Source organism: Glycine max, chromosome 2 (assembly GCF_000004515.6).
Source record: "Glycine max cultivar Williams 82 chromosome 2, Glycine_max_v4.0, whole genome shotgun sequence".
NCBI classification, from domain to species: domain Eukaryota; kingdom Viridiplantae; phylum Streptophyta; class Magnoliopsida; order Fabales; family Fabaceae; genus Glycine; species Glycine max.
This window is the reverse complement of record NC_016089.4, coordinates 14,007,770-14,078,904: the sequence shown is the minus strand read 5'-3', so window position 1 is coordinate 14,078,904 and position 71,135 is coordinate 14,007,770. Positions and strand designations below refer to the sequence as shown.

General features: G+C 32.4%; 6 protein-coding genes and 1 non-coding gene across 10 annotated transcripts in view; 2 read left to right on the top strand and 5 right to left on the bottom strand.

The window, feature by feature from the left end:
- Positions 1 to 2,937: 2,937 nt before the first annotated feature.
- MIR10412 (microRNA MIR10412) lies at positions 2,938 to 3,019 on the bottom strand. Its single transcript, NR_161672.1, has one exon. It is a non-coding gene; the product is annotated as a microRNA MIR10412 (primary transcript).
- A 1,096-nt stretch (positions 3,020 to 4,115) lies between these two features.
- Positions 4,116 to 7,781, bottom strand: NIR (nitrate reductase). Its single transcript, NM_001287455.1, has 4 exons — positions 7,180 to 7,781; positions 6,405 to 6,759; positions 5,792 to 6,080; positions 4,116 to 5,249 (listed from the first exon to the last, which is right to left on the bottom strand). Exons 1-4 carry the CDS (start codon positions 7,610 to 7,612, stop codon positions 4,509 to 4,511), a joined length of 1,818 nt encoding a protein of 605 aa, NP_001274384.1. The 5' UTR covers positions 7,613 to 7,781; the 3' UTR covers positions 4,116 to 4,508.
- A 5,547-nt stretch (positions 7,782 to 13,328) lies between these two features.
- Positions 13,329 to 20,933, bottom strand: LOC100792811 (glycoprotein 3-alpha-L-fucosyltransferase A). The gene is made up of 7 exons (XM_003518788.5): positions 20,185 to 20,933; positions 19,034 to 19,194; positions 18,029 to 18,270; positions 15,942 to 16,046; positions 14,791 to 14,947; positions 14,339 to 14,566; positions 13,329 to 13,909 (listed from the first exon to the last, which is right to left on the bottom strand). Exons 1-7 carry the CDS (start codon positions 20,581 to 20,583, stop codon positions 13,654 to 13,656), a joined length of 1,548 nt encoding a protein of 515 aa, XP_003518836.1. The 5' UTR covers positions 20,584 to 20,933; the 3' UTR covers positions 13,329 to 13,653.
- Positions 20,934 to 25,444: 4,511 nt separating this feature from the next.
- On the bottom strand, positions 25,445 to 30,787 carry LOC100801828 (cold-regulated protein 27). The gene is made up of 5 exons (XM_003520114.5): positions 30,420 to 30,787; positions 28,905 to 29,081; positions 28,509 to 28,803; positions 25,940 to 26,043; positions 25,445 to 25,852 (listed from the first exon to the last, which is right to left on the bottom strand). Exons 1-5 carry the CDS (start codon positions 30,702 to 30,704, stop codon positions 25,751 to 25,753), a joined length of 963 nt encoding a protein of 320 aa, XP_003520162.1. The 5' UTR covers positions 30,705 to 30,787; the 3' UTR covers positions 25,445 to 25,750.
- Positions 30,788 to 54,422: 23,635 nt separating this feature from the next.
- On the top strand, positions 54,423 to 58,498 carry BZIP1 (bZIP transcription factor 1). 2 transcript variants are annotated; one of them, NM_001251761.2, is made up of 5 exons: positions 54,423 to 54,640; positions 55,750 to 57,011; positions 57,851 to 57,922; positions 58,023 to 58,052; positions 58,150 to 58,498. In NM_001251761.2, exons 2-5 carry the CDS (start codon positions 55,869 to 55,871, stop codon positions 58,222 to 58,224), a joined length of 1,320 nt encoding a protein of 439 aa, NP_001238690.2. In that variant the 5' UTR covers positions 54,423 to 54,640; positions 55,750 to 55,868; the 3' UTR covers positions 58,225 to 58,498. The 2 variants fall into 2 exon arrangements, with proteins under 2 accessions (NP_001238690.2, XP_025979754.1); XM_026123969.2 differs by lacking the exon at positions 54,423 to 54,640 and adding an exon at positions 54,688 to 54,962 and having other exon boundaries at positions 58,150 to 58,454.
- Positions 58,499 to 61,546: 3,048 nt separating this feature from the next.
- On the bottom strand, positions 61,547 to 65,595 carry LOC100792287 (protein DJ-1 homolog C). Of its 2 annotated transcripts, none has more exons than XM_006574943.4 (6): positions 65,399 to 65,595; positions 64,321 to 64,434; positions 63,408 to 63,488; positions 63,099 to 63,299; positions 62,405 to 62,542; positions 61,547 to 62,315 (listed from the first exon to the last, which is right to left on the bottom strand). In XM_006574943.4, the coding sequence occupies exons 1-6, from the start codon at positions 65,573 to 65,575 to the stop codon at positions 62,097 to 62,099; spliced, it is 930 nt and encodes a 309-aa protein (XP_006575006.2). In that variant the 5' UTR covers positions 65,576 to 65,595; the 3' UTR covers positions 61,547 to 62,096. The 2 variants fall into 2 exon arrangements, with proteins under 2 accessions (XP_006575006.2, XP_003518835.1); XM_003518787.4 differs by having other exon boundaries at positions 61,551 to 62,315; positions 64,321 to 64,475; positions 65,399 to 65,593.
- Positions 65,596 to 66,614: 1,019 nt separating this feature from the next.
- LOC100791763 (methylcrotonoyl-CoA carboxylase beta chain, mitochondrial) overlaps positions 66,615 to 71,135 on the top strand; it is a 4,612-nt gene continuing 91 nt past the window's right edge. The window contains exons 1-9 of one of the 2 annotated variants that reach the window (XM_003518786.5): positions 66,615 to 66,992; positions 67,549 to 67,983; positions 68,164 to 68,254; positions 68,369 to 68,610; positions 68,890 to 69,054; positions 69,938 to 70,012; positions 70,428 to 70,559; positions 70,806 to 70,862; positions 70,980 to 71,135. The exon at positions 70,980 to 71,135 is cut by the window's right edge and continues 91 nt beyond it. In XM_003518786.5, the coding sequence (XP_003518834.1) occupies positions 66,717 to 66,992; positions 67,549 to 67,983; positions 68,164 to 68,254; positions 68,369 to 68,610; positions 68,890 to 69,054; positions 69,938 to 70,012; positions 70,428 to 70,559; positions 70,806 to 70,862; positions 70,980 to 71,135 (1,629 nt within the window). In that variant the 5' untranslated portion in view covers positions 66,615 to 66,716. The remainder of the gene's footprint in view (positions 66,993 to 67,548; positions 67,984 to 68,163; positions 68,255 to 68,368; positions 68,611 to 68,889; positions 69,055 to 69,937; positions 70,013 to 70,427; positions 70,560 to 70,805; positions 70,863 to 70,979) is intronic. The other variant, XM_006574942.4, reaches the window with a different exon arrangement.

Genomic DNA, 71,135 nt, shown 5'->3' with positions numbered 1-71,135 from the left:
AAAATAATGATAACTAATAAAAATTACCATAATTATAATAAATTAAATAAATTGAATATCATATAATATTAAATTTTCTGAATCAATTTAAAATATAATAAATCAATTCAGTCTTGAATTATTTTTTAGTTATTAATTTTTTATTCTCATACATCATTTAAATTACAATTATTTTAAAATAGAAAAAAATGTCTCATTTAATAATATCATGATCAATAAAGGACATTTGTTTCTTTCCGTGCATTTAGCTTTTCGTAAAGTTAAGCATTTTTCTAAATAGAAAAAATGTCTTACTTACTATGCTGTAATAGGAATCATTAAAATGAATTAATTAAACTAAATAATGTTATTTAATAATTTTGAAGTAAATAAATATGGAGTTGTCATGTGGTATCACTCATAGAATCAAACATTAATTTATATATATAATAGATATGAGTAGGATATTTAATTTAGTTTTTTATTATACTTTTTATATTGAAATTTTAAAAAAAAACTATTTTTAACATTATATCCTATTTTGTTCTGGTTTAAAATACACCAAACATATAATAAAAACTTGTTGCATATAATGCCACGTTATGTTATAACCCATCTATTGAATTGAACGCTACCTAAATGTGTGTTGGGAAAACTCGGACTTTTTTGCTTCGTAAAGTTTAAGATAAACACTTAGTAATTAAAGGTAGTAATGGGAGCATAGGATTATAATGTTCTAATATGGAGATTCTTCCACTATACAAAATAATAGCAGAATTACAAGGATGTGTTTACAAAATTGACTCACTCTATGATGACTCACTCAAGTTTGAGGATAGAGACTTCTCAAGCTATTTATCTTCTCTCTCAAAGAGGTTCTCTAACTTTCTCACTTTAGGAAGTGGATTCACTCTTGTCTTGGATTGACTCACTCTACGGTGGCTCACTCAAGCTTGAGGATAGAGGCTTTCCAAGCTATTTATCTTCTCTCTCAAAGAAGCTCTCTAACTTTCTAGTTTTCTCACTCCAAGGAGTGGATTCACTCTTGTCTTGGGATCAGTTAGGGATGAAGGCTCCTACCCTTATTTATACTACTCCACCTCCACAATGAATGGTGGAAATTACTTGTATCCTGGGGTGGAAATTAATTCTCTAGAATGCTCCACACATTCTAGAAGTCTCTACACTCTTCTACTCTCTTCAATATCCTTTCATACTCTTTCATAAAATTCCAGAAGGTTCCACACATTTCCAGAATATTTCAGAGGTTTCCACATTCTTCCACAAGCTTCTAGAGAGTTCTACACTACTCTAGAGTTCTCCAGGACATTCAAGAAAATTTTACACTTTTCTAGTCTCTCCAATTAAGGAGGGATCCCAACAAATCTCCCCCTCCCGACTTAATTGGGAGGTAGTAGCAAACCGGCACCTTGACAGCAATCTTCAAATGTCTTTGTCGGTAGTACTTTGGTCATCATGTCTGATCAGTTCTCGTTTGTGTGAACCTTGTCAAGATGTACTTTCTTTTCCTCGAGGACATCTCGGATCCAATGATACCTTATGCCAATGTGCTTTGTATGGGAATGAAATGTTGAGTTCCTTGCCAAGTAAATTGAACTTTAATTATCGCACTTCAACACATACCTATCTTGATCTATTCCCAGCTCCTGCAACATGTTCTTCATCCACAACATCTCCTTGCAAGCTTCAGTGGATGCGATGTACTCCGCCTCAGTGGTGGATAATGCAACACACTTTTGCAGCTTTGATTGCCAGGAAATAGCTCCCCCTGCAAAAGTAGTTAGGTATCCCAATGTTGATTTCCTTGAATTAATATCACCGGCCAAGTCTACATCTGTGTATCCTTCTAACACAGGTTTTCCTTTTCCAAAGCATAGACATTTTTTGGAAGTTCCACGTAGATATCGGAGGATCCATTTGACAGCAACCTAATGTTCATTCACCAGGTTGGCCAAGAAGCGACTGACGACTCCTACTGCATAGGCGATATCTGGTCTTGTGCATATCATTGCATACATGAGACTGCCTACTACATATGAATATGAAATCTTCTTCATTTCCTCCATTTCTTTCTCACTTGTGGGACTTTGCTTCGAACTCAGCTTGAAGTGTCCAGCAAGTGATGTGTTAACCAACTTTGATTTGTGCATGTTGAATCTTTCCAACACCTTCTCAACATACCTCTCTTGGGATAGCCATAACAGTCTTTTCGTCCTATCACGGGTTATTCTCATCCCAAGGATTTGTTTAGTTGGTCCCAAATCTTTCATGGCGAAACTCTTGCTTAGATCTTTCTTCAAAGCAGCTATCTTTATGCGATCTTGTCCAACAATCAACATATCATTCACATAGAGTAGAAGTATGAGAAAGTCACCACTTGCATACCTCTTTATGAAGACACAATGATCGCTTTCCATCCTTTTGAAATCATGTTCTGCTATGAAAGCGTCAAACTTCTTATACCATTGCCTCAGTGCTTGCTTAAGGCCATATAAACTCTTCGTGAGGCGACATACTAAGTTTTCCTTGCCCGGAACTTTGAATCCCTCGGGTTGCTCCATGTAGATTTCTTCCTCTAGATCACCATGAAGGAACGTTGTCTTGACATCGAGTTGTTCAATCTCCAAATTTTTAGAGAGGCTTTCTAACTTTCTAGCTTTCTCACTCCAAGGAATGGATTCACTCTTGTCTTGGGATCAGTTAAAGATGAAGGCTCCTACCCTTATTTATACTACTCCACCTCCACAATGAATGGTGAAAATTACTTGTATCCTAGGATGGAGATTAATTCTCTAGAATGCTCCACACATTCTAGGAGTCTCTACACTCTTTTACTCCCTTCAATATCCTTCCATACTCTTCCATAAAATTCCAGAAGGTTCCACACATTTTCAGAATATTCCAAAGGTTTCCATATTCTTCCACAAGCTTCTAGAGAGTTCTCACTACTCTAGAGTTCTCCAGAACGTTCTAGAAAATTCTACATTTTTCTAGAAAACTCTAGAATTTTCTTGAACCTTTCTAATTAAGGAGGGATCCCAACAATGTGTGTTACATAATCCCCCACTCAAGCATAATAACATTTGGGTACACACACATCAACTAGTTGAACGACCATTTGATTCATTCAAAATATTTTATTACCAATTTGATTGAGACTGAATCATAATCTATCAAATGCTGAGGTTAAAACTAGACTAGTGGATCATTCGCTTCAATTTAATTTTAATAATATTAGTTGCCTTAGTTTTAGTCATGGTGTAAAAGTATTTAATTATTTTTTAATTTAAAATCAAATTGACCTAATATGGAAATTTCGATTTTATATTAGTACACAAACCTATTGTTAAAACACCCTTTTTGTTTCCTTTAATTCTATTAAAAAGTAAGGTGAAGTCTATGATGAAGTTAACAATTTTAAATTGATCTAACAAATTGAAAATAAAAATGATGTACTATGGCATCATAAGAAAGAAATCATGTTAATCACTATCTTAAAAGACACCCGTTAAGAAGTCCAATTTTTTATTATTAAAAATTAATTTGAGAGTATTTATAATTTAGCTCACTTGATTGAAAAATATATATAAACTATTGTGAACCTATTAGTATTTGAATTTAATTTTTACTAATAAAAAAATAACTTGACAATGTGTTGTTCTTCTACTACTTATAACCTTTATAGGTAAACATTTTGTTTTGAGCTTGATAATGATCAATAATTATTTTAACTAAAAGTTCATTTTATTACTTCTCTCTTTACGGATAAGGGCATAGAGCATTACCAAAAAAAGATAAGGGCGTAGAGCCTATTTGGATACAAAATTAAAAGTGTTTTTGACAGCGTTTTAGAGTTTCTTTTTTTTAAAATAAAAAAAAACTCAATATTATTGGTAGAAAAGTTTTTAAAAATTCTTTTAACTTGTATCTAATGATCATAGTCTTCAAGAGTTTTGTTCTTTCTGTCTTATTCATTGATTTGTAAGACATATATGCATTTTGCCTTATGATTTGTAGAAAATGCAGTGTGATTCAAGCACTTCCATTGAGATACACTTGATTTCAATGTTTTTTTTTTCTGGCATTTAAATATAAACCATTTGCCTCTAACATTAGTCTTTTAATGAAAAAAATTCTTAATTAAGTATTGGCCGTAAGAAAATAAGAAATACAGCATACATCTTTAAAGAAATAAAGTGTAAATTAGGGACTAGCAAAGAATGAACACGTCTAAACCAAAAGTGTACATGCATATATCATCCCTTCTTCTATGTAGAGGACACTAATAATTTTGTCCAAGGGACAATGGTGGATTTAATAAAGAAACTAAAATTACCAATGGCCATTAAAATTTAATGCATATTTGGTTTTTAATTCAACTTATGCACAAATTCCGAGATCAAATCAATGATCTTCAAAACTCATTTTGCAAAAGAAAGGGTGAGGATCCTTTTGCAAAACTCATTTTGATGCAAATGTCTGTTTGTAATAACTATCCAAACATGCACTTAATCTTCCCCTTCCTCTCTATTCCTTAGGACAGCTCCAAAGTGTTTTACTAGTATGTCTACCACAACAGGCACCAAGTCCTTGCAAGGCACACCCTTCTTATACACTTGAGCCAGATGTGAATCACTTCCAATTCTCCCTCCAAGGAAAATATCCACACCTTCAGTGGCCTTACCATTGTCATCCCTAGCCATGCACCCCATGAAACCAATGTCAGCAACTTGAACCTGTCCACAAGTGTTAGGGCAGCCAGTCCAATGCATTCTCACAGGCCTAGTCACAGCCACTTGCCTCTCCACTTCCTCAGTCACTTTCAATGCCCTTTCCTTTGTCTCAATTATAGCTTGTCCACAAAATTGATTACCAGTGCATGCCACCAGAGTCTTCATCAATAGAGAAGGTTCGGGTGAGAATCTCCCCTTCAAGAGAGGCTCATTGAGCAAGCCATCAATTTTGTTATTGTCCACATTTGGGATTATAATGTTCTGCTCCACTGTGAGCCTGAGCTCACCGGTGGCGTATTCGTCGGCTAAACGAGCCAACTCATCCATGTCATCTGCTTGGACTCTACCAACTGGAATGTGAATCCCAACATAGCTTAGGCCCTCTTGTTTCTGTGGATGAACACCTAAGTAGTCTCTTCTTTCCCATTGTTTCTTAACCAGTTCTTCCTTAGATGCTCTCTCCAGCTTCTTCCCTGGCATTCTTTTCTCCACCTCTGACCTGAATACTTCTATCCCCTGCATTTTGCCAAGCAAAATACACTTAATGACAGTGGAAATAGATTAGTACTACTAAATTTTGGACAGAGGATCAGTTCCATAACTAGCCTAAACGGCCTAACACATCTTAGATACCTCAAAATCTTAGCAAGGAGTCAAAAGCCTAAACTACAGTGATTACAATAAAAAATAATCCAGAAAATCCAGATTTCTGATCCGAAAATATTTTATAAAGAATATTGATTCATAAACACTTATATATACCAAACTCCTTATTAATACATAATTTATCTTTATTTCTCTTTTTCTATTATATATTATATCATGTTACTTATAATACTTGTACTTCTGTGTCTCTGTTTCACTCTAGATGTCAAATATGCATGGATTTTTTTCCTTTTATAAATTGCAGTAATTTTTTACTTTTTGTTTAGATTGATTATAATTTATGAAAGAAAGGACTATGACATAACTCAGTCTTAAAATAATCTAACTTATTATGTACAAGTATGATGTGACAGCAGGCAAAAGTTGTAAAATTAAATAAAATAATGACTTACCAATTCGTCAATCAACCACATCATTCTTGTTTTCTGTCTGTTCCCTCTGAAGCCAAGGTCCCTATAGGCCTCAAGGACAGCTTTACAAAGTGGGATTACATCATCTGCGGAGACCCATGCATCAAGTGGAATTGCTTCAGCACATCTCTTGGCACTGAAGAAACCACCAACAAGTAAGTTGAATCCAAAACGACCATCCTTGTTTGCAGGCATGTAAGCCAGATCATTGATGTGTGGATGCTCAAACAGATCATGGGATCCAACCACACACACATTCCACTTCCTAGGCCTGCACAAATTCAAAAATGGAAATATGTAAGAACCCCACACCAATGCTTAGACCATGAAATTCTAATGCACAACAAGTCAAAATATATAATCCTCCTTGTATAAAAAGTTTACTTTTTATCGATAGGACTCGAAGACGGTTACTAAAAGGTTTTTAGTAACTAATAATTATAATTCATCTTACATAATAAGTATATTTTTTATCCGTAGTAATCAAACACAGTCATCGAAGAAGACAACTAGAAGATTTATAATAATTCATGCACTCTCTTTACTAAAACTACCGAGTTAGACCCTTTGGTTATATTTGTATACTATTACTTACAAGTTTGACATGGCGGGGTTGCCACGTGAATTGGCAGTGATGAATTGAGATAACAAGTTGTTGTATGGTCGAGTGTCAACAATCTCATCAGGGTCAATGCCTGCAAGAGGGTTACCAACAGGATTTCTCACATTGTCCATTCCACTCTGAAGACTAGTCAATCCAACCTCGTCGAGGCCCTTTAGAATTTCTGGCACATCAGGTAGCACCACACCACGAATTTGCCAATTCTGCCTCGTTGTTACATCAGCACACCCATCTTTTCCGTATTTCCTTATCACACTAGCCAAGTATCGTGTTTGGGCACTTGTTGTCACCCCATTTGGAAGCTTCAGCCTCATCATAAATCTACCATCTGTTTTTAGGCAATGAGAAGAAATTAACCCAACTATATTAATCAAATACAAAACTTATACACAACTTTAAAGTTGTTGTTTGTAACCTTCTTGAATCAGAATTGGAGTTTCATTTCAAATAATACAAAACTTATACAAACTTTTGTTATACAAATTATCGAGATAAAACTCCAATTTTGATGGGAGATCATCACGAATAATACTTAATAAAAACTATATCTAAGTTTTATCTTATATTGTCAAATTCTATGTGTCGTCCTTTTTAACATGTGAATTACGAGATGAAACTCTATTTCTAATTAAAAAAACAATAATAAAAAAAAACACTTACAATAGTACTACACAAATTTTGTGTTTCACCAAAATTGTGAGTGGTGGTGGTGATGCACAAAAGGAACATTCAAAAAGTGGAAACTTACGATGCTGCTTTCTCCTATGAAAAAGGCCAAGCCACTTGAGTCTAACATCAATATCATCCTTGGTGTGCTTGGAGCTCTCAATTTCTTCAAGGGACATCTTAGCCAATTCCTCAATCCCACCTTCCATGAAAAGCTTCATGGGATCTTTCTCAAGCTTCACTTTCTCCTGAGGGCTGATGCCTCCCCTGTACTCTTCCTTTAAAACCCAGAACCCATCTCTCTCCTCCACTCTAGGCTCCAACCTGGAAGCCTCCACCTCCGAGGAGGAGGTGGTGGTTGACGGAGCCACCGTTGGGGTGGCGGCGGCGCAGAGCCATGTCTTCGGCAGAGAGCTGGTGGGGAAGCATGATGATGATGATGGAGGAAGAGGAGCAAGAAAACGAACAGAGAATGAAGAAGACATTATTGGAAGAAGAAGAAGGAACGTGTACATGTGTTGTGGCGGTTTAAGAGAAGAGTGTCACATTTTTGTAGGACGGGTGAAGGAGGACCTTACAAGTAAGCAAGAGGTCAGAGGTGATCTTCCTCGAATCAATAGACCCTTGGGTGCTTCCAAGGGTCACCTTTCCTCGTGAAACCAAAACACTTTTAACTCAAATTTCCTCCCAAAGTTGCATGCTACACTACACACATTCTCATTTCTCATTATACATTTTACACAAAATATTGGATTTTTTTAAAATTTAATTAAAATAAAATAAATAAATACTACTCACTCCATTCCAAAATAAGTAACACATTTCAGAGAAAAAATCTCCCAAAATATGTATCACAATTATCTTTTCAATAAAATATTAATTATTTTTTCTATTAACATTTCTTGATAAGTAATACTTTTTTTAATGTAATATTAATATTAAAGTTAGTTTCATAAAATGACTATTTTCTTTCACCTAATTATTAACTTTTCTGGTCACGTGTAAAACAACTTAAACATGATATTTATTTTAATATCTTTTTTAATCAGTGAATTTTTTATTTTTAGTTCTGAATTTTTTCTTTATTGATCACTTTTTTTTTATATAAAAAAACACTTTTTAATTTTCTTTTATGCTTAATTTTATACTTTTAGTCCTTGTTAATGAACTAAAAGTAATTATAGAAAAGAGTTAAGGAAAATTGACCAATAAAAAAATTCAAAAGGCTAAAAATATAAAATTAAGAAGTAAAAAATAAAAAATCTAAGAAGAAATACTCTATCGTCTAATCATATATTTATTATACATGTCAAATGATATTTTTTACCTTTTATAATGATAGTTTGTAATAACTCTATATTGTTTCAACTAACTTTTTTTTTCTAGTTTACTAAAGATAGTTTAAATGTAAATGATTAAATAGTTAATTTGTTTTTAAACCTTTTTCTTTTAAAAGGAAATCGATTTTGAGAAACTTAAACGAAACCTAACATTATTCTAGACACAACCAATAAGAATTTTAGAATTAATAAAATAAAATAAATAAAAACCAGAATGTCAAATAAAAATCAGAATTCTTATTGATTATGTTTAAGAATGATGGATTAAATTTGTGTCTATATAAGAATCTCTCTTCTTTAACGTATAAGAGTATCTATAATGTATAATTATTTAAATAAATTATTTAGTAAATCGTATAATTTTATATAAATTTAAACACATAAAAATTCACTCTAATATTAAGGTTACTAAAGAGAGTAATTAACTTAATTTTATAGATTCTATAATACTTAAATTTAATTTATGATATAAATTTATTAAGCAGCTTCATATTATTTATTCTGGTAACAAAAAAATTAAGGTAAAATTGTATTTTTTGGTTCTCTAGTTGTCTTTAATTTTCAATTTTGGTCTCCCTTTAAAATTATTCATGCATTTTGTCCTCCTTTTTTATCCAACTAGGCAATCTCGGTCTCCAAGTCCAGATTTAGACGTTGACGGTTACAAAGAAGTGTTGACTGTCACGTTGGATGATGATTGTCACGTGTTATGTTCTGATTGGATGTCGACTCTATTTATAATTAAATGTATTGTTGTTGTGATTGGTCAATCAAAATATGACACGTGATAGTCATCATCCAATCAGAACGTGACGCCTAATCGTCAACAGTCTTTTTTATAACCATAAACGTCTAAATCTGGACTTTGAGATCAAGATTGCATGGTTAGATAAAATAAAAAAAAAAAAAGAGGACAAAATGCATAAATAATTTTAAAAGAGGATCAAAATCAAAAATAGAGATAACTAGAGGGATTAAATTTACAATTTTACCAAAAATTATACAACGTTAATTAGACAACTCAAACAAATATTTTCATCTCATATGCTCTATGGAAATGTGTTAGGCCTTACCCGGCCACCGCTTCTCCTTTTTCTATTGCCTTGGTTTTGGGCTTTTGGGGGGTTAATTGTTTGTATTGTGTTTGTGTAACGTGTATACGGCTGCGTGTAACCGTTTGACATGTGATTTCAATAAAGGCCACAAAAAGAAGACTTAAAATTTAGAAAGAAAAAGAAGACAAGTCAAATAGAACTTCCGAAAAATCTCCCATTCCCATTCTCTTTTATGGTGTGTTTGACAGAAAAAAAAAAATATTAGAGGAAAATTTTATACTTTTTTTATAGGATTTATATTTTTTATATTTTATTTTGATTTTTTTTTCATCTTTTAAATTAAACACATCCTTAATCATGTTATCTTTCGCTGTAGCCAGGGATGGACGTAGGTATTGAGTTTTTCAGAATTTTATTTTTTTAATATATATGATATAATGTTATTGGAAGATTTTTATTATATAAATAATATTAATAATTATTTGTTTTGATAAAATATTTTATTCTTTTTTATAGTATTGATTACAAAAATAATGATATTATTTTTCTTTTTTAGACAAATATTCTATTTTTATATATACTAATTTTCTTTTTATAGTCATCATATTTCAAATAATTATATTTGTTTCTATTTTAAAATAAAATATCTGATGTTATTTATTTCCTTTCTTAATATCATTTCCTTTTATAATGTATTATTGTTATTTTAAAGTTTATAAATATTTAGATGGGTTATAATTGATTTGAGAAATTAAATTTTATGAGATAAACTTTCATTATATAAGAATTGATAATTAAGTTGAACTTCGAGACATATTAATAATTATCATTCATTTTTATTATTATTATTCATATATTTTTTTAATGTATTTCTCTTATATATTTCATTATTATATTTATTATTGTTAGCTTCCATCTATTTTTTACTTCAAGTATATGAGTAAATTTATGAATTTAAATTTCATTACATAAACTTTGAAAAAATAAATTAATTATTAAGTTGTATACTAATAAGTTATTGACCCGAATAGTAGGGGACTCAGTCTTTATAGGTAAGATTTTAAGTTTGAGTCTTGTACATGATAGAAACTTAATTAGGACGAAAGATTTCATTGAAGATGACTAGTTAAGTTTTTTCACAAATTTTAATCATCAACAAAATTAGTAAATATTTTATACCAATAATATGATATAAAAAAATATTAAATTATACAAGTGGTTTGTTGAAATTTATTTTAATATATTCTAGATTTTTTTCTTATATAAAATAAATAGTTAATGTAAATTTTTTGCTATAAAAGTTATATTTAGTATCCTAATTTCTGTTGCTGGGTCCGCGCTGATTGTAAGTACCCTGGAAATTGAAATCCATGTACACCTTATACCAACTTGTTAAAAAAAATGAATGGTGACACAAAACTCTATTCAAGATAAAATCATATAGATTGTTGTAACATTTTTATATAAATACAAATAAATAAATAAACATAATAAAGTTTAATACATCTACGAGCAACCTGATCAATGAATTTGCGAAAACTAGTTCCCTTGATTTCTTGAACTTTCGTCGGTACAAAGCAAAGTGTAGAAGAGCCAATTTCAGTATAAAGCCGAAGGAGCAATTACGTGTCAAGCGTCAACCAAAACAATGTATTAACATTAACATTATCAGCATAAAAATAATGTGAAAAGGAAAGTAGAGAAAAACTGATTCCACCTCCTATCATCCATTCAGGCCTTCAAAGTTACTAAATTTACGAGTTCTTCCTACATTCAACAAATTACTTTTATACCTAATATATTTTGAAAACTTTTATATCTAATATATTTTTAAAAATTTCAATTGTACCACTTTTTTATTTCTTCTTTATTCCTTCCTTTTCTCTTTTCTTCGTATATCCTACGGATCAACAATCTATAAGGCATTGTTCATTTGGAATTTTTGGCGCGTCCGAAGGTCTTCTCCTTCTCCTCCGTGAAGTTGGTGTTGGTATTGTTCGTAGTGTGTGTTTGTTGTTTGTGTCTCCTCTCTAGTTTCTCCTCCGATAGTTCCTTGTTGTCCTCTATGAGTTTTCTCTCCTCCCTCGTCGTGAGTAGCGCTACATCGTCATCAGTAAGTTTTTTTTTTTTTGCCTTCATTTACTCCATACGAATTGTCAATCCGTATGGTTTATACAAATTGTTAATTTGTATGATTCATACGGATTGGCAAGCTGCATGGTCATATAGATTTCCTAATGTACCATATGGATTGTCAATTTGTATGGTTTAACACAATAAAAAATGAAGATGTATGGAATGATACTCACGATGGGAACCTGTGATGGAATGGAAGGATGTAGGTTGATTACAACGGAGGGGAGGGATGGACTCGCAGCACAGCAGAGAAAGGAAAGAGGCGTCAATGGTGTTTGGTGTCGTTGACACAGTAGGGAGAGAAAGGAGGTGCCAATGACATGAGTGATTGATGTGGGAAGGGATGGTGTATTTAATTTTTAACTGAAGGGTATTTTGATATTTTTACTACATTTGTTGGGTGTAGATGAAGTTATGTTGAATGGAGGAAGAAATTCCTAATTTACTATTAGTATATAGACCCAAATAACAAGTGAATAAATGTATTTAATGATCCAATATATGAAATAATGATTTTTAGGAATTAGTCCCCATTTTCCTCTGTTGACTATTTTTTTTTTAGGATTTAGTAAACTTATTACTATTAATAATTTTAATTTATTCTTAAAATCAAAACTATTAAAAGAATTGTTATTACAGAAAAAGTTAATACTCTAACGAAAATATTAACTTTTATAAAAAAATATCTTATTTTTTAAAAATGTACAGTTTGCTTATAGAATATTAACAATACCCATTATAGTTATTATTGTTGAAAGAGAGTTTTTAGAATATTTTTTTAATCTTTCATTTTTTTTTTTGCAAAAGACAAGAAAAGATGAGACAATGTGGTTAAAGAAATCTCAACTAAGTTGACACCTCAACAACAACATGCAAAAACAACCAACCTTGAAATATATTAATAAAAGAGAAATAAACAAAACAAAACATGGGGAACATAGACCAAATCCATTGAAACAATAGAACAAAGCTCTATCTAAATCTAAAACTTGGAAGAGCTTTGTCTATCTTTCACAAAAGAATACTATATGAAATGGGGACTATTGTCCCACAAAAAAAACCCACTAATAGAGCTATCATGAGAGGTTAAAGTGTTTGCACAAGTGTTTCCATGACCCACCAAAAAATCCATTATCTCAGAAATAAGAATGTAATTTTTTTTTTCACCTATTTCTAATTGCCCAAGGCACCATATGATCATTTAGGAGATCCTCCGAGATTAATTTAGAGTCACACTCAATCCACAACTCTGTTCATCCCTTTTGATGAGCTATTTCGATTGTTGTCATGGCCACCATAATTTCTGCAAAGAAAGATTTTTGGGAACAAATGAAAACGGAGAAGCAACCCAAGAAACCGGAGCATTTCTTGGATGACAGTTGACATAAAAAAGGATCAACTCGTCCACTAATGAGAACATGGTGCCAGAAGAGTCCCCTGAGAACATGCTTGACATTTAAATCTTATTTTACATCAACATCGCTACAAGATAAATTAAATGAATAGTCATGTTATTTATTGAATAATAAAATATTAGAATTTTTTAAATATAAAATTTTGATAAATATTTCACAATTCAACCCACCAAAAAATATGAAGATTAATAATTATTAAATTTCTCTAATAGTTTTAACCAAGAGTGCAAATTTAAATTTCTAGGTAGGGCCCAAAAATATCTTAAAAGAAGGCATAATGTATTCTTTAGTAAAACATCTGGTGCTTCCATTTAAATTTTCAGTTTTTTCACACACAGTATACAAGAACTGTCATGCTGTCCAATTGTCCAGCGTGTGGCTTTTCTAGATGAACAGATAAAAACACTATAACTAAAACTAAGCATTAAATATGGAACTTCACTTGTACAAAAAAGATATCTTCTGCATATAAATCATCAATGAGTTGGCCAAGAAGCTAGGCATTAATAAAGCCATGCCAGTTTCATTGCTATACTCATTCCCCTAAAACTCTACCGCTCAGTTAAGTAAAGAAGCTATTCATGTAGAGCAGAGAGGTCATTAGTACATGCTACACAAAAATGGCTTCAAACTTTGCACAAGGATGGCTTTCCAAGTGACTCCTGAAATCCGCATCCCCTTTGAAGCTGAAGTAATAAAGTGCTTGTCTTTGTGTCAAACCAACTGGGTATATTTTGTAGAGTTTTAAATCATTGCCCCCTCTAAGAACTTCAGGTCTTTCTGTCTTCCATATAGGTACATGATTCAGGGATGTGAACTTTGAAACAACTGCAGACTTCAAGGCCTCTAGAGTTAAATTGCTAGACCTGCCAAATGGCATTAAAATAATGAGTTGTCATTATGTTATTTCATGACAGTTAAAATGGGAAGAGCCATAATGAATATAGTCTTGTTTGAATAAACTCCAAAAGTACTTACTGATAGGAGAAGAAAATAAGTATAATGAATTGAGCATCTCCTATACGTTAAAATCAACTCATCACCTCAGCTTTTGGAAACATTAGATGGGAAAAGTTCTATAAAAGTTAGTCTACAAGTTCATTTTAATTTATTGGAGAAATTCAATTCATTCTACCTTTCTTATTTTCCTTTCATATAAGTCTTTTGAGTTGGTCTGATTCTGATCAAACACAATCATAAAGTTTGATGGGAAAGAATTATCATACCAGAAGATGAAAACTTATAATACGACTATAGCCTAAAGAAAAAGTTACTAATCAAAGTAAATAGTATACCTCAAGTAAATGGATTCCATCTCAAACCTTCCCCTTTCTCTCACATAAATATGATACACAGTTTTTGGCCCTCTAGTGCACTTGCAAGGGCGTTTGTTGAAGCCTGGACTATTTTCTTCCTTCTCTCTACTCACTGTGGCCAAGTGAATGCAAAGGCGGCAGGAAGAATGTACAGCTGCCATATCCACAAGGGCCTTGAAGGAATCAGATGGGCCCTCATACTTCCACCTATATTAATAAGATAACTCAGGATGCACCCCATTGATCATAAATAAAGAAGAACCACAACACAAAATCCATTCACATTTTAAAACCAGATAAACTCAAGATGCCTCATTTAGACACAGAAAACATCAAACTACCAAGATTTTATACTGTTTTGTATAATCCAATTTTGGTGTGAAAAGAGAAAGTGACTCAAGAAACTTATTTGTCTTCATCATTTAATTTACCTCAACGATTGATTATACGCTTCAGGATTTTCTGCTAGGTATCTCATGGACTTTGCAACAGACTCAACATCCTCTATCTCTTTAATATGTAAAATTGAACCAGGAGAAGGAGCAAAATCCTGAATATTTGGAGCACCAACAACCACAGGGATAGTTCCTACAATAAAAGAGATTAATCTCTAGAAGCAGCATTACATGTGGGTTCTTCTTATATTTCAAGTGTGAAAAATTTAAGGATCCAGAACCCATTATAAAAAATTTCCCATGAGTTTATTTATATGGAAATGCATTTTTGTTTTTGACAGTTGAGGTATCCCAGAATACAAGAATAAGACTTGAACTATCAATGGCGGAAGGCTGAAATTCCGCCATATAAACACACCATTGCGACTCATGGCGGGTCTTCCTTCACAAATTGCCTGTGGCAGTTGGCAGAAAACCCGCCACGCCATTCCGCCATGGCTGCTGTTTAACAACACTGGACTTGATTCAACATTATTAATATATTATCAAATGTTAGAGAAAAAATTGTCTTTAAGGAATTATTGTAACTATCCACTAATCCACATCATTCGCAGTATAATTTCTTGAATTTATGCCAACAGTGCCCCATTACCAAATGTACCTTGCACACTATTTTAAGTTTGGTTTATCGTTTCAAAGCTCATTCACAAAGGCATAGTATATTGCCAATTAGTTTGAAGGAATGAACTCAAGACACTGAGAGTAGATCATATTCAAGTGTGTAAAATTCAAAGCATTTTGTAACGATTAATTATAACTAAACAGCATCTACTCTATCCTAGAACTATAAAAAAGGACTAGTTTATCAATAAATTTAAGAAAATCTTTATTTGAACATCAAAACATTGACACCATGTATTCAAGAAATACTTTCCTAAATTTAATTGTGAAGAACTTATCATCATTAATATTGATCAAGTTATTCAAAATTAAGCATTCAAATCCAACTAAATTTTGGCAATTGCCTTTCTGCAACAGAAAATCTGGCAATTTATGGAATTAGATGTAAAAGAAATCAGATGGGATGCAAGTGTTCTTGAAGCCCACGAACATCTAGTGTTACATTAATAATGTTGTATATAGAGTAAGTGCAAGTAAGAGAATGGAGATAAAAGATATATCCATACCAGCAACAAGGGATTGGAAGAATTTTTCAGTTACATAATCTTCCTCGTTAGAATTTTCAAATGCTAAGCTAAATTTGTAGTGCTTCAAGGCTTCCACTTTGTCCACTGCAATAGAATAAAATAATAATCACAATTATACTCATTAGAAAATAACAACAGTATCACATTATCATTGGAACTTTGGAAGTCATTGACATAAGCAGTGGAATAATTTCCAAAAACCTAAAAATCAATTAATCATACATCAGTCAGACCATTGCTGGATTTTACACAAAAACAAATATAATTGAGACTCGTAATGTTGAGTTGTGAGCATAGCTAGTTTTTGTTTATGGCCAATGCCATAATCAAGCTTCAAGGATAATTGTGTGTTTTCCTTTCCTGCTAATGTGCTGCAAACTAAAAACCAATTCCTTCAAAATGCATTTCAAACGAATAAGTTCAAGAAAGAGTTAGGACACTTACAAGTTCCAAACTCCTACATTCTTTCTAAAAAAGTTTTTTTTCCCTTTCATTAAGAAAATTGCTCTTCAGTTTCATCAAGAAGACTGGAGTGAACAAAAGGGAAAAAGGAGAGAATGGGAAGTAGAAAATTGAAGAGAACAAACTGATAATATTACTCAAAACCCTGAACTGAATTCAAGTTTAGAACAAGAGCCTTTTAAAGGACTCTAAGTGAAAAAATTAAATGCCAAAAATAATTCTAAAGAAAATATCAAAAAATAATCCTTAATAAATTCCACAAAATCTACCTTAATAGTAAATTCCTAAAAGTATGTTCCTCTGTTTATGCCTAGCATAACACTTTCATTCCTTTTTGGGATTTCTATATCACAGTGCCAGAGATATACTTAACTAAGTCAAATTATGATATGCATTGACAGAAAATTTCAAAGTAAATAACGGAAGATTTAATTTAATTAAAATTTCAGAACCTAGACTTGGACGCTAGCTTGACAGCTTAACATTAAGTTTGCATGTTTTTCTATGTTTTAAAAAAGGCATTAGAGCCTTTCACCTAGTGACCAATATGGCAAGGTATGGTACTTATATTTTTATATCTAGTAGGTATCCTGCACATTGCACAGGTATTTCAAGCTTAGGTAAAATTAAAAAAAATATGCATATATATTTGAAATAATAAAAATTTAAAATTACAAGGGATTTTTGCATAACTAATTCAGGTAGAATTTAAATATATTGGAGGGGGAAAATTATAAATATAAAGAAGATATGCATAATTAATTCAAAAGAATTTAAATTTAACATTTTTAAAGAAGTTAATAATGATGAGTGTAGACTAAAGTTATTCTCAAGATACTTCTATACTCTAATTTCATACATAAGACTGGAGCAGTTGATTCAAAACAAAAAAACTTAAGTGCAGCGTCTAAGGTCCTTTTGATGTTATTCTCTAATCAAAATTAGACTTTTACCTCAGCAACCAGTGTTGTCCTTTAATGTCAACCTTTATGTTTTGGGTTACTGAGGTAAAGCTCCAATTTTGATTAGAGAACAACATTAAAAACACCTGAGGTCCTGTACTTGAGTTTTGTCCCTTTTTAAAAAACATAAGAAAAAGGTGCTAAACAGAAAGAAGCCATATATATCTTGAGGTGAAAGAGAGTACAGTAGGAGAATATATAGTGATAGATGACAGTATTTCAGCACAAGGCCATTGGTCAATTTGTGCTCAGTCCATGCTATCAAGTCCAATGGAAATTAGAAAAGTATTCGACATAAAGAAAATTTATCCCTAGAAACTCGGAAGCCTTTGCATGCACATTAGAACCATGTTACAATCTTTCAGTGTCTAAAATTTGCAATTTAATTACTTTCTTACCTCTTTTTCCAAACAAAATAAACGAGCATTAATATATAAAGTGCAATTGCTTATAGTAAATAGAGTATCATCTAAAAGGTAGAAGAAATGTGATTTAAATCAAGAGAAACACTTAACAAGGTCAAGCACAAAGGGGGATACTGCAACTGCAATTCCGACAAGAAAACATCTATAATAATATTAACAGGGAAAAATATTCCTAACAGATATTACAGTTAGATTTATAAAAATTATTATAATGTACCTCTTCCATCACGGTTCCTATGACAACCACCATAAGAGTCGATCTTGATGTTTGATTTTTCAAGGGCTTCAAGAGCCTGCAACCGCATATTTCGAGCACCACAATTGGAAATGAATGCAGCTGCAAGAGCAGCTTCAGTTTTTGGCTGCACTGGTGCCATGATATCATACTCAGCCCATGAAAAATATCCAACAGGAACATCAGATGATAGACTGGTTGTCATTACAATGTTATATCCCCTCCTAGTACACAAAGACATTGTAATATTAGTTTAATCATTGTCTCATTGACACTTGAAATTTTTTGGAATGGATCACTCTCTCTTCACTTGAACAGAGAACTAAAAGAAAGAAGAATTTCAATGAACAAAAGGAAAGACAGTAGCTAGCATTGCACTGATTATCACTTGCAAGGAAAAGTAGACATAGGCACATGCTCCCTCTGGTCTCAAATATACGAAGAAGAAAAAAACCTTTTTCTTGGTCTTAAATATAAGAAAATTTCAACTAACGTTACCTTATTTAATGCTACTATCTCTAAAATTCCCTTTATTTAATTGAGGTTCTAGTTTCAATGACTCTTTCTTATCATCCTTGATACCAAGTTCATATGAAGGATAAGTTGGGAAAAAAATTACTTTTTAATTGAAATTGATGCAATTAAATGTGGTTAACTAACTTCCTTAGTTAGTGTGCCATGTTTTTTTTCCTTATATTTGAGACCAGAGGGAGTAGTTGCAAATGCTGTAAAAAGAAGACAAAACAAAACACATAGCTTCAAATTAAAACCCCATACCAAATTAGCATAAAGACTATAGGTTATGTTGGCATACATAATATCCACAATCCCATGACACTGAACAGAAAAAATTTATTCTGACTCACATATTTCCATGGAACTATAAAAACAAAAAAAAACAAAAAAACCATGGTATCTGACTAAGCAACATACAGGCAGAAAATGGTCAAATCTAATGAATAACACTTTACAACAGTGCTTACCCACCGTCTTGCCATGGCAAGATTGTTCTCAGCATAGTATTGTGCTGATTCCATCGATCGCAGAACACTAGCTGTTCCACCTGGTTGAGGTAACCCAAATGCAGCATCAGGTTTCTTATCCCCACTAAACCCAAATTTACATCCCACCGAACACGACTTCCACTCCTGCATTTGAATGAACCAAAAACTTTAGATGGACAAGAAGAATTACAGGGACTTTGTAATTATAAGGAAAACTATAAGGAGGTTTATGAATTCCTTCTTGGCCTACTAAGCATCAAAGCAAAGTGCCCACAAAGGGATTTGGATTGAATAACAAGATAAGGTGTTGTTAAAGAAAGAAAGACCAAACTTTACCAAACAAAGATCCACCATGATCAGTTGTAGGACCCTGTTATTCAACAACTAACAGGAGAGGAAACAAATCCATCCATTCCCCCCTCCCCCCCCCCCCCACACACACACACACACCACCCCCTAAAGACAAGACAAAAATAACAATAACAAAGGGGGCATTTGTTTCACGATATAATTTTGCATTTCCAGGAATCACATTCCCATGAATATTATACCTAGAAATAAAATAAACTAGGGAATATATTGTCATAACTTTCTAACAAACATATAAACATTCCCACCCTCATATTCTTGGGAACAAAAGAAGATGAAGTGAAACAAAAGCCCCCCAAAGTAATTCTTCAACACCCTTGGGAACAAAGTGACCAAGCTAGACGACATACACACCACCACCACAACAACAAAAAAGCCTTTTCCCACTAGGTTGTGAGGTAAGCTAAACTGTCACAACACCATTCAACTTGGTTTAAATACCAGATTTTCAGGTATATTAATTACCATGCAATCCCTCTTAACAACACTGGAGACCAAAAACAACGTTGGAAGAAGCTGTCAAGGGAGATCTCGGGCTAAATAATATTCCTAAGCTTTGGCTTTCAACCGTACCGAATGGCGTAGTGTGATCCATGATAGTGGGATAAGACTTTATTGTTGTTGTAATCCCTCTTAACAACTTCCCCCAATATCCTTCTTGGTCTCTATCTCTCTCCCTTTTCACAGTACTAAAAACCACTTTATATGTGTCAGAAAAACAGACAAAAAAAAGGAGATAATAATCAGAATTAGATTTAAACAAACCTGGTCAGCTCCAGAAACAAAAACAGGTTCTTCGGCAAAGTCCCTTGAATAAGTCACGGCATCCTCCCTCTCCAACCACTCCTCACAACTCTCCGATTCTGAATTCCCATCACCGCCGCCGCCACCAACCACCGTACCCAGCCCCAAATCGTCGCCTTCAACCACTGCGCGAGGGCGGTAGAAGAAGACAGCGAGGGTGTCAACCATCTCGGCGTTCTTGGCCATGTCGAGCCTTCCGAGAAACGCGATCTCCGCAACGACGACGAGGGCGACGACCAGCGGCATTAGATTGGTCCATTTCCTCTTCGCTGCGCCACCGGAAACCGCCGAAACGGGTAATGCTTCTTGTTGTGGCGCTGCTTCCGTTCTCGAGCCTCGCAGATTCGACACGAGACCCATCGATCAAAATTGCGCGAAAGAGAGGAAAAAAAAAAGGCAATGAAAAGAAGGGAAACGGAAATGAAATAGGTGGCGTTATGGACGCGATTCCATGAAGGGTAAAAAGGATGGAAGATTGTTGTTGTTATGGCTCCCTCTGTCTGCGAGGAAGAAAATAAAGATAAAAATGCAGACTTTTTGTGTTAGTTGCCGAAGTGGCAAAGATTTTCCATATTCAAAGTCTACGGTACGGGGTGCCGCTGCTGCTGTGATGTGCGTCACCGAAACCAATGAGCAGCGCCAAAACGACCTGAAAAATTAATAAACACACGACTACAGACAAGGCCGAAAATACTTATAAGTTTCTTTTGGGATTAATTATGAATTTGGTTTTGAAATTATTTTAAATACAATCAATTTGATTCCCCAATTTTAAAAGTTTTAATTTTATTAGCTTTCTTAATTGTTAGAATTACATCAAGTAAGTCTTTTAAGTTTATTTGATATTAGTAATGATGGTGTTAGTTTGGTACACCTGACATGATAATCTCAAAAGTAACTGTCACATAATTAGAAATTTGGAGACAAAATTAACATATTTTAAATAATTTAGAAATTAAATAATAATTAAGTTATTTTTTGGTTTTTCTAACATTATAAAAAAATTCTTAGCTTTTCTAACTCTTGAATTTTTTAATTTGGTTTGGACAGACGGGTTAATAGTATCTTTTTCCCATTTAATTTTGGGCTTCGTAGCTGTGGCTTCCTTTCGGGTTTTGCTTTGCGCACCAAATAATTTGATGGTACAGCACAAGGTGGACAATTCTAAAATTATCTTTCCATAAAATTGATATGGATTGTGAATTCGTAAATCTATTATGGATCGTCAATATGTAATAGGCTGACTGATTGTCAATCCGTAATAGGTTTATGGATTTTCAATTCGTAAGTCCAATACGGATTGTAGATATGTAATTCTATTAGCACGAAGCTCTAACTAACTGAGTTAATAAGTTAATTATATTATAAAATAATTAATGTTGTTGTATATAATACTAAAATTTTTAATATATATTTAATACACATGTAAATTTAAATGATAAATTATGTGACAATTAATTCTGATCTAATAATTGATGTATTTACATATATAAATTGTAAATAAAAATTATAGGATTAATAAAAATTTATATATGTAAAAAAATATATTATTATATCCAAATTAGTTGTAATAAGGCCAAAAAATACATTAGAAGATTTATGTTAATAATGTATTTTTTACATATATAAATTTTTATTAAACTTATGTTTTTTATTTACAATTTATATATGTAAAAATATTAATTATTAAATCAAAATTAATTGTCACATAATTTATTATGTAAATTTACATGTGTATTAAATATACATTAATTTTTTTAGTGTTATATATAATGATGCTAATTATTTTATAACATAATTAACCTATTAACTCTCAGTTGAGTAGAACGTTATGCTAATAATGTGAAAGTCAATGTTTGATTCCTACCGAAATAGCTTACAGATTCATAATTCATATTTTCTTTAAAAAATGACAATTTTAAAATTATCCATCTTGCGCTAGATGTACCAGCAAATTCACCCGTGTGCCCCTCCCTTTGGGGTCCATACTTTGTATCTTTCATGGGAAGTTTTAAATCTTTCAAATTATTTTTTTTCTTCTAAATTGTGTTACCTATTAAATAAAAAAGAATTGAATGCATTATAATATTTTTAATATATATTGAGTTTTTATTTTTGAAAAAAAACTTAAATGCAAGTTCATAAGTACTTCTGGTGATCACTTATCACAAGTAGAGCTTTATTTCAGTATCTTTCGTTGACTTTTGATACAGACTTTTATTATAAGGATTATATTAGATTATCAAGATGAAATTCCAAAATAAAAAACATCAAAAAAGTTTTAAAAATTGTATTTAAGTTTTGTCTTCATATTATTTGTTTTAATTTTTTTAAAGAAACTTTTGAGAAGTTTGTTTTAATTTTTTTTATAAGACTCCCTCCAAATTGTCTACTGTATAATATTTATTAAAAAAAACTTTTAAATGAAGATGCACCAATTAATTAATTAATTTGGTAAAGAGATTAAGAGAACGGCATTCTAATAGTTTTAAAGATAATTCTAAAAATATATAAATTGTTGACAAATATAATTCTACTTAACAATTAACTATTTAAAAACCTGATTTTTTTTAATTCTTGGAAAAATACATTATTATCAAGCACGTGAATCAAATGCTTCAGCTTAATTGCTTAATTAATCAGTGATTTTAAGTTCAACTTCTAAGTATGTGATTATTCTGAATATTTAAAAGGATAATTTTGTCACCTAATTATCTTATATAGATCACATAAAATTATCTTTAGCCCTATGTTTTTTACACAAAGATAATGATTGTCTATTTGCTTTTGCTTTTTTTATTTATTTATGAGGATTCATCTTTGCTTTGGTTTGAAGTAAGGAGCAATACACACAGAAAATGATAACTAATAATTAATTTAATTATCGTTTTTATCATCGTGGAAACTGAAAGTTCCATTTCTAATTCTTAGTTTCCATTTGCTGTGGGAATTGAAATGTTATTATCTTGTTGATGGATAATTTGCCAGCGAAACTGAGGTCTGATCAGTGGTTATTTCTCCACAACTTGTTTTTTCTTTCAACAATTTCAATGTTAGGAGATGTTATTAGATAACGCGAATGTTCATAAAGATGGTAACTAAAGGCATTACGAACATGATGCCAAACCTGCTAAGGTAGGTAGTGGAGCAGTTCAGTGTGTTTTTCGAAGTTATTATTGTTAGTATTTCACATAAAAACAACTGAATTTGGCCACCTTAAAGCTGTAGTGCAACTAATCTGTTCAGATTTGGTATTGAGAACGTGGGAGCATTTTATTTATTCTACTATCGTTTTCTATTTTCTATTTTGAGGAATGCGATGGTTAGTATCTAAATTAAATTATGATATTGTAGAAGGTCATACTTCATGAAGCTTCTTTCTCATCTTTTTATCTGCTTGTAATTGGCTTCAAATTCAATGTTAATGTTGTGTGTTGGTTTCTTTTTTTACCGCAAATATTTATTTTGGACAATTTTATTCAAGTTGGATGAGACCAAAAACCAGGAGTGGTAAGGGTTTCTTTCTAAGTAATTGAGATGACTACATGCTCAATTGAATTTTAGAGCATTGATTAAGTTAAAGTAATTTTTGTGTCAGTTATATATTCTTAATATGAGTGTATTTTTCATGTTAAATAAACTAATTTGTAGCTTCTAGCTAAGTCATAAATCAATTGCTAGTTTAGTTGGCTACTTTATAAATTTATTTAATTATATTAGAATATTTGGTGGATAATTTTATTTCACCAGTAACTCATAAGTTTGTAATTATTTTTCCTTCTTATTATGGGTCGGCCATGGGCCCAGTCCGGAGACGTAACAACACAAGGTCCATGGTTAAATGGGATCAATTTTTTTTTTTTTAAAAAAATGCCAGTGTAATAATTTTTTATATAATTTTCAGTTATGTTTATAATTAAATTAAAATCATTATTGTATTTCATATTTAAATTAAAATGAGACATGATTAAAAAATATTATGTTTGTTATAATCAATCTATAATAACAGATTTTTTGTTGAATATAATAGATTTAAAATATTTTTTTTAACAAAATAAGAAAAAAAACACAAACTCAAATTATAAAGGAAATAAAACTAAAATGTTAATATGTTAATAAAGAATAAAAATATATTCAAGCCTTAATATTAAATGATAATTTGTTGATGATAGACAATAACAACCTAATTAGAACATTTTCTATGACAGAAAAAATATAAAATTAATTAAATTAAATTATAAATATAGAATAAATATTTAAAATCTATAAGTAAATTAAAGTTATGAAGAAAAAAATATTGATGGGTTCCTCGCAGGTTAAATTTTGAATGACCAAATCAAGACTTTATTATTATTATTTCAGATGCTCCGACCATGAGATTATACTTGCGCCACCATGAGTTTACACCTCATACTTCGATTAATTCAAATCAAGCTGATGGACTAATTTTTCTTTAAAAAAAAAGTCTCTAAATGCCTTTTTTGGCAATTTGCACAAATTAAATTCCTTACCACCTTGATAAATAAGATTGCTACCCGACTCTTTTATGTAGCAAGTAAATATGGTAAAGAATCGTCCAATTCTTCTGATGGAATATGCTTTACTATGATAAGACTAAATATTTATATTTATCTAAATTAAATAATAGATACAACACACTCGAACAAATGGAGGTGAATGTGATTGTTGATTCCAAGCGGTTATAAACTCATAAGTAGCATTGGCTTGTATAAAAGAAGAACCACTCCTCACACAGGGCTCGTTACAACACAAGCTACATTTCAGATAGAAGTTTTACATAAAAAAAGTTCACAAGAATTTTAAGCAAGTATATTAAACGGCCACAGCCAAACTTGCCACTTTCAACAATTTGATAAGATGAACGAGATCAACAAGTCTTGAAAGACAATTTTATTGCACCATACCACCCTAAAACCAAGGGACAAAGAAAAAACGATAGCGAACCATAGTTCGATGAACATACATTCCACAACTTACATAATAAAATCTCATCGCTAATGAAAAAATTCATAATCATTGATTAAAAATACAACTCCAACTGATAAATGCAATATACTGTAAAGATATGCATATTGGATATCTTTATCTTTTCAACTATTTGAAGTACAATTATTGTAAGAAAACTTAATGAAGCTAACTAAAGAAATGTAAAACTAATCTAGGATAACTATACAGTTGGTTAACCATCCAAAAATTCATCTAACAAAAAAATCATATATAATCATAATTTTTACTATATGTCTATGCAAATTGTTATCGAAAGTTTCTCCGTTACATTATGTTACATCAAACAACAGCAATAAATTCCACAAGAATAGAGTTGTTGTCGCGTTCGATTTTCCTTTACACGAGTCTCAACAAATTCTTGAAAGAGCACCCAAGCAAATTGTCTATTCTCTCAATTTGTATCAGCATCCGCTGTAAAATCTGAGACTTCAATTCTGTGTTGCACATACTTACCTTCCCTTTAGAAAGTATGGCAGATCAGACTTTGGGAAATGGTAGCTCACTGGGGATTCTCATAGCAATTCATGTCCTTTATTTTCTGAGCTTGCGCGTTACTACTAGTTGAAACATCTGGTATGTGAAGTTTTCCAAATGGTACAACCTGCAGATTAAAGGAATTTGAAAAGCTAAGCAAGCCAATCCAGGTTATTTGATATTTTTATCAGACAAAGAATAAATTTCACTCTACTTGATCACTGCTTGAACCATCAGCTGTAGCTGTCTTCAACCTTTTCACCAAGGGCATGCTGCTTGACCTGGCTTCCTCATCCTTAAAGTTTTGATCAGTGACCTCTATCAAAAATACAGAGAAAAAAAACATTAAATTAATCCCCTCAAAAAACTTACAGAATATATTGTACAACCTTATTCCTGGTCCAAAAAGCTTTCCCAATCTTGTAGTCTAACAAAAATTATTTAAAAGCATATTAGGAAGAAACAAACATTTGAAGCAAAATTCAAATTTTAAAATGCATTGTTTTAAAATATACTGTTTTTTACAATATCTGGAAACAGTCTCTTTGCACATGCAAGCGTAAGGCTGCGTACAATGATCCTTCTGAATATCTTATAGTGAGGACTGAGGAGCCTTCGGGCACTGGGGTACGTTAGTTTTTTCTTTATACTGTTTTTAACAAAATTACAAGCATTGCATTACTAAACATAAACACTGTTCATTCAGTCCATGGATGACCCAACAGCTCCCTGTATAAGCTGAGGTATTAATTTACTTCTCAAAAATAGCATAAATATGTAAAAAAAATGTAACATAATAAATTTCAGCCAGTGCAATAAATTTATACTTCACTGAATCCAAGCACCATAAGAAAATTATGTGAAACCAGTGGTTTGTACAGCATGTTGTGACGTGGTTCACAAGTACATAATTAGAACAGGAGAACAAGAACTCGGGTACAAGTACTTAATTAGAACAGGAGAACAAGAACTCGGGTACTCTGTCAACTCTTGTATGCATGTGGAAGAGTAAATAAATCAACCAAATTAAATATCTGACTCTCAGCATAAAAAGAAACTAAATTGTATATCTATGAAGGCCAAGAATCAGAATCTACTCTCCAACTTGACTCCCCCCTCCCATTCGGTTTGAAGTTTAAATTATTAGTTCATTTTACACACACAGGCTTCAATCCCTTCCCTTCAGACAATATTATTCCAAAAAGTTGTCATGTTGAAATTTGACTCTTAATCCGTTTCAGCACACATGAAAAATAGAATTACAACCATCATTTGAAAATAAGCTTTAAATTTTCTTAAAAAATCTTAAATGCAGTGTGGTTATGCAATTACATTAAAAATAATATTAACTGCAGAACTGATTCAGTGACAAGAACATAACTGATCCACAAACAGATCATAAAGTTATACATATCATGCATAAACACAAGAAAGATGATGTATGTTTCATTTTAGTTATTTCCATGATTCCATCTAGACAACATATTTCCTTCTTTTTTTTTTTATCCATACAAGGATATACAATGAGAAAAACAACAAAAAGTTGCTTGAAAAGTCATTATTCTAGAGTTGTAATTTGTAAATAGATGATGCCACTGTCATCAATAGTGGTGTAAACGAGTTGTGTTGTTTGTGATTTATTCAAGTCTTACACATTAAATGCTCCATCAGGTTCATTAACAAACAAACTCAAACTTAAAGTTAGGCTTTCATGAGTCAAGCCCAAGTTTTATAGACCTGAAGTGCTCAACTCAATTCTTTTACACCTCCCGTCATCATCAACAACAAAAAGACGTGCATTTGTTCAATATTTTCCACCTAGTGGGGTCTAGGGAGGGTAGACTTATACATTCTTACCTTCGCAACCAGAGAGAGTGAGAGACTATTTCCAGGATTTGAACCTGTGACCTCCAGCCAGGTCACAACCTTATTATTATGCTAAGGGTTGATATTTGGAACAAGTTTCTATTTGTAATAAAAAATAAACTAATCATAGAATTTCATTAGAATATAGTCAAGAAAGAAATTCAAATCAAAAAGTGTAAAATTATTAAAAAGGGAAAGATTAACAAAAAGTAAGTGGACCTAACCCATTGAATTATACCTATATTTACTATTCTGATATTCAAATTGGATAAAGATGAAATTCAAACAATGATTTTTTTATCACCCTTTTGCCAAGAACAATTTTTTTCTCAAAAACATTAACTTCATAATATAACTTTTAACCACAGATCAACAACCAAGAGTATATATGAGCCAGCATCAATAAGCTTTTACGGCAGGTAAATTCAGAACTAATTGATACACAGCTTCCTCTGTACCACGGTTCAAGGCAGATCATTTGCTTTACTTTACTTTACTTTACTTCGTACCCCATTGCCCAGAGGCTCTTCGCTATGCGAAGGTATGGGGGAGGGATATTGTACGCAACCTTACCCTTGCATATGCAAAGAGGCTGTTTCCAGATTCGAACCCATGATCAACAAGTCACCAAGGCACAACTTTACCGCTGCACCAGGGCTCGCCCTCAAGGCAGATCATTTGCATCTGATAAAAATTGAGTAACTCCATGTTCTGTGAAGTTTTAAATAACTGAACAAGATAATTTGATTATGTAACTGCTGATTAAACTATATGCATGTATTTTGAGAAAGGAAAAAATCTGTATATCTATGACAGCCGTGTGTGGAACAATTTGAAAGACAATGAAGTGATAGAAAGTATCATTATCTAGCCTATATGATAACCAATGTGCATAAAGAAAATATATTTCAAGCTACCTGTAGTACTGCAAGCCAAGTCTAGATGGAATGAGCGGCAAATACATTGCTTCTCTAAACTTCTTGGTGACCTGTCAGTAAATGTTGAACTTCCTCTTGCATGAATCTGAATCTCCTCATCACAAAGCAAGCCATGCTTGCAGGTTATAGGCTCTCTCAAACTACAGCTTCCATCCACAGATGTAAGTTCAAATTGACTTCCAGCAAGAACATGAGAATCAGCTGTGCTCTCTAACATAGGTGCAACTCTTTGAAGGTTGATCCTCTTCTGGCGGTCATCTTGTAGAGCCAGAGACTGAAAGCAACAAAAGATAATAATGTTTCATTGTGCAGGGAGAAGTACAAAAATTAACACATATCCACACTACAGAGATAGTATTTGAATTTATGTCTGACCTGCTTAGGCATATTATGTAAATTTTGCAAAATTCTACATTTATATGCTTCATCTGTGCTATTTCTTAAGCTCCGACAGCGTAAACGCATAGAATGATGCAATTCATTCACGAATGAGGCCTCTAAAGAACGAATATATAGACTGTGCTGCTGATCAGTCCATCTCGTCGACTGGCCCTGGAACAAAAATTTAATCTTAGTATATCCTTGTCAACCAAATGAAGAGAAAAATTTCCATCTTCGATAGAAATCACAAACATGGAATATAATTTAGTATTATCAATTTCAAACTCTATCATATTTATCAGAAATCAACTAAGCTTACAAAAATAGCCTTTGAAAATAAGTTATGTCAGGCAACAATAAATTTTAAGCTCATATATGAACTAAATTAGGCTATCTATACAACTAATAAATTTAATTATAATTCCAATAACCAAAATTAGATAAACTCAAAATTTAGAGCCAATCAAAAGTATTTAAATGATGCTTCCTCTAAATCAAAATCTCTCATGATCTATAAGTTTAATATTAAACTTTCTAAAGCTTTTTCAAGTATTTCATATCAGCTTCCACTGATACAAAATACGCTTTTTGACGTGCGTTTGAGTTAACATGCCAAGGAGAAAAGAACATCACCATATAAGCAATGGATACAAACCAAAACCACACCCATTTGGTGCTAAAGAAATAATTTACCAACCAACAAATGCTAAACGGTACAGAAATAATTTACCAAACGACAAATGCTAAACGGTACAAATAAATTTGGACAAACAGATGCAGAAACACACGCAATTTCTATTCAATTTCATAATTACCTTTTTTTATAGAATCAATAAAAAAAATCTACCCGCCTGATTTCATGCAAATTTCTTCAAATTGTATTGTAATGCTCTTAAGTCTTACCAAAAAGATATTTCCAGCAACTTCCAAGTGAATTGTCTTCAGATACTCCAGTTATATCATACATAATGCACACTAAACAGATATCTTACTATGATGTGTAACTTAAAGGCATGTTTAAGAGGCCAAAAATAAGAAATTGAGAAACAAAGTTGATTCCAAAGAATCAGCATCCACAGTCAAACCTTACAGAAACCAAACTGTTTGCAAATTTATAACACGATTGTCGATTATTGACTTCAGTTACAAAACGACTCGACGCTCCTTACCACATTAGTATAATTCTCTACTTTTCTCCCTCTAGTTTTAGATTTCAAATATTCTCAACTCATGAATTACTGAATTTAAACAACTTAATAATTGCGCGATTAAACGCCAAAAAAAGCAAAACGCAAACGCGCAGAAAAGACCTAGAATCCAAAACGGATAAATTACAGACACGTTCTCATCGTGCTACGAAAACACACTCTAAGATCAACCTCCGAACACGCAAGTTCTGACGGCAAAATTAAAGCTAAAGCGAGAAACAAAAGCGAAGTTATAAAAAAAAATATCCATCAAGAGGTTTGCAAGAGAAATAATAATTCGGAAAGAGTGAAGTTATCATACCATAGGCGGAGCGGGCGCCGCGGAGTGGTGATGCGAGAGGCCTTTGGAGTTGTTGTCGACGGTGAAGGAGGAGGAGGCGGAAGCGGAGCGAGCGAGCTCTGGCAATGGTTTGGGATCGGAGGTTAACGGCGGCGAGTGGCGGCGACGGAGATCGTGTTGTTCCATGACGCGTGATCGGAGTTTTTCGGCAGAGAAGAAGAAACCCTCTGAGGAAGGGGAGGAAAAAAGGCTCCACATGGCTTCGCTTTTACACGTGTCAGTGCCGTCGTTGGGGTGCCACGTCATCGGGGAGATAATATCTTGGGGTAATGTGAGCCAGATATTTTGAAGAGTCGTTGAATGAAGAGTGTGTTTGAGTTATTGGGCGCAGTTATTGGCGCGTGCAACTCATGCCCTATTTTATCGTATCCGCACATCCCATATGCGCCTATTCCATCGCTAAGTGCATGATTGGATATAACGAACGTCCGTAAGTAAAAAAGTAATAAAATGAAGTTTGCAAAATATATTAGACTGGAAATCAAATATGCTTCAACTTTTAACTCATCTTTTGTTCTGATCACGCTATTATCAGTAATAATTAGTAGTCTTTATTGAATTAAATATATATAAAATGAGTATTTTTTAAAAATATTTTATTTTATATCTAATAATTAATTAGAATTTAAATTCTAAATCACTTGATTAAAATATATAAATCATTATCACTTATATCAATTCCTCCGTATTTCATCTTTAACTCTTGATTCATAAAATCAATCTCTATTTTTATTAATGCTTTGTTTTTTAGATTAATATTGGTAAAAAAAATATTTTAAAAACTATAGTAACTTATATTATAATTAATATTCATAATAAATTAAGTTGTCTTGAACTTGTGATTCATAAACTCAATTTCCACTTTCATTCATATATATATATATATATATGTGTGAGAAAAAAAGTTTTTTATTTAAATTAATTGATTTATTTTTTAATCAAATAATAAATTTTTTTCTCTTTTTTTATATCATAATATTGGTGTGGAATATCTATCCATTTTTATTAATGATTAATTTTCATTAAGAAATCTTATTGATCATAGCCAAATATATATGGCCTGCACATAATATTTCTTAATGAAAATTTCTCTCTCTATCATTTATTAAGTACATTCATTTCTTATAATATTTTCTCTCAAAAAATTAAATTCTCTTTTTTTTGAAAGAAAATCAAAATAATTTATATTCATGATTTTTTTTTCATTTCCAATGATACTCCCTTCCAAACATCTAACCCTGTATTTAATAGGTGTTAGCACGGGTGAACCTCTGACTTTACTCATTTTAACTTGGCTTTAGTGGAAATACTTATTTGTATGCAATTAAGATTGCTAATTGTTCCGCACGGTCTTTCTACGATGTTATTCAGCAAGTGCACCGAGTCGCGCAAGTAATATAAAACGGTAAGAATCGAGTGTCCTATCCACAAGAAACTTGTTTCACTTAGAAAATGTATGTTCAATGAGCAAACATTTATACACAACCAAAAGCAAAGTAAATATCAAGTTGGCTTTTGTGTGAAAATCTAGTTAACTATAAACTAAATATCTACGGTTTGAGAAGTAAAAATAGTCAAGTAAAAATCGTTGGATTATTCTACTAAATCTACCTTGATGTTGCTATATATTTTTCTCTATTTAATGTTATTTTAGTGTTCTTATGCTGAGAAATTATCCAAACCAAGATCTCTCGAGTGAATGAGCCTAACTCTATTTAAATCTCGTCATTGATCCCTCAACAAACTCAGCCTAAAAAAATTGCATTAAGTCTACAACATAATATGGACTAGATCGATGCACTCCATTCTTAGACATACAGTTTTCTAACTTGCTTTATCTAGTTTTAAGGCTTTAAAACACTTTCCAATGCTAAAAATCCTAACTATACACACAAATGGGTGATCAAGCCACAAGCATGTAAAAATAAGCATGGATAAAAGCAATGAACACTTAAAAACAACATTAAATAGATAGTGAAAGAATATTACATCAAAGATTCAGCAGAACTTTCCAACCAAGAGGTTTAGTCTTCCATTACAAGTAATGAGCTTTTAATACAAAGGAGAACAGATTTTGAGGGAAGAAAATGGATAAGAATGGTTGAGGATGTTTCCTTCAACCTCTACAACCCTAATCTCGCTCCTCTAACTTAGACTCTCTTGGTGGCTTCGTTTCTGTCGCTCTAGCTTATCCCTTGGCTCTATTTTTTGACTCTTCCCTCTTTAGTTTCTGCTAACTTCAATATTTTAAAGGCTCCTTGATGTTTCAGATTCTGAAGGCTTGCTAAGCGAGAGTAAGTGAATTTTGGCTTAGCGAGCCGGGCGCGCTAAGCGCGAGAAAAGACAAACGACTCGTTGGGCGAGCATGTAGTGTGCTGGGTGAGCACACCTCTTACCGATCCTCTTCTAGGGTTTCCCAGCACGCTAAGCGAGCTGTATGCCTCGCTTAGCGGATGTCGCTCGCTAAGCGCATATGCCTCGCTTAGCGAGACACCAACTACTTGAACCTTCTCTTCTTTTAGCCTGAAATTGAAGTGGTTTCAACAATAATTCACAAAATGAGAGTATCTACTATATAAAATCAAACTAAACATGAAAATATGTACACTTCCTACAAAAAGAACCATAAATTAGGGGAAAGAGGCTAATTTTATGTAACTATTCAATACAAAAGTTAGTCACAAAAAATGACTAACAAACTCCCCCAAATTTACAATTTTGTTTGTCCTCAAGCAAAGAAATAATAGTTTACTTGTCCTCAAGTGACAGAATTCACAGTGGCTAATCAAAAGTGTGTTTGTTCCAATACTTTTAATCACATGACATAAGTGGCAAGCAATACTTCAACCAACAACTCTTCATAAAGATATGCAGAATTTCAAAGATACGAACATGATCATTAAGCAGCACAAGTGAAAAAAGCTAGCAAGCAAGACAGGTATCAAGGAAGGTTCATCAAGCCTAATCCTCACGGTCACTGTTTCTCTCATAAGCACAAGTGTTTAAGGTAATTCTTCAAATCAACAACCAACACAAGTCTCAACTTTTTCATTTCATCTCATGCCATACAATCACAAACACACAAATTGAATCTAAAGGACTTTCCTGGCTTGTAATGAGGTTGTGCTACAAACAATTCATGGTTTTTCTAAGATGCAAAAACTTAGGTTCTAAGAGAACATTCATCCTTAGATCAACTCTTTCTTTTATTCCCAGCTTCTATTGAACTGCCACAAACACATAAGGCACTTAGCTTAAGCAACATCACACACACAAACTTGCTTATTCTTGAAAAAAAAATTTCTCTCTTTTTTTAGCATTTTTTTTTTACTTACTGCTTCTTGACATAATTTTCCTGTGTGGTTGTTACTTGTCTTACCATAATTATCATCACCCAATATCTTTCCCCAAATTTGGGACAAATTTGCTTTGAACCATGATGCTCTCCTACAACCTAAAGAAAGGTAAATGGAGATTATAATTTAACTGGCTTAGGGTACAACTAAATCAATCATAATTAAGCTCAACATGGGTGCAAAGGATTCATCATACATGAACAAGGTAAGCTATTTGGCTAAGTGGCTAATTAAATCAATCACGGCCTTCATCATTTCGAAAATCATGCATTCATTTAGTATTCAGAGATTCATGCAAAAATCGATACTCAATGCTAGTCGTTCTCTCGCAATTAAGGTTCACACAACTCACCAGGTTATGGCTAATGATTACCTTCACAATTTACTTGTCAAACAAACTAACATTTTCAGTTACGCCCCTAATTCATGTTCTTTCTCTTCTAATTACCACATACTTATTCAAAGCACGTGATCTAACATCGCCATTCACTCAAGTCATGCAATCAATCAAATTCAAAACCAATCACAAACACCAAAACATGTTTCAAAAACTAACCACTGCATAAAGTTTAAAAATGGTAAATTGTTCCAAAAAGCTGTAACATATGCTAAATAAGTAAATAAACTAAAACTAAACTAAAATTTTAAAAAAAACTGAATCTAAATAGCAGAAAAATAAATGAGTCCTGTCTTTAGTCCTCCTGTGTTGGTGTAGGATCATCATGAGGTGAGGAGGGAGCATCCTGGGCTGGCAGTGATGTATCTTGTGCCAGAGTGGGCCAGGGGTCCCAGGTGCTCTGTGATGCTACCATATCTGCAACGTAATCGGCATTTACAGCGCCGTCTCCTTCCTTAGTGGCCTCTGTCGGTGTGGCAGCAGGGGTGTCTTCAGGCGTCTCCTCAACATCTGCATCGGCCTCTGGTTGCGACTCTTGGGCTGTAGGAGCCTCACCTTCCCCCAAAGATGAAGGTTGGACTCCTGGCCAGACCACCTGAGCCATGAAATCCTCCATGCTAATGATGGGCTGATGCTGAGCCAGGTCGTGTATACTCTGCATCACCAGGCATAAGCCATGGTGAAGGCTCTGCAGTATCGACATTATCTGGTCTGAGCTATGAGTGGAGGTGCCGAAGGGTGCTGGTACTATAGGAAGGGGAGCTAGTGGTGCTGATGGAGCTAGAGCAGGGGGAGCAGAAGAAGGGGCAGAAACGTCCGTAGGTCCTTGAGCCCGAGCCTTACGGGTCCCCGAAAAAGTGATTGTGGGATCATCCGGGTTCCAATAATTCTTCCTGATGTATGCCAAATTAATGGCAGGGCTCAAGGACTTGAAGGTCAATGAATTAGGCACGACTCCCTGATAACTGCTAAATATGAGTTATTTTGATAGTAAAAATATATTGAAAATATCTTTAAAAATATTTATTTAGCAGTTATCTTTGGCTTAAATATTAAGATTTGATATTTTTCTTATTTATGTCTTGCAGATATGAAAAGGAGAGATTAAAGGAGAAAAGATCTAGAAAATATCCAAAATATCAAGAAATCTCAAGAAGATATGATTACATGCAAAACAAATCCAAAAGATATAAAAAATATCAAAAAAGAAGATTTTTAGCATCAAGCCCAAGTCCAGTACAACAACTATAAAAAGGGAGTCAAGCTAAGCAGAAAAGGACAACACACAATAACCCCCTCTCCTAGGGGTTTCATTTACTCCCTCTCTTTCTTTCACTCCTTTCTCATTGTAAAGCCCTAAATGGCCATGAGTGGCTAAGCCTCTAGTTAGGGCCTGACAGGCCTAAAAGTCAAGCGATGTATGATGTACTCACTATTTATCAATGCAAAGGTGTTTTCTATTCTATTATCTTTTCTGCTTTTATTTTGCATTATTCATCTTTATATTCTGTTAGGGGTTAGACGCTCGGGAGAGGGTAACTTCTAAATAAGATTTAAAGAAGGTATGCATGCATTGTTTTTAGGGGTTAGACACTCGGGAGAGGGTAACTTCTAATAGAACAAAAAGAAAGGATTTCATAAGAAAGTCATTGCTAGGAATAGAATGATTATTTTATGCCCATGCATTCTTGCAAACATCTAGAATTCATACGTCATGCATTTTATTTGTTGAGTCTTTGCAAAAGAATTTGGAAAATAGATAAATAAAATAGGCTTGTCTTCGTAAGGAATCAGGGACAAGTAATTGAACAGATGTGGGTAGAACAGAGTCACCTAAATTGATAAAGAAAAATTATAAACTCATACATCTCAGGCAAACAAGGCAGGTCAGGTCCCAATCGTATCATATTCTGATTTTATCTTCTATTTTTATCTTTTATTTTTCTTATCTTATTTTTTATCTTCTATTTTCTCTTATCTTTATCATATCTTAATTTAAATATTTTATCTTCTATATTTATCTTTAAATCATTTATCCTTTCTTTTAAATCTTTATCTTATCTACTATATTTTCTTATCTTTATTTTAAATTCTTTATCTATTGCTTTTAGATTAGGTTTGCATTAATCTAAGTACAAACAAAGTCCTTGTGGATTCGACACTCGGACTTCCGAGTACTTTACTACTTGTGACAAATTTGGTACACTTAACGAGTTAACACTCCCCTAGCGATGAAAAGAGCATTGATGAGAGCGGGGAATCCAAGCCTGGAAGAGTTGGACTAGGCCATCTGAGAAATTTGGCCTGAAATAAATGAACCCACATCCATATCCATCTTCGTCACCAGACCATAAACTAACCTCGCTTTGTCCATGTTAAGATCAGATGTGTGAGAGGGGGGGGGGGGCGAGGTTAGAATAAGAGAGGATGCTCTAGGTCTACGCCAGAGTGGTCAAATCCTTCCTCAGGAGCTTCCAGGGCGCTTCTTCAACATTTAAAACAAAACTGTGCCCTGGAATGCAGAGCTTGGAAGCAAGCTCCTGAGGGTCTGGGTGTGTGTGGCAGAACCTGGAGTAGGCGGTGTAGCGCTCCCCAGGCTCCATAACCATCGGGGTTTCCAAGAATGCGTTCAGCGTCTCCCCATCAAATTTAATCAGCTTTTCTTTCACCCTGATCTTCCTGGGTGATTTGTCCTCTGGGTCATATAAATTGGCATAAAATTTCTTGACCAAGGCCACATCAATGAGACCATCAGGCTGCCTGGTCAAGGCTTTATGCCACCGCCTCCTCTCAAGTTACCGACAGAACTCATCATACTCAGTGATGTATAAGTTAACATTCCTCTCTGGAAGGATGTTCCGAGAGTGAATGTTCTGCTCATATCTTTCCCAGGCACCCTCGGAAATAAATCTGGTCGTATCATAGGGCTCATGAGGTTTGGAGGCGGTTTCTTTCCTTTTTCTAGAGGCTATTTTCATCAAAAGAATCATAGGAGATAAAGTTAGATAGGTTTTATTCAAAACTTAAAGTAGAAAAATAAAACAGAAAAATAGACTGGGCGCTTAGTGAGATAGACTCGCTTAGTGCGAGTTCAGAAAATAACAAGATACGCTAAGCGCACCCTGTGCGCTTAGCGTGACAACATAAAAATAAACACTCTAGCTAAGCGAGACACCCTTGCTTAGCTGACACAACACAATGGCTAAGCGAGCATGGCTCGCTAAGCCTTATTCTCCAACAGAGAGCTAATTGCGCTTAGCGAGACAGACTCGCTTACCGTGACACACTACACAGGCTTAGCGCCAGTAGGCTCTTAGCCTAACTTGACCACTGAAACATAATTGGCCTCGTTAAGTCTTATTCAAAAACAGAGAAGAAATTGCACTTAGCAAGTAGGACTCGCTTAGCGCATGAACAAAATTCAGAACAACTAAATTGTCTTGGGCTTAGCAAGATTGACTCGCTTAGCCTAGGCTCATTCAAAAATTAGAGACATGGCGACTTAGCGAGCATAATTCGCTTAGCCGCCAACAAAATACCAAAAGCCTCATAAACTCTGACCCAAGTAAATTATCTCGCTTAGCACGACATGTCGGCTTAGCGAGTTCATACAAACTCAGAAATTAAAAATGGAAATTTAAATGCTCGCTAAGCCTATGTGCAGTGGCTTAGCGAGTTCATACATATAAGCATAAATTTAAACAGAAATGATGAACACACTTAGGGGGACGGGGCTGGCTTAGCGAGTTCATCAGAAAACCCAGAAATTCATCCAAAATTGATGAACTCTCTTAGCGAGTACATCGAAATTTCCAGAAAATTTGGGGCTTCAAAGCGTTAACTTTCCAGCCCCTATCAAGCCTAATAACTCTAACCAAAACACATCAAATAAACTTACATTATACGTGAAATTAAAGCCCTAACAACATATAATCAAACAACTAAGCAATGAACAACAACATTAACACAAATTCACAATTCACAGAGCAAACAAAATGTCTTCCATCCTAGGGTTCAAAAACAAAAATTAACAAGAAGGAATGTGGCACTTACTTGGATTGCAGAGGAAGTTGAGCAAGATGCATGCAAAGAAGAAGCAGAGAATAGAAAAAATGTAGTGCAAATGTGAGTAAGGAGTGTCAATGATAGGGAAGAAGAGTTATAATTTTGCACAAAAGTAACTGTCTAAGGCAGTTAAGTGTTATTTTTGGCAATTTCGTCTGTCTCGCTTAGCGCGAGTGACTCACTAAGCGAGCACTCAGTGACGTTTGAATTTTCAGATTTAAATTCATGCGTTTAGCCCAATTCAAGAATTAGAAAACCCGAGAAGGATTTGGACTTAGCGCATAGATGCGCGCTTAGCGAGTTCTGTAGCTCTGATTGGTCTGCATCTTTCGCTAAGCAAGACGTGGTCGGCTTAGCGAATTAAATGCCTCAAGATGCAGTAGTGGGGTCGCGTTTAGCAAGATGGTCTCGCTTAGCGCAATGCCATTCAAGAGAGATAATTGGGCTTATCAGGTATAACCCACTTAGCCCAATTGGCATGGGGGTCCAGGCATAGTTATTTGCGCTTAGTGCACATATGCGCTTAGCGAGACTATGTGTTGCACTTAGCGAGCTGGCTCGCTTAGCCCAATTCCAATAAATGCAATTCTAGAGAAGTTTTTGGGCTTGGCGCAACTGTCTCGCTTAGCGAGACCCCTTCAGCCAATGGGTAAGGATTGGCACGCTTAGCGCGGATGAGTACTCGCTTAGCGCATGAAGAATGATTCGCTTAGCGCACAGGGCACATTGAGCGAGTGGATGACTGAAATTTTTTTCTAAGTTATTTCTCATCCACAACTTTAGAGAAGCTTAAGCAACCCCTTTTTCTCATACAAAACATGCTAATGACTTACTCTAGCAATCACAAACAAGTTGAAATCTGACTATATGAAATGATTAAGAAAACAAAGAAAAAGAGTTGGGCTACCTCCCAATAAGCACTTCTTTAACATCACTAGCTTGACGCATGTTACCTCAAGGGTCTGGAGCAATCTTGGCTTTAGCCATTAGAACCATCTCATTCTCAACTTCATCCATCTTGGAACAAATATTCCAATCAAGTGAGTGTTTTTCTGCATCAAACAAATCAAATGTGATCTTCTGATCATCTATTCCCATTTGTAGATTACCTTTCCCTATATCCACCACACAATTGGCAGTTAACATGAAGGGACGACCCAAAATCAGTGGGATTTCAACATCCTCTTCAATATCCATGATCACAAAGTTTGCAAGGAAGGTAAATTGTCGCACCTTGACCAAAACATCTTCAACCATGCCATAAGGCCTTGTAATAGATCAATCTGCCAGCTGCAACGTCATTCTTGTTGGCATAATTTTCAGCTCTCCAATCCGTCTGCAAATAGAGAGGCATCAAATTTATGTTGGCCCCCAAGTCAATGAGGGCTTTCCCAACAGACACTGCACCAATAGAGCAATGAATGGTAACACTCCTTGGATCCTTGTATTTAGGTGGAAGGATTCTTTGGATAACAACACTGCAGTTTCCCTCCACCATAATATTATCATTGTGAATATATTTGCCCTTGTTGGTCAGCAGATCTTTCAGAAACTTGGAGTAGAGTGGCATTTGTTGTAAGGCTTCTCCGAATGGGATAGTTATCTCCAATTTCTTGAAGATATCAAGGAAACGAGCAAAGTGTAGTTTCTTGTCTTTCTTGGACGACACCAAAGGATATGGTGCCTCCTTCCCTGAACATAAGATAACCTTCTTCTTCTTTCTTCTGGCCAACTCACTCTTTGTCTTCATCTTTTCCTCTTTTTTTCATTTTTTTTCTTCTTTCTCTTTTTCCTCCTCATCATTTATTTCTTTCTCCCTCATATGATCTTCTTCTTTTTTTTTCTTCTTCGGCCACTAACTCCTGCTCATCACTATTCCTCCCTTCATCTTGTACTATGGTTTCCCTTTTGCTTCTAGTCATGACAGCCTTGCATTTTTCTTTGGGATTTTTTTCAATATTGGCCCCAAAACCTCCAGAAGAATTTTCAGCTATCTGCTTGGCTAGCTATCCTACTTGAATCTCCAGGTTCTTTATAGCAGATTCTGTGCTCTTGTGATTGGACATTGAAACTTACATGAATTGAGCTAAAGTATCCTCCAGCTTAGTGGTCCTTTCATAAAGGCTAGGCCTTTGATTTTGAGGCCTATTGGATGGTCCTCCTTGTTCTTTGTTGAATTGGTTTCCAGGATGAGACCTTCACTGCCCTTGATTCTGATTAAAATGGGCACCTTGCTAGTAACCTGCAAATCCACCTATATTAAACCCTGGTCTGGGCTGATTTCCCATATAATTCACCTCCTTTGCAGTAGCATCAAAGGGTATACAGCAGCTAGACTCATGTGCTCCTCCACATATGCTACAACCTCCAACCTGCAGAATTGCTGAATGTGAAGGTTGAGTCGCTTGCAATTGGGTTGGCAACTTACTAAGTGTCTCCATCAATGATTCTAGCTGCTTAGCTAGCAGCTTGTTCTATGCCAATAGTGCATCTTGTGAAGAAAGCTCTAGCAGGCTTCTCTTTGTAAGTACATGAGTTCGATCATGCAAAATAGCATGATCACTAGCAACCATATTTTCAATAAGTTCCATTGCTTCTTCAGGAGTCTTCAATTTAATTTTTCCTCCAGCAGAAGTATCCAATAACTGCATAAACTGCAGTCTCAAACCATTTATAAAAATATTCAACTGAATCGGCTCGGAGAATCCATGAGTTGGTGTTTTCCGCAGCAAGCTACGGAATCTCTCAAGCACTTCACTCAGGGATTCATCTGGAAATTGATAGAATGAGGAGATAGCTGCCTTGCTTTCAGCTGTTTTAGACTTAGCGAAATATTTCTTCAAAAACTTCTCTACAACTTCTTCCCAAGTCTTCAAATTGTTTCCTTTGAAAGAATGCAGCCACCTCATGGCTTCTCCAGCCAAGGAAAATAAGAACAAACTAAGTCTCATTGCGTCCTCCGGCACACCTGCAATTTTCACAGTATTACATATTTCTATATAAGTAGCAAGGTGTGCGTAAGGGTCTTCATTTGGCAAACAATGAAACAAATTTCCTTGAATCAGCTGAATCAAGGAATGAGGATATGTAATGTTGTGAGCTTGAACTTCCGGCCACGCGATGCTTGTGAAGAATTGTGGCACGGTAGAGCTAGAATAATCTTCAAGAGTCACCCTTCTGATAACTGTTAAATATGAGCTATTTTGATAGTAAAAATATATTGAAAATATCTTTAAAATTATTTATTTAGCAGTTATCTTTGTCTTAAATATTAAGATTTGATATTTTTCTTATTTATGTCTTGCAGATAGGAAAATGAGAGATTAAAGGAGAAAAAGATCTAGAAAATATCCAAAATATCAAGAAGATATGATTACATGCAAAACAAATCCAAAAAATATCAAAAATATAAAAAAAGGAAGATTTTTAGCATCAAGCCCAAGTCCACTACAACAACTATAAAAAGAGAGTCAAGCCAAGCAGAAAAGAACAACACACAACAACCCCTCTCCTAGGGGTTTCATTTACTCCTTCTCTTTCTTTCACCCTTTTCTCATTGTAAAGCCCTCAATGGCCATGAGTGGTTAAGCCTCTAGCTAGGGTTTGACAGGCCTAAAAGCCAAGCAATGTATGATGTACTCATTATTTATCAATGCAAATGTGTTTTCTATTCTATTATCTTTTCTGCTTTTATCTTGCATTATTCATCTTTATATTCTGTCAGAGGTTAGACGCTCGGGAGAGGGTAACTTCTAAATAAGATTTAAAAAAGGTATGCATGCATTGGTTTTAGGGGTTAGACACTCGGAAGAGGGTAACTTCTAATAGAACAAAAAGAAAGGATTTCATAAGAAAGTCATTGCTAGAATAGAATGATTATTTTATGCCCATGCATTCTTGCAAACATCTAGAATTCATACTTCATGCATTTTATTTGTTGAGTCTTTGCAAAGGAATTTGGAAGATAGATAAATAAAATAGGCTTATCATCGTGAGGAATCAGGGGCAAGTAATTGAACAGATGTGGGTAGAACAGAGTCACCTAAATTGATAAAGAAAAATCATAAACTCATACATCCTAGGCAAACAAGGCAGGCCAGGTCCCAACCTTATCATATTCTGATTTTATCTTCTATTTTTATCTTTTACTTTTCTTATCTTATTTTTTTATCTTCTATTTTCTCTTATCATATTTTAATTTAAATATTTTATCTTCTATATTTATCTTTAAATCTTTTATCCTTTCTTTTAAATCTTTATCTTATCTACTATATTTTCTTATCTTTATTTTAAATTCTTTATCTATTGCTTTTAGATTGGGTTTGCATTAATCTAAGTACAAACAAAGTTCCTATGGATTCGACACTCGGACTTCCGAGTACTTTACTACTTGTGACAAATTTGGTACACTTGCCAATGAGTTAACACCTTCGTGGTTGATCTTCAGCCATGATATGAGCTTCAGATGCACTTACTTTAGATTCTCTTAACTTTGGAAATGCTGAAGATGATTCAGATGATTGAACTTCCTCCGAACTTGGTTGTGTTGTCCTTTCCTACAAAATTTTCCTCCTTGTCTCTGTGTTGTTTCTCCTGCAAGTGGCTTCTATCTCCAAATCTAATGGGACTAAATTCCCTGCTGAAGAGTTACCTCACATACAAGAAGTACTAAACAGAGCAGCAGTTAACCAATTCAAGAGAAACTTAAATCCTAACTAACTATTCACAAAATCAATCAAAGAATAAAGAATAAATATCTACAAACTGAACTATACTATCTAAGTGGAAAGAAATTCCCCGGCAACGACGCCAAAAACTTGTTCTGCACGGTCTTTCTGCGATGTTATTCGGCAAATGCACCGAGTCGCGCAAGTAATATAAAACGGTAAGAACAGAGTATCGTATCCACAGGAAACTTGTTTCACTCAGAAAATGTATGTTCAATGAGCAAACATTTATACACAACCAAAAGTGAAGTAAATATCAAGTTGGGTTTTTGTGTGGAAATCTAGTTAATTATAAACTAAATATCTATGGTTTGAAAAGTAAAAACAGTCAAGTAAAAAGCGTTGGATTGTTCTACTGAATCTACCTTAATGTTGCTATATATTTTTCTCTATTTAATGTTATCTTAGTGTTCTTATGCTGAGAAATTACCCAAACCAAGATCCCTCGAGTGAATGGGTCTAACTCTATTTAAACCTCGTCCTTGATCCCTCAACAAACTCAGCCTAAAAGAGTTGTATTAAGTCTACAACATAATATTGACTAGATCGCTGCACTCCATTCCTAGACATATAGTTTTCTAGCCTACTCTATCTAGTTCTAAAGCTTTAAAGCACTTTCCAATACTAAAAATCCTAACTATACACACAAATGGGTGATCAAGCCACTAACATGTAAAAATAAGCATGGATAGAAGCAATGAACACTTAAAAACAACATTAAATAGATAGTGATAGAATATTACATCAAAGGTTCAGCAGAACTTCTCAACCAAGAGGTTTAGCTTTTCATTACAAGTAATGAGCTTTCAATACAAAGGAGAACAGATTTTGAGGGAAGAAAATGACTAAGAATGGTTGAGGATGTCTCCTTCAACCTCTAGAACCCTAAATCTCACTCCTCTAACCTAAACTCTCTTGGTGGCTTCATTTCTGTCACTCTAGTTTCTCCCTTGACTCTGTTTTTTGACTCTTCCCTCTTTAGTTTTCGCCAACTTCAGTGTTTCAAAGGCTCATTGACGTTTCAGATTTTGAAGGCTCGTTAAGTGAGAGTAAATGAATTTTGGCTTAGCGAGTTGGGCGTGCTGAGCGTGAGAAGAGACAAACAACTCGCTGGGCGAGCTTGCAGTGCGCTGGGCGAGCACATCTCTGACCGATCCTCTTCTAGGATTTCCCAGCACATTAAGCGAGCTGCATTCTTCGCTTAGCGGATGTCACTCGCTAAGCGCATATATCTCACTTAGCGAGACACCAACTGCTTGAACCTTCTCTTCTTTTAGCCTAAAATTGTAGTGGTTTCAACAATAATTCTCAAAATGGAAGTATCTACTATATAAAATCAAACTAAACATGAAAATATGTACACTTCCTACAAAAAGAATCATAAATTAGGAGAAAGAAACTAATTTTATGTAACTATTCAATACAAAAATTAATTGTAAATAACGACTAATACTAATAAAAAAATATTTTTAAATTTATAAATTACATTATAATTAATATTCATGATAAATTAACTCGTCTTGACCTCTCATAAACTTAATTTTCACTCTTAATTTTTTTTGGAAGAAAAAATAGTGGATTATATGATTTCGTTTTGGTGAATGGATGGGCTAAAGAACACTCCAGACCCAATATCAATTAAGCACTAATTGGGAGCCGAAAACAAATACATCCTCCATAAAGGAGTTTAGAGCAAAAGATGGAACATAATTAAACATAATACAATCGTTGCTAACGGATAAATCAAACTTAGCAAAACAATCAGGATAAAAAAAAAGCTAATTTTTTTTGTCTCAAATGTAAGAACTTTATCTTGCTATTATTTCTAAAATATCATCTATTTAGTTAAGGTACTTTTTTTTTTTAATTTCTAATATCAAGTTCATAAATGATAAATTGAAAAAAATAATAATTGAAATTGATATAATTAAATATGATTAATTAATTTTTTTTAATTAGCATGAATTTGTTTATTTTTGTATATTTAAGACCGAAATGAGTATTCTTATGCAATTAGATTGGAAATAAAAAATATTTTTAAATTTATAATTTATAAAATATATTGTAATTAATATCCATAATAAATTAACTCATCTTGAACAGGTGATTCATAAACTCATTTTCCACTTATTTTAAAAAACTGGGTTCTATGTTACTTCGTTCGTTCTTTTTTATCCGTCTTAAGGTTTTTACGTAGATAAAAAATCCAATAAATATTTTTTTTTTTACCTTATTGTACTTCACAACAAATACATATGTGTAAATTAACTTAAAATTACGTAACGACATAATTAATAAAAGAGTAATTAATGTTATTCAAATTTTGAAAATGACAGATAAATATAAATAATTTATTTGAAAAAAATTTGATGATTAAAAAGAAATGGAAAGAGTAATTATTAATGCTTATTATTATGCAATTAATATTGGTAATAAAAAAATTTAAAACTTACTAGTTTTTATAAAAGATATTCAAATGAAATTTTAATCTAATCATTATCATATTTTTAATTAATATTTTTATTTATCAGTTTTTAATATTAATTAAGGTTCGAGAAAGTGTATAGGAATAAAAATTTAGGTACCCAAATACCCAATTAAGAAAGACTTGAGTATTAAAGTTACTTACTGTCCACGCAAATATGAGAATAAGTACCGAAATTTTGTTAAAATGCAGTATATATATATAAAAAAAAAACCTTATCTAAACCGTTAACATTCTTTCCTGGATCTTGATGAGTGATGATATATATACTAGTTGTTTAAAACAAAAATCTATATTAGACGTGCTTATCTAAATCCTGTTGAAAGGCTTGACAAGTGACATCTAGGTTAGATATATTCATTCGATTTCCATGTTCTAATCTTAAAAAAGTAAGATAACACTCAGATTAAAAAATATGGAAAATGCTTATTGTTACGAAAAGTTACGCAAGAAATCACATACGAATTATAATTACTACCGTGATTTGTGTTTCACTTATCTTTTTACTTTTTTATTCTATTACTTTTATCCAATCAAACTTAAACATGTGCCTTTCGTACCTATTCGTGTGAATTTTTTTGGTACCAATTAGCAGTGCTAAAAATGGCGCCACTTCTAAATATGATGTCTATTATTATTCTTATTATTATTCTCATCTATGGTAAGTAAGTAAAATAAAGTATTCCATATATGTATATTATTATATTGTTTAGATTTATTATTCTCACAATAAATTATTCCTAGAAGAGTAGCAGTACTAATTCTCTCTGTACCGCATATAAAATATCTGAAGGCTAATAAAGAAGAAAATGTCATGTATATGATTCATTCTTTTTTTTTTTGTTACAATTTTTTTTTCTTGAGTATTTTTTCCATGCAATTTAAAGCTTTTTTTTTCATTTTAATCATTTTAAAATATGTGTTTTATTTTTATTTCTTAAAATTCTCTAGATAACGTTTTGAACAATTAAAAAAATGATCTGAACAGTAAAAATATTATCTAAAATATTTTAAGGACAAAAAAATAAAATAAACACATTTTTAAAAATAATTATAAAAATAAAAAAATATTAAATTACAGAAATTAAAAATATATTTAAATAAAAAAAAGTAAAATGAGTCTAAAAATTTCATGATGGTCAGATTAGATTACTCACCAATAATATTTTCTCATAAACTAAAAAAACAAACCGACATTTTCATGAGAGATTAATTTTTGTTGGCTTATAATATGTTTAGAACGAATTATGTAACATGGATCCCATATTCTCTTAACGTCTAATACTCTCATTACAAAGAAATAAGTATTTGTGACTGATTAATCACGTAAAAGAATTAGAAGCAAACAGGCATCGTAAATGTTTGATTCAACGTTCAGGGTCATAGTATCTAACAATGAAAAGCATATATTGTGATGATATCTTAGTGATATGATGATGCTGAGACATAAATGGAGTTGAGGGTAGCTGTCTAGCTGAATTCGATCCTTGTGCGTATATTGTGTCAGCGCATTTTGGATGGTTCTGTGGCAGCTTTGGAAAGAGTCGGATTAAAAGTGTTTTGTCCCCACTAACACCAGCAACCCCATCACCAACCTACTCTCTTTATTCCTCATCTCCAGAGCACTACCTCTTCCACCACCCCCCACCATAAGTCTCCTCCTTTATCTTGCTTTAATAATACTTTTTTTGTCCTTATTTTCAAATACCATCCTTAAGTCTTTCTTCAATTAAAACAAAAATATACGCAAAAGCAAACTCAGGCAGCTAGTGTTCAACATTCCATATTCGTATCTTGTAATTTTCTGGACACGAGAACCGAGAAGACCATTCCACCTGGATGCTTATGACTGGACAGACATATATTCCTCTCCAAATACAAATAGGAAAAATATAAATAATTCATTTAATTGATGATGTAGTGTGATAAAAAAATATTAAAAAAATTATTAATTGAGTGTTTTAAACTTTTGATTGTTACCCATATAAGCACTCTACAAATAGTGATATTTAAAGTAAAATGTTCAACATCAATTATTTATATTGGTGTCCTTTAGGGTCAAATAAATTTTAATTTTCTTTTTTCAAATCAAATTGGTGAATTTTCAGGAGTAATTCATCATGTACTATTATTAATAGTCATAGATTAATCTAGGATGTACAATTTTATTGTATCTTTTTTCCATCAAAACTTGTCTCTCTTTTTCCTTCTCCCCTACTTACTCTCCCTCTATCTGCATGGTGGTCATCCCCCCTTTAATTAGCATCGTTGTGTGTCTTGCCTTTGTTGTGAAACACGATCGTGATGTCTATATCATTGCTGTGAAAGTCACTAACTTATTTATTTAACAAAATTTGCATTTAATTTAACCTTTTCATCTTTCAAACTCTCTAAAATTCATTCATTTGAAAGATTCCATCTTCGATGACTTCAACCCATAAATTGGATTATTATTTTGATGACTAGCTCCAGAAGAGTTGAGTTATCTAGCCTTTATACAATAATGATTATTGTAAAGTCTTCCTAAATTTCTTAAATCATTCTGTTAAAAGGATTTATTGTAATGGGTGTCTTGAATGATCATACTTGTTCTTTATTTTAATTATAATAAGTAAATAGAATTAGTATTAATTACATAAAATCAATACAATAGTAAGTAATATGAACTAAATCCCTAATTACTATCTAATAGTAAATAAGAAAATAAGATGTAATATGATACTTTCCTTCAAGCTAGAGCATATATATGATACATGTGATATATATGAACCAAGTTTTTTACAAATATGGTAAACTTAAGAGAAACGAAACGAGTAAACGATGGCTCAACGAAAAGAAAAGAGAGATCATGCCCTGGGGTAGAGGTAAAGAAGAGCAGTGGGAGGCTTGCTGCGGTGTGGTGATTGTGAAATGCAAGCCCTAGAGGGGTAGTGGGAGTGCGGGAAGAATGGTTGGAAAATGCTGCCCAAGGCAAAAGAGGAAATGACAAACCAGGTCACTGGAGTTCAAAATTTTGGAAACCTAACACAGAATAGTGGCTAGACTGGTCATGTGGGATGATACTGCTATGATACAATGTTCAAAGGTTTACTCTATTGTTTGTCTTGGATGGTCCCATTTAATATTCAAATAGAATCAATATTGATTAAATATCATCAATCTAATAACAAGAAATATGAATCAACTCTTTAATTGTTATCTGATAATAAATAAGAGAATAAAATATAATCTGACATATTTTAATCGCAGAACTATTTTTTAATTAAAATTAATTTTCTGGCTTTTAGAAGCTGGCTCCAAAGAAGTCATGATTGATACCCATGCCTAATCCAATCTATTATTCATCTGAATCATATTCTCTATATTGACAAAATATAGCAATTGCACCAAGTATTTTCTTGAATACGTTCTCCTACCAAGCATTAACGGGGATTTTATTGTATCTAATCCAATTGATTTTGAAAGCTACAATATCAACACGGGTCCATGGAGCTACAGATTCGAACCATCTTTTTAACCAATCTTTACCCTCCCCTAACAACAAACTCACCAAATTAAATCTTCTTCTTGATGATCAACAGATCGAAAGCAACACCATATTATCTCCTATTTAAGTAGCTCTCAACGTGATGAATCCTTCCATCTAAAAGGTCTTGTGCAATGAAAAATTCTTCTGAGAGTCATGCAACCATTCCATATCCTACTCCTCCCCTTTTATTCATGTTTCTCACCATGTATCATTTCTCTGATTGGTATTATTATTTACATCCATTCTTCCCCCAATTTTCTCCTCTCTTTTTCTTTTTGTTCTTTCTCTTTTCTCCCTTCCCTTACATTTCCTTAGTTATATTACTAATGCACACGTAATTTGGAAAGTTCATTTTCTTTTTCTCTTGCAAAATTACTCTATATGGGTAAAAATTTGGTCTCTTGATTACACTATTCACCGGTTGCCCACGAGTCCACGTACTATTACCAAGTTTAAACAATTTAGATAAGATATTGACGAATTATTATTGCGAGTATAATTAACATAAATGTGTACGACAAAATTCTAAAAGTAATTATCTTGTAGAAAACGAAGTCGTGTAATTTTTTTTTATAAGTCCTATATAATAAGTTATCGCATAAGCAACCCTAAATATCATACATATAATAATTTATACTGAATAATTTCTGTGCCTTAACAAGTTTCTGTCTGGGAGCTCTCTGATATGATATGTGAAGCAATCCCACCAATCACCATGCAACAACAATAGTCATACTGCCTTCACACCACGTGAAGAAAAATCCCACGAATCTGCAGGCCTTAGTTTATTTTTTCATCTTTTTTCACTTTTTCGTACTCTGACAAATTACATGTCTAGCTTTGCTATTTTAGCCAGTTGATCTTTTCGCACGTTCGCATATTCTCGATCATATATTTATGGGCAGCACATGACCATTAAAAAAATCCGTACAAATACATTGTGATAATTTTGAAAATGAACTGAAATCATTTAAGCAAAATTCCATGCTCGAACTTGTTATGGCTAGGAAAAATAATAATTGAGAGATGAAATCCCAATAAAAATAGTTAGTCAATTTTTTTTTACTGAAATTAATCAAATTTTATCCGTGAAGTTAAAAGATATTTTTCACTTATAATATAATACGATAATAAAAGAAAATCTCAATTAGTAATGTCTAAGTCTTTCTTTTTCTTCTTAAGTTGGATATTTTTCGGTAGGAAGTCAATGGTTAATTCTTTGAGATATAATCACATATTTAAAAAAATAAGATTATTTATCAATCATATCATACATGACTAATAATCATGTTTAAGTCTATTATATATGTTTGTATTGCTTTATTTTGTATTTAAAATAATTTGATTTTTTTATCCAAAATAAAATAATTTAAAATAAAATTTATTACTAATTTGTAGTGAAAAAATTCATAAAAGTCAAACAAAACTAAACATTATTAAATTAATTGCTTTGATGTCTCTTAAAAAAAGACCTTACCAAAAAAAAAAATCATTGCTTTGATGATATACAGTTTGCAACACAACCAGCAATAATTGTATTAGTTCAGTCTTGGGTGGCCTTTAGTGGTAAGTTTAAAAAAAAAAAATTAAAAACAACAACTTCCTGTTTAAAAAAAAAACTAGTTTTTATAGTTTTTAAAATATAGTTTTATTTTTTCTTTTAATTTAAAAATAAACTTATTTTGAAACTTTCATATCTAATTTGAATTAACTTTAAGAGTATATTTATATGATGATGACAAATAATAATGATAATACCGATAGTAGGTAAAATAATGATAATGGTGGTGATGCTGACAGTGTTGATGTCAATTATAATAATGATAGTGATGATGATGAGTGTAATCATTGTGTTAATAAAGAGATGTTTATTATGCAACTTGATTCAATTTTAAAAAAATCATTTAAATTAAACGTAAAATAATAATATAGTTCGATTTAATTTAAATATAACATCAAAACATATTAACATATTTTAAGTTTACAATTGAAGAATTTTTTGAGATGTTGATAATGAATTTTGCCTTTTATTTAGCAACATATTTAATGTACTCAACTAATGATCGATTATAGCAAACTTCATTAGTCTAGATCATTTGCCGTTTTTGAGCAACAAAATAATTACACCTTAAGTTTACCTTAAGTTAATTACAACTGTACCATGGGATACCTTCAATGAAAAAATAATAATAATTACATACAAATGATGTTTATTCTTAAGAAAAACATTTAAATTTTTATTTGGTCTATGAAAAAGAAAAGGAAAATTAAGGGACAGAAAAACTCGATACCATTTTGATTTTGCTTAGAGGGACATAACACAAAAGACTTCAACTTTAAAAGTTACGGAGTTATCCGTCAATAATTATTTATTTTTTCACCCATAATATTAGTGTAGAATATTTATTAATTTTTTTAATTAATAATTAATTTCTGTAAAAAAAATTAATTAATTATCTTTCATCCAATTTTTTTTTTCATTTACGATGCTCAAACCACAAACCTTACATAAGAAAATCAAATCTAATTTTACACCCAGCAATAAATTGTTAGTAAATTCAATAATTTTCTTAAAATAACTTCTTTTTTGTGAATGCATTGGGGAGCTAGTAAGAGCCTTGATCCCCTTCAATCCAAAACTTAATTATCGGGGTATGAATATATTTGTTGAACTTTTGCTTAATAATTTTAGATATTTCAAAATTTACCTATGTTAATGAATAAATTATTTCAAATATATATATATATATATAAAATATGCTCAAGATAAAAATTCTTATTAATATAGTGACTTGACTGATAACTAAATTAAATGTAAAGTTATTTAAACGATCGATGCATGTGTATAGACAAAACAAAACGATTAGATTCAAATATTCACATCTAATCATCTACCTTACCCCGTACCAAGGCAGCACAGAAGGGTTCCAAAAACTTTTTTATCATTGAAACAGGTAAAGATAATGTTAAAAACAGCGACGAAAATCGAAATCATATCCCAAGATAAGAAAAAGGCTAAACGTATAATTTAAGCAATGACGGAACTTTATTTTTTTATTAATTTTTATTAGAAATTTTGATTAAATATCTTTAATAAAATCTCTTATTTTAATTATCTTTTTTTCATCCAAGACTCGAATATAATAAAATCTTATTCAAGATAATCGAATTTAATATCACTCAAATAATAATAAATTTACTTGTAAGGCTTTGGGAGTATTTGTCCTCATTAACTTTTAAAGTTGCTAAATATGATTCATATACATAACAGTAAAATGTAGTAAAAAAATTAATTTATAATATAAGTATCATTCTCATAAAATTATTTTTAGTCTCATTAATTATTTTTACTTTGTTAATTAGATATTTTCGATGTTTTTTTAAGTGCATTGCTAAATATAACCCATATGTTTAATTATAAAATATATTCGCATGATTTAAAATTTAATAAAATCAATTTATAATAAGAGTATTGTCTCAAAAAAATTTAGACTCATTAATTTTTCTTTCTCAAACATTCTCAGTATTTTCTCTTTTTACTCTTTTGGATGTGCATCTTTACAATTAATTAGTAAACAAAATTATGTCCATCATTTCAAATTACTTTTATTTTATTTTTATCTATATACTTTAAATTTTTAACTGTTTATCCCTTTTAATTTACTCTCTTTAATATCTATCTTTAAATTGAATTTTAAATAATTTTCTTAAAAGTATATTATTAATTAAAAACAACCTTATAAAAAAATTTAATTATTCATAATAAATCGAAAATATGATCTATATAGTTATTATTACATGTATTTATAATATTATTTATATTAGAAATTATTTAATTATTATTTACATTTTAATTATATAGAAAAATTATCATATATATAATATACGAACTAAAACACTAATTTCCGTATACAAACATTTTATATATATATATATATATATATATATATATATATATATGAAACGAATTAAGAATACATAAAAAGGTTAACCATGAGGGGACTAAATTGATTTTTTTAAAGAATGAGACTAAATTAATAACATTTACACATATATGAACTGTACCATCTAGGTTAGGGATCATTACTAACCCAATCTATTGGATTCAGGTTTTATTTGATCATGCTTATCCGACCCGCATAGAGTCATTGCTATATCTTATCCTACCTAACAACACCTCTATAATATTGGGGGAAGAAATTTATGTATGATTCTTATAACTAACCTTGAACCTTCTTAAATATATAACGTTTGCATAATCAAAAAGTGTGAAACTTAAAATAAATTTTAAGAAAAATATTTTACTTTAAATGCGAGAATAATATATTGGTCTTTTTAAAAATACATGTGGCTTTTTTTTTTCCTATTAAATGTGGTCTTTTTGTTTTATAAAACCTAAAAATAAATATGTTTTGTTGGTGAACCTAAAGCTTAAACTTTAATGGCTTTAATTTTGGATTGGTCCTAGAGAGAATACATTTTAAATACTCTCTCTGCCTACATCTTTCGAATCCTAGAGAAAGTCTACATTGGAGAGAAATTTGCTTAAATAATTTTTTACGTAGAGGAACCAAATTGAAAATTTGCAGCAAGACTAAATTATAAGTTTAATTTAAAAATAAAAGAAAATGAGACAAAATGAGATATGTCATGGGATGAGAAGGATATATAAGATTGTTCTATTGGTTGGAAAGGGAAAGTTTAAGGGTATGAAAAATTTGAATCAAAGTTGGTGTAGAGGTACCAAATTCATGCCAATTTTTAAAATTTTAATCTCAAATACACTAAAGATAAAAATAACCAAACACTACCTAAAGATTTGTTTGGTTTAAAGGAATAAAATAAAAGTATGAAAACTAATTGAGATAAAAAAGATAAAATATTTAAATTAAAGTAGAATATAAAAATATATGTCTCATCAATTTTTGAAACTTTCATTTCAAATGTATGAAAGTGTAATTAAATCAAACATTATTTAAGATGATGTTCATTTGTGTAGAAATAGAATAAAAATAAAGAAAAATATACACTAAATAATAATAGATTTGTGATTTACACCTTTACATTTTTTTAATTAAAAAAATTATTTTAATTCACTTTTTTTTATTTCTTTTCTCACTACATAATGAACTTAAGAGAGAAAGGTTGTGGGTGAAAATCTTTTCAGCATGTTTTAATAAAATTAATAAATTAATATTTACGGGTAAAAAAAAATCCAAAAGCATGATGATCACAAATGTAAAATGTTGTCGGAAAGCAGCATCAAGTGCTGTGGATCCTCCCACATTTCGTAGTCCAATTGGGCAAACGTCACATCAAGGATTCAACTCACTCACTATTGGTCCACGTTCCGTGATTACTGTGGTTCCATTTTCGTTTTTCTAAAAAAAAAAGAAAATATTTTTCACACAAAACTCCAATAATACGATTGCCCCGATCTCCGAGGGCTCTCCTTAAATCCCGACCCGTGTCGAAGCGGCACAACACAAGACACTTGTCGACTCCACCACACTCCCCAATCTCAAGATCGCTGCGACACGACACTCCAACGTTGTTGCTCAGTGAAAGAACGCAATTTTTTTTTTAGAGAAATAGGCCCAAACAAAAACACTACTAACCCAAGGTAATTTTAATGTTAATTTCCCCTTTCATTCTCACCGCCATTGTTTTTCCTCTTCTTATCCATATCTGTGCCCCCAGGATGTTTTTATTAATTTCCATTCCTTTTCTGTCGAATTTGGTTGGCTCACTCTATTTTTTTTTTTTTTTATATAAGGGTCTCTCTTCTGCCAACTAATTTTAATTTATTTGTGACCTTTTCGGTTTTAATTTGTGTTTGGGGTTTTGGGTTTCGGTTTTTCCGATCGCCGCAAGGCTCTATGGCGTGGAGAATCTGAACACTGGAGGATTGAATTACGCGCAGTAGCTATTATAGTTTGTTTCGGGTGAGTGAGTTGTGTGTGGAACAAGGGAGTTTCTATAATTGGATGTGAAATTAGTGTAATAGTGACAATTATTTTTATTAAGATAAGATAAAAAGAAAGCCAGGGTGGGGATGGTGACGCGTCTCGGAGATTTTTGTGATTTTTTTCGCCGAAAAAAGAAAGTTGGGTTCTGTTAAACTCGTAAAAGGGTGTTGGTATCTCGGAGAAATTGGTTAACTTTTTTCAGTTAGAAGCTTGTGTAATTTTATGTTCCATCTACATCATCAGATTTTAGGTTAATTTTAATTTAATTTAATTTAACTAACTAGTACAATTTTTTCACCTAGTACAAAAGACCAGAATAACAGACATCTGGGTTGAGGTTTAGATCTGACTTGTCTCTACAAAGTTAGTTATTGTAGGTTTCACCGTTCTCGCAGTTTGGATTTTTGCAGTTTAACATGAAATTTGATCACTCAGAAGTTAACAACCTTCTAACTGAATGTTTTATTTCTTCTTGTGGGGTTAGAATTGCAAGTTTTTTTTTTGTCTTTAACCCCTAGTTCATCAGGGAAAATAATTTTAACTAATCTGAAATTCGATAAAGAGATAAGTAAAATTTGATTAAGAATTATTTTTAATTAAGGTGATACTTGAAAGATTTAACCTTAATTTCAATATATTAATCACTTATATCCTTGATAATAGATTTGTAGTTTTTAACTAATTAATAATTAATACTAATTATCTGCTTTAGTACCTTGATTAATGAATTGCTTTTGTTGTCCCAATATTTTTATATGGTTAGATCTGAATCCAAGGAAACCATTGAAAGTACCACATGATCTACTTAGGCATGAGTGCTACGTAAGACAAAGTTTGCTTAAGTAAGCTTCTAAAAGTATCGTTGGAAAGTGGGGTCAAAAGATGAACTTCAGGAACTTTGGTGTTGGAGATAACCACCCCACTTGGGATGCCATGCATGGGAAGACACCAGCAAATAATAATGTTACTAGCACTACTCTGCTGAGACAGCCCTCAACAATATACTCATTGACATTTGATGAGTTTCAGAGCACCATGGGTGGGATTGGGAAGGATTTCGGGTCCATGAACATGGATGAACTCTTGAAGAACATATGGACAGCTGAAGAGACTCAAGCCATGGTGTTTTCAGCCGTTGCCGCCGCAGGAGGAGTAGAAGGCCATAACAACAACAGCAACAACAACCCTATTAATTGTAGTGGTTTGCAAAGACAAGGCTCTTTGACATTGCCAAGGACTCTTAGTCAGAAAACAGTTGAGGAGGTTTGGAGGGACTTGATCAAAGAAAGTGGTGGTGAGGCCAACGATGGTGGAAGTGGTGGCAATGGTGGCTCATCAAATCCTCAAATGCAAGCAACATTGGGAGAAATGACATTGGAGGAGTTTTTGGTGAGAGCTGGTGTTGTGAGAGAAGATGTTCCTCAACAACAACAAAATGGAAAACCAAACGACAATGGATGGTTTGGTGACTTTCCTAGACCAAACAATAACAACACTAGCCTACTTCTTGGGTTTCAACAACCAAATAGAAGTAATGGGAATGGGAATTTGGGTGAGAACACTAACTTAGTTTCAAAACAACAACCTCCTCCTTTATCATTAAACTCAAACCACTCTCAAAGACAAGCACAACACCAACACCAACACCAACAACATCCACCACCACTTTTTCCAAAGCCAGCAAATGTAACTTTTGCTGGTGCTCCTACGCATTTGTTGAACAATGCTCATCAACATGCTAGCCCTGGCAGAAGGGGAGGGTTGATTGGAGTTGCTGCTGAGCATTCAATGAATGTTGGAATGGTTGGTTTAGCCACAGCTAATGTCACAGCTTCTCCCTCAAGTAAAATATCACCAGATGTAATTACAAGGAGTAATAATAATGTTGATAACTCTCCAATATCACCACATTATGTAATCAACAGGGGAAGGAAATTCAGTGCCATAGAGAAAGTGGTTGAGAGGAGACAAAGGAGAATGATTAAAAATAGAGAATCAGCAGCGAGATCAAGGGCTCGTAAGCAGGTTAGCCATCTTACAATTAGTCATTTTAATGCACCAGTTAGTTCCACTGTTTTATTAACATAAAAAGTATTAACACATGTGACATTGTAAACAACTTTCTTTGTCTTTTACTTATTTTCGTATCTTAAAAATACATTCCAAAATTAGAGAGACAACTTGTGTTCAAAGTTCAAACAAACATTTTCCTTAATGGGTTTTTGCGTAGAGTTAAGAACATGTACTTTATGTCATAGTTTTATTATTTGATGAAATTTATGTATGTTTCATTTTGAAGAAAAAAAAGCCTATTTTGTTGTTTAGTGTAACTTATGAAATTCACCTAATAATAACAATTAAAAGATATATAAAAAGTAGTATCTTATTAACGTTCTTTATTATGAAGAAGAAATAAAAATAACTTGTCTGTTTTGTTTCTGACTTTTACAAAATGTGATTTTATTCTTAACATTTTTACAGAAAAAACAAACAAAATGTTTGTTGTTTCTAACTAGTCATCATGCTTTCTTGTCAAGAGCAGTGTTAGCAGTTAACACTTCTAATTTACCTTGTAGATTCTGCTAAAAAGCTTTGGTCCACTCTGTTTTTAGTGGGATTCATATAAAAAGTCAACAGAACAATTGATAAAGATCATTTATTATCACTCTTCATTACTAATTGGGCATAACCAGATTATAATATCAAAAAGTAGTATCCATTAACTGAAGAATTCATAAAAAGAGAGAAGTAAAATACATTAGATAGTTTTTTTCCCATGTTATATGATGACCTTTTTGTTGCCTTTCTTATCAAATGATTTATTGCACTTGTAACTATTAAATTTTGTCTCTCTTGAATGGCAGGCCTACACTTTCGAACTAGAAGCTGAAGTTGCAAAACTTAAGGAATTAAACAGAGAATTACAAAGAAAACAGGTATGTTGTCAACTTGTCATTGTGCACCATGTCCTCATCACTATCAGTAATTTGTTAACTGAGGTGTTGACTTTCTCTGTCTAAATTTGGTTTGATGCAGGAAGAAATCATGGAAATGAAGAAAAATAAGGTATAATAATATCTTGTGTTCTCTATAAGCTATGAATACACTTTATTTACACAGTAGTTGAAAGCCTAATACACTTTCTTATTCTTTATTTTGGTAGGATTTGGACCCTGCATGCAGACCAAGGATAAGTAAAATACAATGCTTGAGAAGGACACTTACTGGACCATGGTAGATTATGTGAATGTGAGTCATTGTTTCAAAGTGACATCTATACGAAGGAAGCCGTTGTTATGTCATAAGGACTGGAGTATATATGTATGTGAGCCGTGAGGTAATTGCAGTCCAAAATTAGATAGGGTGGTAGCTATTGTTAGTTTTATTATGTATAGGAACTAGGAGTGTTGAGTTGTACATTAAAGTTGTATCTTTGGATAATAAATTATTATATATGCTTGAATGTTATTTTCTTTTGTGTTGCAGGATGATAAGGTAACACAAGCTTATTGAACTGTCTCTAACTTTTTTTTTTAGTCCAATTTAAGTTTTAGTTATACCATTTCTTTCTTGTATTTATGAAAGGAGTGAAATTTCCATGTGTTTTCCACATGTCAAAACATAGCTAACAGGACTTTGATTTAAAAGTTTGACCCTTTTCTCACAACAAACAGGTTCGATTGTAGGAGTTTCTTGTTAGTAGACGATGTGTATTCTTTATTTTAAGTTTTTCATAGAGGTTGATGGTTTATCCTAAATTTAAAATAGAGATTCATCTATGCCTAAACTTTTGTATATCAATAATAATATTTTGTTCACAGTCTTGTTATTATAATCTGGATTTTCATATCATCTCAATTATAATTTCAATTGGGAAGAAAGTAGGAGTATTCATGGATCGGTTCTGATTGGTTATGGATGAAAGTCGAATCTAAATCAATTATTTTTATATAGGTTGAGTTCAGATTTTGTGTGTGTATGGTTTCTGTTAGCATGTGTTCCAATGCACGTTCAATCCAACCCATGTGCCTAGGGTCATTGAGATGAACATTCATTTGAAGTATTGGAACAGAAAACTAAACACACCTTTCCTCGAGTTTTTGGCACCAAATCTCGATTCAGATTATTTAAAAGTAAGACAAGATATACCCTATTTTTCATTGTGAATCTCTCTCTATATATTAATTTCATCTTAAACAAATTTTGGCATGAATATACAAATAAATAAAAATATCTAACAATCATAATTTTAATTTCAGTTAAGTATAAAAGTAAGTCAAAATACTTTTGAATATGTATTTAAGCTAAAGACTGAAACTGAAACATTTGTGAGCTTGGACAGAATTGAATTCAAACTAAAAATATAAGATTCATATAGAATTCAAGTCAAACTTCTAGCTAAATTGATTCTTATAAAGTAAAATCCAACTAAACTAAGTTCCACTTGGCTCAATTTATTTACATCTCTACTTGAAATTCATTTCTTTTTCAAATTTAATAAGCTCAAATATGAATAATTATGAGAAATTGCAGAGTTAAACAAAAATCAAACTCAAAATCTAAGCTAAAATGCGAAAAGTTCCTCTCTATTTCCTTTTTCTCCGTTCTATATTATTAAGCTTTTGAGAAATAAATGTTACTATCAATAAAAATATGCATCATTTCTATTTTGTTTAATTTCCCAAATCTTATGAAATGAAGGGAATGGAGAAAAAAAAAATCAATTCCCAAGCTAAAATAAAAAAAGTTAAAATAGCCCGTACTAATATTTCAATGTCGTGCAATAGTCAAAAGGACAAAAAGGAAAAATATCTTCCTCTGGTAAAAAGCGTCTACTTTTCTCGTGTACGTGTTTTGAAATTTGGGTTTAGACGTCAAATCGAAGCAAAATCTTTATCTTATCTTATCCTTAATCTTAATAAGTCATAAGTAAAAGTAACATAGTCTCTGATGTGTCAAGGATAACTCTTTCATACCCTTACAATAAAAATAAAAATAAATTTATAACTCTTTCCGCTGAAAGTAACAGTGTTTTCCTAATATTTGTGAGAAAATATCTTTTGTATCGGCATTGTAAAGTAATTTACTAATTTTACACTCTCATCGCAGTATAATAAATTTATAATTTTTTATAATAATCATTTAATAATTTTTAATTAGTTAATAATATAAAATATTTTAAACTAGTTGTTAAACTCTATTTATATATTTACTATTTGAATTTTCCTCTTGTAAAGTAAGTTAAGATAAGAAAATTAATGTTAATTGTTAAAAATATTATTAATATGAGTAATAATAAATATTCATTTTTTTAATTATATGAATAGAATAAATTTGATCCTAACATTTTATGGAGTAAGGCGAAACAATAAATAAAGATTCAAATATGTAATTATTCTAATATATAAATAAACATTATAATAATATATTATATTACATATAAAATATTTTTTCCACTCATAAATAACACAAATACCAAATATTACATGTTAATAGAAGTTTATTTTTTTGGTAGAAAATGAATTTTTTGTTACTTTTAATGTTTGGATAAATTGAAATTTAAGAATTAATAGAGTTTTAGAGAAGTTGATAAGATCAAGTTGAAGCATTAGTTTAAAAAAATCAAAATCTGCTCATATTAAAAAATAAAATAGAATAAATCTATCACCTATCATTGTTGGGGTACTAGTGGTCGAGGCTTTGGTGGTCTTATTAAGGATCTCTTATGTTCCTCTTAGAGATTCAAGGAGGGAGTGAAAAAGTTTAATGCTTCACTTTTTTTTTTTATTAACAATTTTAGTACTTTTAATAAGTAACATAATTAATTGATAACATAATAATCACGTTAGCAGTTTAGTCACTTGTCATATCATTAAAGAGATTGACGATATAATTACATTTAATTTTTTTTCACAAATTGTATTTTCAATCTCATCAACTAATCTAAACGAATGAAGCATTAAAAAAATTTCTAAAAAAATTACAAATAATTACTCTATTAGACTCATTAATGGCATGACAAGTCAATAAACTATCAACATATCAACATGACCGTTACATCATCTGAAATAACAAGAGGGGAAAATGTTAACAAAGAAAAAACATAGATACCAAAAATACTAAAAAACTTGTTTAGGAATTAAGGAATTAAAAGAAAGATATTAAATTCTTTTTATTTTATTTTGATTTGGTTAACAATATTTTAAGATATAATATAAAATTAATAGTACTATGCACAATATAAAAAATAATTTAAACAAGAAAATCTAGTTAAAATAATTCTACAAATAAAAATTATAATAGTTTAAAATTAATTAAAAACAAAATAATAATTATCCCAAAATATATTTTATCAATAAATTAATTTAAAATTTATATAAAAAATATCATATAAACATTCCCAAGATCATGATTATTAGAAATCAATTTTTCCAATAATCATGATTTTCATATATAAAAAAACTTCTCCTGTACTAAACATGCTTAGTGAAAATCTTGGTGAGATGTAAGAACTGAAGGTAATCTTCAGTTAAAGCAAATAAATATTTTTAGGTGTTAACATGTAGATTCGTTGTACTACATCTTGATTGACAAAAGTAAAATAATTATTACCAAAGTAAAGATATGACTAAACCACGTTTCCCTACAAAAATTCAACATGGTTGTTTTTTGCGATACAAGATGATATCTGGCTAATTAAATTATTACAATGCGTTTAGAGCACTTTTCTTACATCCTGAGAGAAGTTTGAATTCTATATTAGAAAGTTCAATCTATCGTTAACTAGAGTCTACAGTGTGTTTAACTATTCCATATAAATGATGAAAGCCATCAAGTTCTCATCTCAGTCAATAGCAATGGCATTCCCAGGTCAACATCCCCTCCAGAAATCAAACTCAGAAGATTGATTGCTACCATCCATGTGTGTGAAATGAATGCCAAAAGGGGACATGAATCGATACCAAGCTAATCAAACATTGGCTCAGGATTCTGACAACATGGCTGTGTACAGGTTGCTCTAAGATTTGCCCACAAAAACTGCAACTTATCCATCTTTCTGAGGTGATTGAGGGCAAAATAATTCTTAGTGATCAATTACCAAAAACAAGGCTACATGCACTCCTTAGGATACTCAAAAACAAGGCCTTCTGCTACACTTCTTGCTCTTCCATTACCAAATAGCTTACTCACAATGGCCAATGCAAAATCCGTTACAGTGGCAAGTACCTCACTAGTGATCAATTTGCCATCAATATCTACTTTAGCACCATTTATTTCTTCGTCTTTAAGCTTGACTAAGACGGAGGGATGAGCTGTGGTCCTCTTGTCCTGTTAGAGCAAGAAATTTCTCATTTCAGAGAGGCTTTCCTTAAGAATTGGAACAGGAAGCAGAAAGATAACAGAAGGGCGTCAAATACCTTTAGTAAGCCCTGTTTTTGTAGAATGGCAAGTGAAGAGTAGACTGCCCCATATATTCTTTTAGCTGAATTTTGTTCTTTAAGAAGCTTCTTCAGAATTCTAGATTTGCTTAGTCTTTGAGCACCAGCAGTTCCCCCCTAAAAGTTCGTGGAAATCTCAGCAACAACAAATAATACGCGGGACAAAAACAAGAATTGTATGATTATCATAAACTATTTATATCGTGTCAATTAGAACTGCAATGAAAAATCCTACAATTTGAAGGAACCCCAAGAGAGATGTTAACAATAGCACAAGATATGATTGGTAAAGTTTAAAAATAGGGATTGATTTGATTTTGAAATTCACTCAAGTTTGGTTGGATTTGAGTGGCCTTTATTTAATTTTAGTTGAGTGCTTATATTGATAATTTTACCTTTATTTGTAAACCCACTTTACCTATTCTTATCAAGGATAAGAAAGTGAGTGTTAAAACAAAATGAATTCCATTCAATTTTAAGGTGTTCCAACCATAAAAAATGATTTACTAGGTAATTCAAATCCTATTTTCTACAATGGGTTATAAACATGAGAATCAATTTCCACATCAAATCAAATTTGAATGATTCAAAACACAACAATTTATACTTGTAAAGTCTGCTATAGCACCATGAAAAAATGCAGCAACTTATTTATTTTGAGAATTTATCTTACTGGAAGAATAATCAGATCATATGGTGACTCTTGAGCATCACCAATTAATATATCAGCAACAATTTTGGTTCCTTGAGAAGCCAAAACTTCAAGAGATTTTTCAACTGAAGCAACTATGACCTTAGCTTTTGCTCGCCTAAGAATATCTACCACAGTCACTACTTCAATCTCTTCAGAGCCATGTACAATTGGTACAAGGACCTGGACATCATATTGTATGAGTTCATGTGTAAAGATCATTGATGCAGAAGGATAGGCAGCTGAAATCTTCCCAAATTATACAAATTTGATGGTAAGTTAGTAACTTACACTAGGGGTGTGGTGGCCTACAGACCATTCAACTTTATTGAACTCCTTCTTAGCTGCATTATCATCATCCGTTCTCATCAACTATTATAAAAAAGAAAGAGTACTTGATCAGATCAGGCACATAACTTAACTGATAAGGCAATATACATCAAAAATCAGAAAGAACAATGAAGATATTGATTTTTATAAATGTAATCAAACTAAAGAATCCAAATTTTAAAACATATATTTCATGCACACTCATCATTCTGCATTTTTTTCCTGCTCTTATCTCTTCCTCTCTGTTAATCTTTTTTTATTATTATTTTAAACTTTTCCACCCCCAGGTAAATGTATTACAGGTTTAGTAAATGTGTTAAAACGGGATTGAACATAACATATGGGTTTTGTTTTTTGATGCATTATAAAAATATAATAGAATTAGTGGTACATTTTGGCTCCACTAAAATAGTTGGAACTTGGAACCAAAAAGAACAAAACATAATAGTATTTTGCGCTCTAGCTGCACGCCAAATACTACCTTGGTTAAAAACTTAAAATTCCCCAGTTCAACTAGATCAGTATCTAATAGCAGTTAAATATTTGACTGTTGAACCTGCTAAAAGTTTGCTACTGGTGTATCATAGGGCTTACAATTTTAACGCATGAATATTTGGCAATACAGAACAACTGAATCCTATTATAATGCTCTCTTCAAGTGATTACTAAATTTGTATTACCCTTTAATTTTAATTTTTGATTGCTATGCATACTAATTCAATATCAGCTACCATTACTTTTCAGCATTGTATCAGCCAGTAAAGAAAGAAAAAGAAAAGAAACCACTGCATACAAGCACATAATTTGATTACATAGAAAAAGGGAAACAATCTATTCCTTTCCGGCAAGAAAGTTACTAATCAAAACAGTTTACCATCAATTCTGCAACCTCCTTGGCAACAGACTCCCCAAATAGCTGCTCAGCCAAGGACAAAGCAAACTGGTAACTAGTTCCAGGCCCCCGGCTGGTTGTGAGTCCTCTGGAAACCTGAAGATTTGATTTAATGGCCCAAAATCTTGGCAAGTTATCTTGCATGACAAACTAGAGCATATTAGCCTTATCCAAATATAAACAAAAAAACAACAAAATATAACTCTAGCCTAAATTACAGTCTGTAACTGCAGTTACAGCAGTAAAATTACTATTTTAAAAAAATACACAGATAGTATAAAGGTTTTTTCAATAATGTACAAAAATATTTACTTTAAAAGTCAGATCTAAGATGATTTCTAATTTGTTAACGGTATAAAAATCTTTACACTATGTATGAAAATTAAATTCTTTTTTAAGCAAATAAACAATACATAATGAATGTCATTTAATCACAAATCATCATATATGATAAGTTCGTTGACTTCTATAATAGAATAATATATGTTTTAAGGTTTTTTAAAGTTTTATGCAATCACAAACCGTTATCTATGGTAAGTTTATCAACTTTTATAATGATAAGTCATATTAACAATGGTTTAGTATTAATTAAGGCGGGATTCAGCATTTTTAAACCACAGAACGTTCGGTTTCCATTTTCATTGCAGGTGTAATCAACCCACTTTAAGTAGAGACTACAAAGTAATCAATTAGTGCATGCCTATTAAACTTTTTATAATAACTTCTTTAGAATCATAACAAAGACGATTTCTGACTAGTTCACAATGTAAAAACTTTTAGATGATAGTGCATGCCAATTAAACTCTTTATATTTCCACAACTAATTGTGTGCTTAGAAACCCGTGGAAAAGCAAGAAATTGCGTTCGGGATGCAGAAACTATAACTATTAACTTCTTAAAATCACATAAAAAAAAACATAGAAAACCACATCTGAAACATGGAACCAAACACGCTGTGCAACAAGAATTTTGATAGGCACCACCCAACAGTTACCCCAACTGCAATACAAAATAATTGTAACAAATATTAATTCTATAAAACCCAAGTTAATCAAAGCACCTTCTTTTTCTTCAAAAGCCCCCATGGCAAAAGGCTGACAGCAGGAGCAGCACAAATAGCACCGTAGAGACTATTTTCCTCAGCTTGTCTGCACGTGATTTTTCGCAGCACATCGCAATCCCGTAGTCTTGCAGAGCCAGGCATTCCTCCCTGTCGCTTAAAGTTAATACTATGCATTTTGTTTATGATGTAGGTGTAAATAATGACATCAACATCTTAAATCAATTGATTTAATTTGTTTAATGACGTTTTGGAAGGACAAGCTCTAAGAGTACAATGTATAGTGAACGAAATCCAATATATTGTGGATATTATATAGCATAGTAAATATATCATGAGATGAATTAGGTTTTTCAATACTATCTCAATGTTGTTAGGAGATAAATGAAAATTATTCACCCGATGACAAGAATCAACTAAAAATGATGTCAATTAGATTTTTGAAGTGTTTCAATCTCGATTCACAATTATATGTGACTGCTCCACACGTGATTGACACATGGATACATTGAAATATATAATGTTTATATGCATGATTTCGTATAATATGATTGTTGAAGATGAATGACACACATACGATAATAATTTTAATTATTCTTATGATTATTTAGACCATGACATGCCAATTAATGAAGTATCTAATTATCCTTGTTCTAATTTAAAAAACATATATAAAACACACTGCCGTTAAAAGAAAATTCATCAACAACTTTTAACAAATTTATTGAAACACATTTAAAAATGTTTTGAGCACGCAAAAAAATACAAATTATGTTTCAAGAATATAAATATTTTAACGTACTTATTATTTTAAAATTAAAATGTAAATGAATTATTTTTTAAACAAAAATATATAAATATAAAATTATAAATATGTGAGATGATATCTGAGATCCAATTTAAGTTGTTAGTTAACTTATTTTGGAATAAAAAGTTGACAAAATTCTTAAAATTGATGTGACAAGCCGAGGCTAAGAAAAGGTAACTTAAAAATTAATGGTAAAGTTTACTTGTCATTGTGGATGTTGTAATAAGATTTATTTATTTATTAAAAACATTATGATAGTATTTTGGTAAAGAATTTAAATTGCTTTTATTACTTAAATTTTCACAAAATTTCATTTAATTGTAAAAAAAATAATTAAAAGCCTTGTTTTTATATAGTCAAAGAGACGTGGCAAGATTATCCGATGGAGACATCAAATGTATTTATTTTGCAGTAACGGAAGAGAGTGGAACTGTATCCCCGTCATCGGATAAACACAATAGCTGTAGATAGAGAAGAGTGCCATTATTGATTCGCAGAAGAAGATAAGCGATGTTTGGGTTAATCGGAAGAAAGGCCTCTTTGTTGGGAGGATCAGGAAGAAGAAGAAGATGGTTGAGCTTCGCAGCAGCAGCAGCAGCAACAACCACTACCAATGGTGGGGCCATGGAGGAGTTGCTTTCACAGCTCCAATCTCATGTCCAGAAGGCTCTTGCTGGTGGAGGACCCGAGGCAGTGAAGAGGAACACGAGTAGGAACAAGTTTCTGCCCCGTGAAAGAATCGATCGCCTCCTTGATCCCGGTTCTTCCTTCCTCGAGCTTTCACAGGTTTTAATTCTTTTTTCCAAACCTACTTAAATTTTTAATCTTTTGTTTATTGCTTGAGAAATACAAAGAATGTCATTTTTTAATAGAGTTCTCAATAAACACTTTTGGAGGAGGGAAATAAATAAGAAGGAAAAATGAATTAACTTCTCACGTAAGCTAAATTAGTTTATGCATAAATTAGAAATCACCTTTTTGTGAAGCTAAACGAAGAGAGTTTCTACGAATTAACTTATACATAACTTATGAGAGAAGTTAATTCACTTTTCCTTCTCATTTTCTTAGTACTTACAGAGAAGTTTATCCAAACATATCTTAATTAGTATATTAAATTATGATTTTTTCGGTTAATTTATTTTTTAAATTTATAATGATATCACTTCAGAGTTTAGATTACTGTTGAACTCTGGTATCAGGAGGTTTACAAAAGCTCACGATCACTTATGTTTGCAAAATTTAATCGGAAATGCAGTTAGTCTTGGAGATAGGTGGGATCGGGAATTATGAGAAATGGGTATGTGGGTTTGACTAGGAAAGCTTCTAACTTTTAGTAATAAAGCTTGCAGGACATTACTTGTATGAAGAACCTTTGCCTTCTGGAGGGGTTGTTACTGGGATAGGTCCTGTGCATGGGAGACTGTGTATGTTTGTGGCGAATGATCCCACTGTTAAGGGAGGTACTTATTATCCCATTACTGTTAAGAAGCACCTCAGGGCACAGGAGATTGCTGCTCAGTGCAAATTGCCCTGCATATATCTTGTCGACAGTGGAGGAGCTTTTCTTCCCAAGCAAGCCGAAGTGTTTCCGGACAGAGAGAACTTTGGCAGAATATTCTACAATCAGGCTGTAATGTCTGCTCAAGGAATTCCTCAAATTGCATTGGTGTTGGGGTCTTGCACTGCTGGTGGCGCTTATATTCCTGCTATGGCTGATGAAAGTGTGATGGTCAAGGGAAATGGTACCATTTTTTTAGCAGGGCCACCTCTTGTTAAGGTTAGCTCTAGCTACTCTTGTGCTCCAAAATGTTTTGTATGATAATCTCTGGCTATTTCTATGTTCTTGAATTTTAAAATATGTTTCTTTTAAATTTCAATATTTTGACATTAACAATGTGTTGATGTATTTTTTATGCATTTATGACCAAAATTAAACCTTAATTAAATGATTTTTTAGGCTGCCACTGGAGAAGAAGTCTCAGCAGAAGATTTGGGAGGTGCGACTGTGCACTGCAAGACATCAGGGGTTTCTGATTATTTTGCTCAAGGTATTTACCGTGGATACTTTCTCTTGCACACATCTGAGTGTATAGAAAATGTGATAACTAATGACATCAACTTAGTTTCTATTTGTAACTTTGTACATGTTTTGTTTCTTGTAGATGAACTCCATGCACTTGCGCTTGGGAGGAATATAATTAAGAATTTGCATATGGCTGGGAAAGATGTCTTGGCAAATGGATTGCAAAATATAAATTATGAATATAAAGAGCCATTGTATGATGTCAATGAACTTCGTTCTATTGCCCCCACTGATCTTAAGCAACAGTTTGATATTCGATCAGTTATTGATCGCATTGTTGATGGAAGTGAATTTGATGAATTCAAGAAATTGTATGGCACTGTGAGGACTTATCCACTTTACTTTTTTATCTGTTTAACCATTATCTTGATATCAATGGGTTGCTATGGAATGACCTTTTTTCTCTCGGCACCTGTACACTTGATGATTTGCCACACACTTATTGGTTGTTGATTTGACAATAAGTATTTGGCGTCCATCATGTATATGCAACAACCAATAAAATTTCTACAACTCATCTATATACCAGTAGCCTGGAAGAAAAGCGCAGTTGCAATTCCCTATCTGTTTATTATAACCTTTTTTGAAATCTTTTTGCAGACACTTGTGACAGGATTTGCTAGAATTTTTGGACAGCCTGTTGGAATTATTGGAAACAATGGGATTTTATTCAATGAATCTGCACTGAAAGGGGCCCATTTCATTGAATTATGCACTCAACGTAACATTCCCTTGGTCTTCCTTCAGAACATCACTGGATTCATGGTATGAATTTAACTTATTTCTTAGTTACTCTGATTACTATGCTTTGTGTCATTATATTCTAACTTCTGAGTAGATTGATTCCTCTTTCCTTCAGAACATCAGTGGATTTGTGGTATGAGTTATCTTATTATATTCATTGTTTATTTATTGAAACACGAAGATTTATCTTAATATGCTCCATGATTGCAAAAATAAATGGATTGTATAATCGATAAGCAATCAGGCATTAAAGTCTGGTGGGTTTGAGAATCGTCAATTGAAATTCAACAGAAATATAACAATGTAGAGTTCAGGAAATACAGGGGGATTGGTGATACTGTAAGACTAAGTAAAGTCAGGAGAGTTTGAGAATCATCAATTGAAATTCAATCGAAATACAATAAGTTTGAGAATGCATATAAGATCTCAAAGCAGTATTGATCCTTCTTGTTTAGGTTGTGAAGGGACCGTCTATTCTCAAACCTGTGGCCATTGATGGTATTGCAATAAGCAAACCATTAGACCAGGTTGAAGACAGACTATTGATCCATCTTGTTACCTTCTTTTAGTGGTGATCCTATTTTTTACTTTAATTATAGTCCTGTTTGGTCTTAAACATTCTTGTTGATGGACATCATGTATTTTTAACTGTGGTACTATTCTTTATCAAATGGTGTATGTCTGTAGGCATCCAGGTTAGTTTCTGGTGTGGATGTCAAATAATTCATGTCTTCCATTTTCTTTTGTCTAATTATATTTTGTTGTCTGGAAATTGTAAAATGCTGAAGGAAAGTATTTACTCTTAGTTTGTTTCTCTTCTTTTCCAAATCAAGAATTGTTAAACCTAAATATTCTTTCTCTAAACAATTGAGTAATGAAACTGTTATACTTGTCTCTTTGGTAGGTTGGCTCAAGATCTGAGGCAAATGGCATAGCAAAGTCTGGTGCAAAAATGGTGATGGCTGTTTCTTGTGCAAAGGTTTGTGGTTCCAGCCATGTACTCGCAAGTTATAACTTATTCTTTACTCTTTAGCTGTGTATAAACTTAACTACAAAGGCAGAGTAAGTTTATCTACTTGTAATTATAAGTGTCTTGGAAGTTGGAATGTGATTCCATTTGGGCAAGTACGTTTTCCTGCATGAAAGAAAGAATTGGAGAAGGTGCGATATTGATTAATACTTATACTGATTTTTTTTTATAAATAAATATTTGGTGGTTTATGTCTTTCATCTTTACGATTGTGGTTGTATTGAGTCAAATTCAAAGACTAGACAATATAGTAGAAAACAACATATGGTTCTAAGTATGCTTATAGAGTAATGGTGATTCTCAAAACATGAGAGATATTTTTCAAGAGCAAATAAGAATTCTTCTTCAAATAAAACACGTGCAGGTACCTAAAGTCACTATAATGGTTGGAGGAAGCTTTGGTGCAGGAAACTATGCAATGTGCGGTCGTGCCTATAGTCCCAATTTCTTGTTCCTTTGGCCTAATGCTAGAATTTCTGTGATGGGTGGTGCTCAGGTAATATACATCTCATCACTCATGAGTTATGATTCTTTACAAGAAAGATAAATTTTTGGCATTGATTGTTCCAGAACATTGCTTTGCATGGTTATTGTTCTGTACTTAATTTGTGAGATACATCAGTACATAGCATGCATGTTTTGCATGTTCTCTCCATTCTAAATCAAACTGGATTTAAAGATTTGATTGGTCATTAGTTTGATATTCATCTGGTTTGTGGGGGGTTTGGAATGTGATCATAAGGCTGCTGGTGTGCTGGCCCAAATAGAGAAAGGCAACAAGAAAAGGCAAGGAATTCAGGTAAACTATATTTGGAGGAAGGTTTTTTGTTTTTTTTTTTTTCACTTGTTGATAACATATTTGTGGTTTTCTCATCTGTTTTTGCTTGTCTCAATGTGCATTATACTTGTAATATAGTGGAGCAAGGAAGAAGAGGATAAGTTTAAAGGGAAAGTAGTGGAGGCTTATGAGAGAGAAGCAAGTCCTTATTACTCAACAGCTAGGCTTTGGGATGATGGAATCATTGATCCAGCGGATACAAGAAAAGTCATTGGTCTATCCATCTCTGCCTCC

What these genes read in the sequence shown, in the direction of transcription:
- NIR (NM_001287455.1), bottom strand. Translation starts at nt 7,612, where the DNA reads ATGTACACGTTCCTTCTTCTTCTTCCAATAATGTCTTCTTCATTCTCT. An exon ending in AACCCCGCCATGTCAAACTT is followed by an intron (nt 6,081 to 6,404) that starts GTAAGTAATAGT and finishes GAATTTGTGCAG; the next exon opens with GCCTAGGAAGTGGAATGTGT. An exon ending in TGTGGTTGATTGACGAATTG is followed by an intron (nt 5,250 to 5,791) that starts GTAAGTCATTAT and finishes GGCAAAATGCAG; the next exon opens with GGGATAGAAGTATTCAGGTC.
- LOC100792811 (XM_003518788.5), bottom strand. Translation starts at nt 20,583, where the DNA reads ATGGGTCTCGTGTCGAATCTGCGAGGCTCGAGAACGGAAGCAGCGCCA. An exon ending in AATCTTGCCATGGCAAGACG is followed by an intron (nt 18,271 to 19,033) that starts GTGGGTAAGCAC and finishes TTTGTGTACTAG; the next exon opens with GAGGGGATATAACATTGTAA. An exon ending in ATGGAATCCATTTACTTGAG is followed by an intron (nt 13,910 to 14,338) that starts GTATACTATTTA and finishes GCCATTTGGCAG; the next exon opens with GTCTAGCAATTTAACTCTAG.
- LOC100801828 (XM_003520114.5), bottom strand. Translation starts at nt 30,704, where the DNA reads ATGACGTGGCACCCCAACGACGGCACTGACACGTGTAAAAGCGAAGCC. An exon ending in CGGCGCCCGCTCCGCCTATG is followed by an intron (nt 29,082 to 30,419) that starts GTATGATAACTT and finishes TTTTTGTTCCAG; the next exon opens with GGCCAGTCGACGAGATGGAC. An exon ending in CTTGGCTTGCAGTACTACAG is followed by an intron (nt 26,044 to 28,508) that starts GTAGCTTGAAAT and finishes TATTTTTGATAG; the next exon opens with AGGTCACTGATCAAAACTTT.
- BZIP1 (NM_001251761.2), top strand. Translation starts at nt 55,869, where the DNA reads ATGAACTTCAGGAACTTTGGTGTTGGAGATAACCACCCCACTTGGGAT. An exon ending in GATCAAGGGCTCGTAAGCAG is followed by an intron (nt 57,012 to 57,850) that starts GTTAGCCATCTT and finishes CTTGAATGGCAG; the next exon opens with GCCTACACTTTCGAACTAGA. An exon ending in TGGAAATGAAGAAAAATAAG is followed by an intron (nt 58,053 to 58,149) that starts GTATAATAATAT and finishes TTATTTTGGTAG; the next exon opens with GATTTGGACCCTGCATGCAG.
- LOC100792287 (XM_006574943.4), bottom strand. Translation starts at nt 65,575, where the DNA reads ATGCATAGTATTAACTTTAAGCGACAGGGAGGAATGCCTGGCTCTGCA. An exon ending in GGCTTTTGAAGAAAAAGAAG is followed by an intron (nt 64,435 to 65,398) that starts GTGCTTTGATTA and finishes TCAAATCTTCAG; the next exon opens with GTTTCCAGAGGACTCACAAC. An exon ending in TAGGCCACCACACCCCTAGT is followed by an intron (nt 63,300 to 63,407) that starts GTAAGTTACTAA and finishes TATGATGTCCAG; the next exon opens with GTCCTTGTACCAATTGTACA.